General features: G+C 45.9%; 1 protein-coding gene, 1 long non-coding RNA gene and 1 pseudogene across 4 annotated transcripts; 1 reads left to right on the top strand and 2 right to left on the bottom strand.

The window, feature by feature from the left end:
- Positions 1–19988: 19988 nt before the first annotated feature.
- LOC139362262 (uncharacterized) lies at positions 19989–41092 on the bottom strand. Its single transcript, XR_011620726.1, has 3 exons — positions 40955–41092; positions 24360–24497; positions 19989–20105 (listed from the first exon to the last, which is right to left on the bottom strand). It is a non-coding gene; the product is annotated as an uncharacterized lncRNA (long non-coding RNA).
- Positions 38749–40778, bottom strand: LOC105495242 (solute carrier family 25 member 3 pseudogene; annotated as a pseudogene).
- Positions 41093–41140: 48 nt separating the features above from the next.
- On the top strand, positions 41141–69494 carry LOC105495085 (DMRT like family B with proline rich C-terminal 1). Of its 3 annotated transcripts, none has more exons than XM_011764267.3 (5): positions 41141–41277; positions 60695–61918; positions 63663–63835; positions 66804–67017; positions 68738–69494. In XM_011764267.3, exons 2-5 carry the CDS (start codon positions 61105–61107, stop codon positions 68803–68805), a joined length of 1269 nt encoding a protein of 422 aa, XP_011762569.2. In that variant the 5' UTR covers positions 41141–41277; positions 60695–61104; the 3' UTR covers positions 68806–69494. The 3 variants fall into 3 exon arrangements, with proteins under 3 accessions (XP_011762569.2, XP_070948846.1, XP_011762568.2); XM_011764266.3 differs by having other exon boundaries at positions 41154–41273; XM_071092745.1 differs by lacking the exon at positions 66804–67017.
- The last annotated feature ends 2065 nt before the right edge of the window (positions 69495–71559 follow it).

Below are 71559 nucleotides of genomic sequence, written 5' to 3'. Positions count from 1 at the left end.
GGACCTGGTCCCTCTGCTTTGCCATTTTCTGGATCAACATAATTCCCTGGCACACTCTGTCCATGGGCTGGTCTCATTTTTCCCACATCAAGGCCAGCAGAAAGAGAGTTTTTTTGTTTTTTTTTTAAACAGATCTAACCAGAATGCAGTTGCATTTCATTGACTGTGACTGGGTTGCATGGTCATCTCTACACTAGTCACTGGGCACAGTGCATGCAGCACTCTACTGGGGCATGTCTTCACCATGTGCTTACCCCCGAGGTTGGGCGTGGGGTCAGCACCACATAAACCATATGGGCTACAAGTAGGGAAAGGAAGGTGCCTCCAGGAAAATCCATGTCTCTGGGTACCTAGGATGGCTATGAAATTGGTGTCAGGAGAAGTGACCAACCCTGCCTTACACAGGAAAGCACCTGCAGAGAACGGGAAGCTGTGAAAGGTTTGCTGAGGAAAAGCAGCATTAATTGTCGCCATTTACCCACACATTTTCTTTTCTGCCCAGTTATACCACACAATCGCCATCACGTCTTTCTTGGGCGTGGGATTAACTCTGTCGTTCGTGATGTTGAATCACATCGCTAAACTCTGCTCTGAGACACTCATCTGCACCGCGTGCCCTCCTGAGTACGCCTGCCCTCTCTCACCCTAACACAGCCAGTGCAGAGCTTGCTCCGGGCCCACACTACACTCTGCACAGCCAGGGAAGTTCTGAGTTGACCCTGGAGCTGACTTCAGAATGAACCTACACACAGCCTCGGCCTCGGGTCACAGCCAAACCTGCCCGGGCTCTAGGAGGCTAAAGCCTTGTTGTGAGTGTTATGGGAGGGGGTCCCAAGGTCTCCTCCTGCCACGCAGATCCCCTGAGAGTGAGGGGCCTAATGGGGGAATAGGTTGGGTGTGCCTCAAGAAATGGTCAGGAGATTGAGACCATCTTAGCTAACACGGTGAAACCCCGTCTCTACTAAAAATACAAAAAAAATTAGCCGGGCGTGGTGGCGGGTGCCTGTAGTCCCAGCTACTCGGGAGGCTGAGGCCGGAGAATGGCGTGAACCCGAGAGGCAGAGCTTGCGGTGAGCTGAGATCATACCACTGCACTCCAGCCTGGGCGACAGAGCAAGACTCCGTCTCAAAGAAAAGAAAAAGAAAAGAAATGGCGCTGGTGAATGCTTGTTGGGGTTCCCTGGGAGCCTCTTCCAATCAGCATCTTCCATCCCCTGACCCCAGGATTACCTGTGCCCCTTCCTTGATAAATAGGACCCACCATCTCGGAAAAAGCTCCTAGGGAATGAATCCCATTTATAAGGATTGTCAAGGCCTTCTCTTTAAAGTACTGCGCCTGATCAAGGGTGGCAAGTGCAGAAGGGCTTGTCCGAACACAATTTATTGAAGATGTGTGACCATCCAGGTTTTGGGAGAAAGAGGAAAAGCAGGACATGGGTTCTGAGTGTATAAAGGACACAATTCTTGAGTGATCCTTGTGGGCGAGTCCGGAAAAAGTCATCTGTCCTGGGGCGCCCCCTGCTGTCCATAGCCAAAAACGGCGTCCCCAGAGCTCAGGCCTCAGACAGAGGCTCAGAGAGCCTGCGCAGACCTGCTCTGCTCTTTAGGCCTGGGGACGTCCATGCTGGCCAGCATTCCTCGGGGGCATGGTCAGATGGCAACCCAGAGGAGAGGGCAAGTCCTGCAACTTCTGACGGCACCCAGCTGCTGTACACAGAAATGTGTCCAAGACATTTTCTCTTCTCCCTCTTGGCATCAGGCTCCAAGGGTTGAAACCTTGGCCTACCGCAAAATGACTGGTACTGTCTGGGCAAATCCCTTCACTTCCTCAAGGTGCTGCTTGCCCCTGTGAGATACGGTTGAAGTGCTTGCTGACTTCGCAGGTAGCCTGCGGCAGATCGTAATAGATGAACACAATTTGCAAGGTGCTTCTGTGTGTCACTCTAGATGGTGCTCACACAGGTGCCCTGTAAAAGCCATGCACGTCTTAAACGTGTTGGCTGTGGCTCAGGTAAACAAATGTGGGAACAAATCATCCCGTGACTCAGAGAGAAGGTGCACTGTGGTACCAGCCTGGAAGGGGCAGAAGTTCTTGCAAGCTCTCCTGCCCATCTCAGCTCTGGCAGCTCTGGGATGGGTGTGTGTGTGTGTGTGTGTGTGTATTCACTAACAATAGGGAACTTTGCAGCCCCATGGCAGCAACTCCTCCAGGTGCCCTGAACTTTTTTCTGTGACATCTTCTGGGCTTCAGGATTGGACCCTGAGGGACTTGAGGTGGTAGAGGTCTATCCATCTGTCCGTCCCAAACCTGTGGGGCACTGTCACCCTTTTACAGCTTCTCACCATTTCTCTGCCCACCCCAATGTCATCCTTCCCATCTCACCCTGTCCAGACCCAGACCCTCATGGGCTGGAAGGAGGGCGGCAGCCACCAGCTCTGCCACTGTTGCATCCCGCTAGACCACGATTAGACCATGATTTCAGCCTCCTGGCCACCGCTCTGCCCAGGCTTGATCTCCTGCACGCTGCCGCAGAGAGATCCTGTTCCCAATCGCAGCTCGCTTCTCTGCTAAAGACCAACAATCCTTCCCCACAACCAATGGAGTCCAGTCTCTGGATGTGCCCTCCTCCACGACCTGCCCCCCATGCTGTGCCCCCTGGCTCCTGGCTGCTAGGTCAGCACCACTTCCTGCCCCTTGTTCTACCACTGCTTGGGCTCCAGCTCCTAGAGCAACAGAAATGTACCAAGAGACACAAATTCAAGGCACATGAGTAATTTTACATCTTGTAACAGCCATGTTTTTAAAAACGGAAAAGAAACAGGTGAAATTAATTCCATAATATTTTTAACCCAGTATTTCCAAAATATTACCATTTCAACATATAACCAACATCAAAATTGTTAAGATAACTCACATTTTTTATACCAAATATTGGAAATTCAGTGTACAAACAGCACATCGGAATTCAGACTAGCCATGTTTCAAGGAACCAAAACCACACATGATTAGTGGTGACTTTATCAGACAGTACAGTTCTAGAACCTTCTCTGGCTATTCCAGCCCCTGCCCACTTCTCCCTTCTCCCTGAAGATGGTTTAGGGTGCTTTCTGGTTGTTTCTTGTCCATGAAGGTGATTCAGCCAAGGCCTGGAATCCCAGCCTGTCTGAAGACTTCAGTGAGACCTGGGAAAGTCTTTTCAGGTCTGTGGGGGTTCCATGGTGAATATTTATTAAGCAGCATGTATTCGGTTTTAAAGATGGGTCCATATTCTGAGGTTAATTTCTTTCCAACATTGGGTATTAAAATCTGCCCCCTCACTTTTAAATTTTTTATTTTTGACATAGTGGGAGATAATTGCAGTTACTTTTAAGGGCAAAATTAAAAGGTGGCAAACTTATGAACCAGAGATATTAAAAAGAAAAACAAAACCCAAATGCTAGCATGTGAAACCCAGAAAGTGGCAACTCCTGGGCCCCACGGGCTGCCACAGGAATTTTCCTAAAATGAAGATTGGATGATGTTGCTCCTGGGGCTCCACCATTACCTCAGGAGGGTGCAGAGTCAAAGACTCATGAGCCTTCAAGACCAAGAGGGTGCTTACTAGCCACAACATACATAATTCTCCAGGAAGAACGCATTGCCGAGCCCCTCCCCCAGCCTCCCTCCCGAGGCCAAGCTGCTTCATAACTCCCCTGACTTGTGCCAGCCTCTGCCTCTCACTGGCCAGCTCCTCCTCATCCCTGTCCCAGCTGAGCTGGAATGCCACCTCCTCCAGGAAGCCTCTCTGACCTCCAATCAGGGTTGAGCTAGCCCCTTCTCAGGCTTCTGCAGTTGCACGGTTCCCTCTGTCTCACTTGTCATAACTGTCTGCAGCCAGCTCTGCTACCCCAGCAGAGCGTGCTCTGCCCCTGTCCCCAGTGCCTGCGCAGGGATTGCACCCAGGGAGAGCTCAGTCTTGGTGAGGGTTGTGACAAAGGAAGTGGCAGTCCTCCAGAACCCAGCTAGGAGGGTGCCTGCTGTGCAGAGTCTGGGACCCGGCTGTCCACGTGATCTGCGGTGGCTGTGGCTGGAGGCGCCTCTCCTGGTGGAGCTGTCTCCGGGCCATTCCCTCACACCGAGGTGGGAGTGCCAGGTGGCACTGGGCCTCCCCTGAAGACACTGAAGGGGCCCTTCCCACATGACCATTAAGGCAGGGACTGGGATGCAGCAGTGGCAGAGCTGGTGGCTGCCACCTTCCTTTCTCTTTCCCCAGTGATTTTCAATCAGCTGTATTGAGGCATCATTTGCATACAGTAAAATTCACCTAACAGAGTTTGAGAAGTTTTGACAAAATGTTTCCATCACCCCGCAAAATTCAGAGCATCTCCATCACCCCCAGATCCCCTCAGGACACTTTGCAGTTGATTCCTTCCCCTGCTCCCCGCCCTGGCCACATTGGTCTCTCCATCTCTATCCCTGTGGTTTGTCTCTTTCAGGATGTCATAGATACGGAACCATTACACATGCAGCTTCCAAGCCCGCTTCTTTCACTTGGCACAGTGCTTTTTAGCCTCACTGCTGTTGCACTTGCGGGGAGCTTCCTCCTTTCCATTGCCAAGCTCTATACCGTTGTAAGGATACACTCAGCTTATCCGCTCCCAGTGGAGGCACCACCCCTTTCATTTTAGGGGAGGACAATCAGAGGTCCTAAAGAACTGTGGATAATGTAGTCCTAGGAGAGAAAGAGGTGGCAGGAGCCCCTTGCAGATGGGACCGTCAGGACAGTCTCTAACCAAAGGCTTCTCTAACCAGGTCACTGTCCCTGCCTCCCAGCGGGGCAGTGGAAGTGATTTTCTCCTGGCTGCCTTCCCAGATCTGTCTGATCAGGAGCCTTCTCCACTCAAAGTCTTTGGAGCAGCGCATTCCTTTAATTTTCCCGGTGTGGATGTTCTTTTTCTCGATGGGCAGGTATCAAGGGTTATTCAAAAGCCATATTTACACTCCTGAATTATGCCTACCCTTCCTGAGCCAGGCAGAAGAGGCAGCTACAGGGGTCTCGCCTTTGCCTTGGGGGTGTAGGAACGATGTGGATGAGACAAAGGAGCCGGGTGGGAGGAGAGAGCGAGCTCTGGCTGTGGCTCTGGCCAGCTGTGCCTGCAACACAAAAGCCTTTGCCTCTCAGAGTCCCAGTTCCTGGGGTCTGAGTGAGAGGGATTCTGACAGTTCTTAAAGAGCTATGGGCAAAGCCAGCTCCCTGACTAACCACGGGGCCCTGGCCAAGTTGTTTAGCTCCTTTGGACTCAGTTTCCTCATCTGTAAACTGCGGGGCCACGCAGATGTTCGTTAGGCGGGAACACCGAGGAGCCCCCATACCTTCTGCTTGGTCAAGAGGTTATGGGCCTTGCCCCTTTCTCCTGTTTCTGAACATTATTTAAATGGTCCTGATATGCATCCACCTCCCCCGCTCCCAGTCATTGGATGAGCGTCCCCAGGCCTGTGCCCTTCTAGGGATTAGGGAGCCAATACCCTTCAAGTCCGATGTTTAGATTAGTGCTCTGTGAACAAGAATGCCCCCTCTATTGATTTACCCTGCCTACATCTCAACTCCCTTCCTCCTCTCCAGTCCTGCACATGTGACCCTGAGCAAACTACTTCCCCTCTCTATGCTTCAGTTTTCCCGTCGGTAAAAAAGAGTCAATAAGACCAGGCGCGGTGGCTCACGCCTGTAATCCCAGCACTGTGGGAGGCCAAGGTGGGCGGATCACCTGAGGTCAGGAGTTTGAGACCAGCCTGGCTAACACAGTGAAACCCCGTCTCTACTAAAAATACATAAAATTAGCTGGGCATGGTGGCACAGGCCTGTAATCCTGCTACTCAGGAGGCTGAGGCAGGAGAATCGCTTGAACCTGGGAGCGGAGGTTGCAGTGAGCCGAGATTGTACCACTGCACTCCAGCCTGGGCGACACAATGAGACTCCATCTCAAATTAAAAAAAAAAAAAAGGCGGGGGCAATAATGGCACCGACACACATAGTGCTGTTGTCAGGATGGAATGAGATGTATATGAAAGATAGAAAGTGTTTCGAACAGTGCCTCTCACAAGGTCAGCACTCACCATGAGCTTGCCGCGATGATGATGATGAAGGTAGGTTTGTCCTGCAGCCCCACAGGATCCAAGGTCAGGCCTGCACCAGCATGCAAATACTTATACTGGTGCTCCTGGGCCGTGCTGAAGGACTTCCCCATCCACTGTCTAACTATGCCTCCAGCCCTCACAGTCTGGAGCGGAAGCCGCTGAGAGGCCTCCTCACATGTATTGCTAGTCCCAGCCTCCACTGGGAATGGTGGGTCTTGGTGATAACATCAGCCCCTTTGAAATCCTAAGAGCTTTGTCATGTATTCTAAAAGTTACAAACTCCACCGACAAAACATGTACTGAACGTTTTGCTCCTTCAGTGCTGTCTCTCCTTTGTTCTGGGCCAGCACTGGGGCTTCCTTTCTTTTCAAATGCATATCTGAATTTCCTTTCAAATGTATTTTTTATAACGTATTTATTGTTACTCCCTGCTTTCAGAATATGTATTCAATACACTTTTCAAATGGGCAAAAGCTGTCTGCTTTTGATTGAAGGCCTCCTTCCCCTGGGCATGGCAAAACAATTTCTGGAAAGCTGGTGAGGAGGGATCTTGAGCTGGACTCGGGAATAAGAGACCTTGTTAAAGCAGTGTGTTGAGACAAGAGTTTCATAAGTACTCTTGTCCCTGCACCCAGGGGACATCTCATTTTTTCCTGCAACACGCTTGCAGGAGCCATGCCTTTGCAGGCAGGATCCCCAGCTGCTAGGTCACGCCCATAGCAGAAGGTCCCAGGGACTGGGAGTAATCAGCTTCCCATCGTTGCCATCGATGGAGGCTCTGCTTTGTCGTGAGCACCTCGCAGTTATGACCTCTTACCCTGCAACAGCCCTGAGTCGTGGAGGTTTCCATCCTAATTTCACAGCAAACAGGCCCAAAGGTAGGACATAAGTGGCCCTGTTACACCACTGGGAAGTGCGGACAGAGACACGGGGAGACCCTGGAGAACGCTGGACTCCAGATCCTCTGTCATTGAATACATCTGTGTAGGAGATAATGGAGGTAACGTTGCTGCATCTTCCCATCTGCCGCATGACTTTCCGTTTTAGGTCTTGACCCCTTGTATTTTGGTACACACTCGACGACATTAGTCAACACCTTCATGTGTGTGGGCGAAGCATTACCCAGGTGCCGGGGCAAGAGGCTGAAGGCACAAACTATTGCAGTATAATAAAGAAAATAGTTAGAATAAAGAAAAGTTATAATACAAATTAGACATAGAGATGATCACGGACAATTATCAATCATTAGTATAAACATTATTAATCATTAGCTTTTAATATTACTCTTTGTTGTATTACTAATATAACCAAGAAATAACTGGCGGGTATAGGGTCAGGTGCTGAAGGGACATTGTGAGAAGTGACCTAGAAGGCAAGAGGTGAGCCCTCTGTCATGCCTGCCTAAGGGCCACTTGAGGGCTCCTTGGTCAAGTGGTATTGCCAGTGGCTGGGAAGGCAACCGTTACTTAGTAGACCATGAAAGGGAGTCTCCTTTCCTTGGAGGAGTCAGGGAACCCTCTGCTCCACCAGCTTCTTGTGGGAGACTGGATATTATCCAGGCCTGCCCGCAGTCATCTGGAGGCCTAAACCCCTCCTCGTGGTACTGTGCTTCAATGATCATGCTCCTTGTCCACCTTCATGTTCCTCCCATACTCCTGGTTCCTCTTTGAAGTTCTTAGTAGATAGCAGTAGAAGAAATAATGAAAGTCTTGAAGACTTTGATCTTTTCTTATAAGTGCATAGAAGAAAATGCTGACGTATGCTGCCTTCCCTCTCTGCTTCGGCTACCTAAAAGGGAAGGGCCCCCTGTCCTATGATCATATGACTTGCTTGAGTTTATCAATTACTTGGACAACTTACTCTCCTTACCCTTACCCCTTGTCTGGTATGCAATAAATATCAGATTGCCCAGCCATTCGGGGCCACTACTGGTCTCCGCATCTTGGTGGTAGTCGTCCCCCGGGCCCAGCTGTTTTCTATTTATCTCTTTGTCTTGTGTCATTATTTCTTACAATCTCTCGTCTCGGCACACTGGGAGAATACCCGCTAAGCCCCGTAGGGCTGGACCCTACACATGTGTAACCCTTGTTGATCTTTTCAGCGTGTGATTGGGTGTTTGGTTATGTGCATACCCTCCCTGAATCCATCACCACCATCAAGAGCGTGGGTGTATCTATCATCCCCCAAAGCTTGCTCTTGGCCCCACCGTGGCACCTCACCCCCTCCTCCAGGCTACCATTGATCTGCTTCCTGTCACTACAGATTAGTTTGCACTTTCTAGAGTTTCATAGGTACTCTTGTTTGGTATGGCTTCTGTCATGCAGAATAATTATTTTGAGATTCAGCCGTGGTATTGTATCAATGGTTCATTTCTTGGAATCTTCCTTGAATTCTTATAATAAGCCCTACTTGGTTATGGCCTAGTATTCTTTTAATACACTGATAGATTTGGTTTGCTAATAGTTTATTTAGGACTTATGCATCTATATTCCATAAAGAGGGTGATAAGCCAAAAATTGGGCCCAGAATAGACCAACCAGATAGCAAACAGCAGCCTAGCAAAAACATGGCAGAGGCTCCTGTTACCGGGAGGACCAGTGGACACAGAGCAGGCAGACTCAGACTGAATTAACTGACCCCTCTCAGCCGGGCCTTCCTTAGAGGAAGAAAATAATCGCGGTGGTTTTTTTTTTTTTTTAAACTTTATTAATTCCAGAGCATTAGAATTCAAAAGAATGAAAAGTCAAATACTATTGTAAAATGCTTGGAAAAACACAGACCCACTCTACTGTGGGAAAGAAAGCCGTAGTGTGGTCACAAGAGCAAAGCCAAGACTCAGGAGTTTTTTAAGAGCCGAGAAACACTCTTCCTGGTCATCACCTCTGAGAAACCATGGGGTCCTCTGGGTGGGCACCTCAGAGAGGAGGGGCAGACAGGAGAGGGGCTTGGGTGAGGGGAAGGGGGGAAGCGAGGAAGAAAGAAGAGGAGAGAGGCAGAGCTGAGAGACAAAAACTGGGGAGGACAAGAGAGGGGAAGGAGGAGAAGAAGAAAAGAGACACAAAGAGGGAGAGAAGAGGGAGCGGGGAGAGAGAAGGATGTTAGTCATTCAAAACAGCCACAAACCCAGGGAAGATGGTTATCTCACTTCCTGAAACCATGAGCGAAATAATGATATCCAAGGAGCTGTGAGGGTATGGGGCAGCGGCATGAAGAGAAGGGGTTCACTGTGGGCTGAATTGGGTCCCCCCAAAGGATATGCTGAGGTCCCAACCCCCAGTGCCCGTGAATATGACTTTATTTGGGAGTAGGGTCTTTGCAGAGGTAATCGAGTTAAATGAGGTCACACTGGAATAGGGTAGACCTTGTAATAAGAGAGAAGTTTAGACATGACACAGAGGAAGACATTGTGTGAAGGTGTAGGGTACACAGACAGGGGAGAACACCATCTTGAAGACAGAGGCAGGGACTAGAACCATGCGGCTATAGCCCAGGAACGCCGAGGACTGCCAGCAACTGACAAAAGCTGGAAGAGGCAGGGAAGGAACCTCTTCTAGAGTCTTCTGAGAGTGTGGCCCTGACAGCACCTTGATTTCAGGCTTCTGGCCTCCAGAACTGTGAGAACATCCATTTCTGTTGTTGAAAGCCTCCCAGTCTGTGCTGATTTCTTATGGCACCCCTAGAAAACGAATTCTAGAAAACGAATTCAACGTCCCCTCAATGCATCCACAGCCCCCTGTGAGGGGCTTACTTGGACCACCCAAAACTCACATGTTGAAATCCTAATACCCAGTAGCTCAGAATGTGACTGTATTTAGAGACGAGGTCTTTAAAGAGGTAATTAAATTAAAATGAGGTTGTTAGGGTGGGCCCTAATCCAATATGACTGGTGTCTTTATAAAAAGAGGAAATGTGGACACAGGCACACCCAGGGGGAAGCCCATGTGTAGTCACGGGGCGAAGACAGTCATCTATGAACCCAGGAGAGGGGCCGCAGAAGAAACCAACCCTGCCAACACCTTGCTCTCCGACTTCCAGCCTTCAGAATTGTGAGAAAATAATGTCTGTTATTTAAGCCACGGTCTTAATTGTGGGACTTCGTTATGACAGCCCAGCAAACTAATCTACCCCAAGCCCTGATAGGTGGGAGGGCAGCTGGAGACTCCCCTGCCTGCACCTTTGGACTGACAGCATTGGCTGGCTTGAGGATGGGGTGGACGGGAGTCAGCACACTAAGCCATGAGCCCCCACCTGGCACCTGCCCAACCCTTTCAGGAGAGCACAGTTCTTATCCAGTCCCCCATTGCAGAGGCACCTCTGAATGTCCTGCTTCCCCAGACTCCTCCTGTGTGAGGCTCCCTTGTGGGTGCCTTGGCCTGGGGCCTTCTGCCTGTGCCTGGACTTTCCCATGTACAGCCTTGGACATGCATGACCTCCAGCACCACATGAGGGCTGGAGGGGGGCCTCTACGAAGGGTAATCGTGTTGACAGTAGCCAGAAAGAGATGGGTTCCTAAGCAGACAGGATGGGTTCCCGGTGAAACCTGACCTTCAAGCCAAAGACAACTTAAAGCCTGAAAACTGGGCTGTCAGTTCCAGACAGAGTCCACGACCCACAGTGAGAACTTCCTTGATGCCTTTTAGTCAGTCCAATGGTGCTTCTTCCAGACCCACCCATGGACCAGTCAGGAGGCACTCCCCCTATTCTGAGTCCATAAAAACTCCCGACTCAGCCACACCTTGGGACTACCTGCCTTCAGGTAGGGGCTACCCACTTCAGGTCCCCTCCAGTGTTGAGAGCTCTTCTGTCACTCAATAAAACTCTTCTCCACCTTGTTCACTCTCTAGTTGTCTTCGTAACCCTCACTCTTCTTGGACACGGGACAGAAACCCAGGATCTGCTGAACACGGGTGGGAAATGAGCTGTAGAACACTCAGCTGGCTCGGGGTGGCTTCCCCACATGATGGAAGCAGCAGCTGGGCCAGGCCAGCCCAGAAGCCCCGTGCCAGAGTGGGGCAGAGGGACTGAATAAGCTGTGACATGCCATTGTTTGCCAAAGCATGCGGATGGTGGGAACAAGCAAGCTGTAACACAAATGAGCCATAACATACCCCCTACAACATGCCCCTTATAACAATGCCCCCGACACCGTTCACTGCACTGCAGGGGTGGGAAGGAGAGAGAGCTGTAACAGTCCTTGGAGGTTCAGGTCTACGGACTCTCCAGGTAAAAGCTATATCCCTTGGGACTCCGTGTTGCTGATGTCTGTGAGTTTTTGGGCACTACTGCGTCCCCCTTGTCTAGACACTGGCCCCAAGGCAGAAGCCGTTCAAGGTGGCATGCTGGGACCAGTTGTGGGCTGAGCACAGAGCCGGGGGTGTGGAGTCTGGGCCAGAAGCTGGAACTGAGCGGGGTCCACTGGACCGAGTGGGCAGAGGGAGTCCAGCAGCCAGCCCAGAGCCCAGTGAAGCCCAAGCAGAGGCGCCACTGACCACAGAGGTTTCCGGCTGGAAGAATCCTGTCAGTGTGACACACTGGGCCTTCCACACCTGGGCAAGGGGTTTTCATGCTTCACTTCTGTCCCTAACCCTTCATTTTCTGCTCAGTCTAGGAGTCCATCTTTCAGAGCTGCCTTCTCTTGAGTGGAGTCATATTCCTGAGAAGCATGTTGGAGCAGAAAGATTCAGCCTTCTTGTCTTTTTTGTTTTCGCTTTAACACATGAGGAAACTAAAGCTCAGAGAGGGAAAGGGACCTGTCCCAGGCCACACAGCTATTTGGGGATCAAATTAAATCCAGAACACTAGGCCAGTGAGGCCAGATGAGCCCTCAGCATGCTCAGCACAAGTACCTGGAGAGTTCTTGCATAATCCTGTTAGGTCACTGTTATTTCTGCCTAACATTTACATTAACATTTGGGGTGAGCCGCAGAGCTTTTTCAACTTTTAAAAGCACTTCACTATCTTATTTATTACGGCAAAATCTGGTTTAAGTCACTGTTCATAAAACTGTGATTTAACATACAGCTTTTATTACAAAAATAAATTGCAGTAATAACTGCTCAACCAGACACTTTGCAATTAAAAATAAAACTGCACAGTAAAGAGAAATGCAATTCACAATAAACTAAGTTGTTCTTTCTGTCCCCACTCCACCTGCCTGGGCTCCACATATTGCTACTGGATTTCAAACCATTTGCTGGCATTAATCTGTTTAGTACTGCTCAGTTCTCCAAATAATTGGACAATTTCATATTTTTAGCTCAGGATTAATGGCCTAAGAGATAGTCACATGTCCTTTCAGTCCTCAGCTACAAACTCTACCAAGAATCTAGTGTGTCTCTTTGCTTAATGTGATCTTGAATTTTGATCTCGTCACTATCTACAATGAAAGCTCAGAGGGAAAGAACCCCATTGTATTAGATATGGCTGTCATGACAAAATAGCATAGACTGGGTGGCTTAAACAATAGACATTTATTTTCTTGCGTTTCAGGAGGCTGAGATTTGAGATCAGGGTGCTAGCACGGTTGGGTTCTGCTGAGGGCTCTCTTATGGGTTGCAGACAGCCACCTTCTTGCTGTGTCCTCACTGGCAGAGCGAGAGAGCGAGAGAGAGAGAGTGAAAGAGACAGCTCTGGTGTCGCTTCTCATAAGGGCGCCAATCTCACTATCAGGGCCCTATGCTCATGACCTCATCTAATTCTAAGAACTTCCCAAAGGCCCCCGTCTCCAAATACCATCACGTTGCAGGTGAAGGCTTCAACATGTGAGTGGGGAGGATGTAATTCCCTTCATAACACCCAAACAACTGGCTGGTTATTTGCACAGTGCTCATGAACAATTTTGCACTTAGGATCATCCTAGTGGAAATAATTTTTCCTCTTACATGTCTCCAAAAAACATTTTTTCTCCAAGCAACGTCCCCTTTGGTGTGGTGGTGAGGACCATTGAAAAGGAGTAAAGTGTGTTTAAATAGCATTCGTTCAAAGTAAATGGAAGGGTTAATTGCTGTTCACAGTTCTGGAACTGCTTTTTTCAGCTGCACAGCCTCTGAGCTATTAGGAGATTGCAGGGATCTCTGATGATTTCCACCTGGTTATTACTCTATTCATTCCTGCTCCTCTAACCTTTCTGTAGTTTATGGGTGAAATAGCTCTTGTAGTGAAGAAAGTCGGCAAATGCTTTTGATCGTAAGTACAGATAATACACATCCCACGGACTCTGTTTTGTGGGATTTTTCTATATATGTTGACATAGCTAATCTTTGCTTTCTGCAGCATGTACATAAATACTATACAAGATGACTGGCATATGGTACTGTTATGTGTCTTTTAAGAAAATCTCCAACTGAATCCAATATTTCCCATGTGGCACCTGATACACTGTGGGCGTGGGATATTTATAGAGCAGTAATAATGATATTTGAAAACACCGTGATGTCTAAAGCCTCCATTTCCCTGAAAATTTCATCTAGAAGGCTGCATTTCTCAGGCATAAGCTCTTGCCAGCCATTCACGGTGATTACCAGAAGGTTAAGCATTGCTGGGACTCACAAAACAGCTGTGTTAAGCATTACTACCTCTGAACACTTCAGGAGGAAAGCCATCTTCTCCTGGGGAAGGAAATAGTTGTAGGTAAGGACTTGTCACCTAACCTGGCCTTCTAATGCTAGTCTTTTGCCCTTCAATAGAATTAGGTTTTCTGAGCATTTCTGCTTGATGACTTTGGTTGCACCTCAGGCTACATATGGCAGTTCATGAAATTGTAGAGTCAAAGAATCTTAGAATCAGAGGACGTGTGAGCTGGGAGTTAACCTGGTTACCATTTTAACCAAGCTGTCCCCCTTTTTAAAATTTGAGACAGGGTCTCTCTCTCTCTCACCCAGGCTGGAGTTCAGTGGCACGATCATGGCTCACTGCAGCCTAGACCTCCCAGCCTCAAGCGATCCTCCTGCTTCAGCTTCCTGAGTAGCTGGGACTATAGGTGCATGTCATCCTGCCCGGCTATCTTTTTTTTTTTTTAGAAACAGGGTCTTGCTACATTGCCCAGGTTGGTCTTGAACTCTTGGGCTCACGCAATCTTCCTGCCTTGGCCTCCCAAAGTGCTGGGATTACAGGTGTAAGCCACCATGCCTGGCCCATCCCTTTTTTAAAAAGTGAGGACCCCAGGGAGGACATTAGTTTGGTGACAGAGGTGGGACTGAGGTCTTTTTGTTTTTATCCTGGGGCTCACTTCATTGCACCTGGCTTGTTTCTGTAGCTAATGTAATCCAGCCCTATTCTATTTAATTTACTGTATGTTACTAAAAAGCCCACCTGAGTGATAGCTCCCACTTTTATGTGTCTACTACGTGCAGATCCTCTACCAGCTCCAGTTGCATCACGTTATTTAATTTCTACCAGAACCTTATGAGGTAGGCATTACCAGCTCCATTTTATACATGGGGAAACTAAGGCTCAGAGAGGTTAAGTGGCTTGCCCAAAACCCATCATTAATAATTGGCCAAGTCAGGGCCTGAACCTGGGATATCTGAATCTGCAGACCATGCTCCTGCCATCAGAGTTGGAGACAAGGTGAAGCCAGAGACAGTGCTTCTGCATGAGCAGGAAACGTTATTTTACTGGCGAGGCCAGAGGTATGGACATTGGATATACACCTTACAGCCTGAGTTCCATCACAAGTTAGCCACTGGCCACCCACCATGTGCCAGACTTGGGGGACCCAGAGGTGAATGGGGCACGGCCCCTGACTTGGAGGAACACTCTGGCTATGTGGGAGACAGATGTGTAAACAGATGACAATAGCACCTTGGGATCCAGGCTAGAAAGAAGAATTGTCAGGGGCTATAACCTTAACCCTAGAGGCTGGAGATAGCCCCAGGAGGTGGTGATGCAGGAGCTGGGTCTGGAAGGATGGAGAGGACTGGGTCAGCTGAAGAGGGGGCTGGGAGGGGAGGAAGGAAGGTCTTCCAGGCAGAGGAACCTGCATGTTTCATGTCAAAGAAGTAGGAGAGGGCCCAGGGAAGCTGGAGGGGCAAGAGTGGGGAGGACATAAGTCACAGTGGTCATGGAGACCAGATGACAGAGGGCCATGGGTGTGTACCGCTGAAGTCAGGGGCAGACCCCACCCAGGAGGCTAGGGGAGTTGTGAGGGTCTTGGGTAAGGATGATTGTCTGACCTTGGACAGATATGCAATCCAGCATAGAGGGAGGACTGGGGAAGGAGGCCAGGCTGGAGGCAGGGTGCCTGAACCTAGGTGAGGATGGCCATGGGAAGAGAGAAGGAATCCTGTGCAGAAGAGGGAATAGATGGCCTGTGGGGAGGGAGGGGGAACCAAGGATGACTCCCAGGTTTCAAACCAGCACAGGAGGGTGGTTGGTGGTCCCAGCAGCTTAGCCTGGGAACACAGAAGAGAAACAGCTGAGCAGTGGTAGAGATGCCTCAGGGAAGGCTAGAGAGACTGAGGATGGGGAGACTGAGGCTGGACCCCTGCCAGTGTTTTCAGCATGCCTGACAGGAAAGGTGATATAGTTTGGAAATCCGTCCTCTCCAAATCTCCTGTGGAAATTGATGCCCAGTGTTGGAGGTGGGGCCTGACGGCAGGAGTCTGGGTTATCAGAGTGGGTCCCTCTTGAATGGCTTTGCGGCATCCTCGCTGTAATGAATGAGTGCTCGCTGTATGAGTTCACCTGGAGGTCTGGTTGTTTAAAAGATCCCCTTTCTGTTTCCTTCTCTCTCACCAGGTGATACCTTCTCCCTTCACTTTCTGCCATGAGTGGAAGCTCCCTGAAGCTCTCACCAGAAGCAGACGGTGGTGCCATGCTTCTTGTACAGCCTGAGGAACCATGAGTTAAATAAACCTCTCTTCTCTATAAATCACCCAGCCTTTGCTATTCCTTCGTAGCAATAGAAGCAGACTAAGACAGAGGGAGATAGAGATGGTGTAGGAGCAGAAGAGAAGCTGGGAGAGCAAGGTGGGGAGGAGGAACGCATCTGCATAGTCCCCATGGAGTGGGGGCCAGAGTCACTTGCTGAGAGGAGTGGACAGGGGTTTGAGAGGGGAGTGAGGGTGGAATGGAGGTTGGGTGGAACAGGGAGATGACAGTTCTGAACAGCCTGGCAGTGCTGAACACCCAGTGGCACTGAGTAGCCCAGGTAGGCACGGAGAAGGCGAGGCCATCAGACTGTCCTTGGGTTGGGTTTGCCAGGCGGGTGAGAGGCAGAACTGGGACAGTGTCGGAGTGGAGTCTGGGCCCATGAGGAAAGGAGGGCGGGAAGCAGGATGGACTCACAGGCTATGAATTTTGCAGAATCTGAAGAAAGTCACAAATGAGACTCATCCCTTAAGTCTCCAGACAGTAACTATGGTGCCAGGATGACTCAGGCCCAATCTTTTGGGGGTTTCCCGGTCTACAGGAGCCTGACACCTAGAGCGTGCTGGCTGTCATGTCAGGTGCTCCCATGTGCTGCTTCTGTGCTGCACAGTCACCTCTAAAGGTGAGCGCTGCCCTTCCCACCAGGCTGGGGAGACACTAGGGAGCACGCCTGAGTGGCCGTGCTGGAATCCAAACCACAACTGTCTGACCCTAGATCTGTGTTTGCCGACCAGGGAGAGGCAGGGACCCAGGAGACTCTCATAAGTCCTGTCTGGACAGAAAAATACTGCCGCAGCTGGGCCACAGAGGTTTCAATGGATGCACCAGATACTTAACTCACCCCAGGTGCTAGGCTGGTTGGGCTTGGGGCCAGCACAGGTAGCTGCCCTCAAGGAACTTCCAGCATGAGAGGCAACCTTAGAGAAGTTTTCAGGAAACTGCTTTTATGGGGTTTAGACCCTTGGGAGAGGTGGCCCCCTAAACAACCTTCCAGTCGCTGGTAGAATGCTGCCTTTGTGCAGAAACGTGCCCCAGGCAGATGCTCCGCTCTGCCACAGCATCTCTGCCGTCTGGCCATGCACACAGCTGCCCACCCGCTCTGCTGCTGACAATAGGATGTGGCAGATCTATGCTGGAGGGAATGTGAGACTGACACATCCCAGAGGAGACAGGGCACTCGTGGTGGGGGCTGCTCCGCTCCTCCCACTGGCCCCCTAGTGCTGCAGCATGGGGACTTCCATCTGCAGTCGTGTTGCTCCTTTCTAACCCAGCCTGGCAGGTGCTTTTGCTGAGGGGGTGTAGGATGAGGGTCTGTGTGCAACGTTGATTCCATTTTGTGGCAGGAAATTGATGAGATGTTTGAGGGTGACTGGACGCACTCCCTGGCTGCCTTCAGGAAAGGATCAAGCTGGTGGAAATGAATTCAATCACTCCAACTTAGCAAAAGGTGTCTCGAGGCCTTTCTCTTCCTTTTTGCATCACTCCTGGAGTCTTAAATCCTAAATTACTTTCCACTGGAAACAGATTTATTTTTGAAGTATTGGCCCATTGTCATTTCAAAAACTTTATTCACCGTTGCTTTTAAGGAGTTTGCCAGCTTCCTTCCAGCTGCAACTTTGGACTGCAGAGGATCTAGTGTGTTTCAAACCACCAGTTTTTGTTTTTAGAAGGACGGGTTTAATGTTCAGACTTTATCTAATTATGGATAGTTATGATGCCTTGCTGAGAAATCACAGTGGGATACGGGCTCTGCAGAATAAGACAAACTGACAAACACGGTTCCCGCCTGGTCGATGTAGAGTCTAAATAGTCACATTTAGATTTCAGTAATGGCGTGGAACATGAAGAATTCTCTCACGCTGCGTGAGTGTGTCTGTGACTGGTGGGGGAGAGCAGGGAGGGGTGTCCCTGAAATGAATGCTAAGCAAAAAAGTCCTTTCCTAGGCTGGTTGGTGGGCTTGGGGCCAGCACATGGAGCTGCCCTCAAGGAACTTCCAGCATGAGAGGCAACCTTAGAGAAGTTTTCAGGAAACTGCTTTTATGGGGTTTAGACCCTTGGGAGAGGTGGCCCCCTAAACAACCTTCCAGTCGCTGGTAGAATACTGCCTTTGTGCAGAAACGTGCCCCAGGCAGATGCTCCGCTCTGCCACAGCATCTCTGCCGTCTGGCCATGCACACAAAAAAGTGGAGGTAATCAATAATCTAAAAGGAGGTAAGAAAAGGAGAAATAAATTAATGAAAGGACTTAAAAAAACCTGAAAATGAGGCTTTGTTCGTAACATGAGCAAAAAAGAACGTAAATCCTTCAATAAATGCTGCGACCACCAGTGTCGCAGGCCCCTGGCTCTCATTCCTTAATGCAGCAAATATCGATCAGGTGCCCACCATGTGCCAGATTCCATGCATGCCAATCTTTTTAAATCAGTAAACACCCCACATGTCAAATTCTGTTGTTGTACATGTTACAATCACTGATTGATGACACTTAAAAAAAAAAAAACTACAAGCCTTAGGTCTGTAAAGATTAGTATGCTTTTTCACTCAGTGACTCACATCCTGAAGCACACCCTGATATGGCAGTTGTAAACTACGGTGGAAGAATGTATCATGTAGAATGAACCATGGCATTTGGCATTCTGTGTGTTTCTGATGTGGGCCACACACTCTTGAGAACCAGGGTGAAATCCAAGAGGGACCCTGCCCAGACATAGCGGGTGAGAGGGCCAGGGATGTGACTGGGAGCAAGCAAGATCCTGGATGGTGGAGGTGGGTCAGGGAGTCAGTGGGCCTAGACTCAAACCAAAACAGGGCACGAAGGCAGGGCAAGAGGTTAGCGGCAGAGACACAGATGATCTGGAGATAAGGGCAGCCCCATTTAGGTCAGGTTTACAAGCAGCTTCCAGAGCCTCTGTAGGCAACAGACGGACCTCTGTTCAAACCCCGAGGTGAAGCTTGGCTCTCAGCTCTGCCACTTCCCAGCCGTGTGACCTTGGGTTTGTTACTCAGTTTCTCTGTGCCTCAGTTTCTCATCTCTAAAAAGAGCCATTTCTTCTCGGCCTGTTGTGAGGACTCAATGAGTTATACCATTTAAAGTGCATGGCAAAACACTCAGTAAATGTTAGGCATGGCGATTCAGAGGAGTGAAGTGGCTCTTTTTCATCTCTTAACCTACCCAGCATCCAAATGTCTTTCCTTCTGTGAGGGTCCCTGCATGAAGGAGGCAGAAGGTGGGCCTCGGGGAGGCTTAGGACTTTGATCCTGAGGGACCGAGACAAAGGTGCCGGGACCCCTCTTGGAGATGCTTTGCAGGGCTGGTGGCCGCGTGGGGAAGAGTGGCTGTGGCCAGTGTGGCAGGACAGCAGACTGTCCCTGTGCTAACTTGGCATAACCGCCCCAGCTCCTGCCCGCTGCTCTTCCAATAAATTCCATTTCTGCTGCATCACCAGAGGCTGCCCTGTGGAACGCAACCAAGAGCTCCAAGTAAAGCCATGCTTAACACTGCTGTCCAACACCACTGCCCTCTGGAATGCCCTCAGACCAGCCAGAAGGGTCAGCTCAGAAGACAGGCCTAAATTCCACTACAAAATGGAGAATGGCCCCAGACCCCACAGAAAGACCCCAAGGCAGAAATCCCACACAGGGAGCTCCTTGTCCACGGACAGCCCGGCCATTGGAAAGGGCCAGAGCATCTGACAGATCCTAGGAGAGAGAGACCAGGAGAAGCCACACACGACACCTCTGAACTTGGAGATGGCAGGGGGCTGGCAGGCCAGGGGGCAGGGGAGGTGGCCCGGAACCTAAGGCGTGGTCTTTTTGGTTTCTAATCCTCGGTTACTGTTTTTCTGCCGACTGCTTTCCCCGCAGGGAGCATGAGGTTTTTCTTCACGTGGGGCCAGGGTGTGTTTATCAGCTTGTTGCAAATTACATGGTAAACACTGATCCCCCTGGTTGAGGCAGCCACCGAGTCTCTTTGTTAGATTAATAAGATTACAACAATCTGGGCAGACTTTCAAGTGTTTATTTTCCAAACCTCACTTAGAGGGTGGTAGTCACATAGTCCCAGGCCCGCCTGCATTCCGGGTAGTTGGGTAGAGCTCCTTTCTGTTCCAAGCGCTTATTTCTCCACATGCAATAAAAGAAAAGGTCATTAACCCTCAGCCTCTGACAGTTTATCCTCATATACCTTATTGCCCATTTTCTAGTCAATAACTTAGTGTTTCTTATAACACCTGCACGCTTGTCGGCCTTGTCCCACAGACGTGTTTTCAAAGCCTAATCTTTACAGTGAATCATTTCCTGACTACTTCAAAAGCGTTTTGGCAGATGGACTGCCCTTCTTTATAACTAAGTGCATTTCAGCAAAATTTACTGAAAGTTAAATTCTGTAGCATCCTGTTGACTAATATTATTGTCATATGGATGGTGCAGCTCCCTGGTAAAAACAGTCCACTGCACCCCTTGGTGGCGTGAGGGGTGGGTGATGGGGTGCAGTGAGGCACAGCCTGGGGTGGCAGCTGGGGATGGCTCTGCTTACTCATCTTCAGAACTGCCTATCACATGTCTCCCCTCTGGATTCTCCAGACTGCACGGTGGTGAGAGTGCTATGAGCATTGTGGGAACAGAGAGATGACTCAGAACCTCTCTGCCTTCAAAGGAGTTGCAGCCTGACTGGGGCCACAGGGTCCTCCCACCTCCTGAGCACACAGGCACCTGGAACCTTCACCCTCGGGCCCAGTCTACCTTTCTGTCCTCTGGTCCTGCCACCGCCTCTCAGGTGCGTCCCGCCTCACGTCCACTCTCCCTCCCCCTAACTCAGCCCCAGAAGCTTTGATCCTCAGTCTGATGTTGCAGTTTCCTGACTCCCAAAAGCTGTCTCACACCTCTGGCCCATATTGAATGACCAACACAGTTCCCTCCAGCTGTCATGCCCTTCCCCGCCCCATCCTTCCAGATCCAAGAACAGGGCTGTTCTTCTGGAACTCATCCATAAGCCCTAAGCCCCCACTTCCCACAGCTCCCAACTTGCCGCAGGGTTCCCCTCCTGGGTTGAGACTTGACTGCCTCCCTGTCTGATTCGCCCATGAGGCTATGAGCTCTTTTGAGGTATTTCAAACTCATCTTTCTAACCTCCCCGCTGGGCTTTACATGTAGCAGCTATTGGGAATTTAGCAAATGTTAAATGAGTGAATGGATGGATGAACAAAAATATGAATGAATGAATATGCCGATAGAGATACAAATAATAATAAACTTTATCCAAGGGCTTTCCGTTTACAAATGTTTCATGCCCATCAGTTTATATGATCCTCATACCTTAGAAAGGTAGTTACCATGACCTGAATTTCACACAGAGGCTAAATTATAATAACCGTAACAACTGCAACGTCTGAAGACTGATGCGAATATGCTCTGCTTATCCTAGGACAACTGTGCAAGGGAGGCAGTCATCTTCCGCTGTTGGGAACGAAGTTTCAAAAACTTGTCTAAAGCCTGAGCCAGGATTGGAACCCACATCTTGAGACTCTAAAGCCGTTATTTATTCCCTGATATATGTTGGCAGACAGGGGGATGGAACTCATCCCAGCCGGACAAAGGGGGCCTGAGTGGAATCCTGAAGGGTTGAAGTGAAGATCAAGGGAGGGGCAGATGGGCTGGCCAGTGGGACGGACATGGGCAGAGGAGGGGAGGGGGCGGGGACCTGAGAGGCCGTGTGAGGTTTAGGCAGTGTGTGGAAAACGTCCCATGCCAGTGGCCAGGAGGAGCCACACATTGACAGGCCTCATAGCCTCTGGGGTGAGGCACTTAATTTTGCCCACAGTGGCTCCCCTGTGGGAGTGCAATGCAGCACAGGGGCCTTGGGAGTGTTCTTCTGTGTCATGGAGGAAGAAGTTGGAGGCAAGAAGACCAGTTATTGGATGTGGCAATAATTTGGACCAGCCATAAGGTGACCTACCATGGATAGTGCGTGGAAATATAAAAGGGGAACATTTCCCACACTTGGGAATATTTCCCACACTTTCCCCCATCTCTGTTCTTAGCCCAAAGAAATTTCTCCACTGAGAAAGCTCCCCATGGTGTGCGGGTTCAGGCTGCTGTGCCCGTGTGCTCACTGCTCCGCGGCCTCCAGTGCTCCTTTCCCACCTACAACTGCCCATCTGGAGAACACCTGCTCACGTGAAACTCCTCCACAGAGCGTTTCCTGACTACAAGTGTGATGGAGTTAACCACCCCACCTTTGCACCCCTTCACACCTGGTACGTACTTCTGTTGGGGCATCAATGCCAGTGTGCCTTGTCTACACATCTGCCCTCCGGGAGACAGTGAACTCCTCTATGGTTGGGTCTACTTTCCTCCTTGTGTTCCTGGCCTAGGGCAGTGCCTGACACCTAGGAAGCGGGGTGTGGAGTGAGTGAATGAATGCAGGTCAGCATGAGTGAGTCAACGGAGACACTCTCCTCCATCCTCTCTCCAGCAATCGATGATGTCCAATGAGAGCAAGCCACGCTTGGCACTCTCTCTCAGGCCGCGTACTTTGTTTTGAAAAATGCCTTCAAATTAAACATTGATTTTGTAAAATTAACGAGTGGCTCATTTGGCAAGTTCGAAACATCCAAAACAAGCAAAAAATGCTTGGGTGGAAAGAGAAAAAGAAGAGGAGAGAGAGAAAGTGTGGTTTCCAGCCACTGGTTTACAGGTGCTATGTTTCTTGCGTATGATTGAGGAAAACAAAAACCCAGGCCTGGGAATTGACAATTGACAGGACTTCTATGACAAGTGACCTTAGACAAAGTTTGTTTCTCACTTCCTTCCATTAGCTCACAGAAGAACCAATGGGAAAAGGCATTGGAAATGGCAAGGAACACCCTAAAAGAGATGTATTCTTATTCTGCCTGGCTGGTAAAATATTGCCTTGTGAATTATGTGCCAGCTTTCAATGTGCACCAAAAGAAAAGGAGGATTTTAATATTAAATGTATTATTTTCACTTACTAAGCCATACATTAATTAGGGAGAAAACATGTTCCAAAATATGACATTAAATCCCTTAATAAGCTCTAGTCTTTACAGAAAAGTAGGAAGTACACAGACACTAGCAGCCTAACCTTACATGCAAAGCCATCTGTGATTTTAGAACTAACCTGAGGTGGCACGCTGTTGTGAAATTCTAAATTAAATACCACTAAACATGATTACGGCTTCAAAAATTAGTTACATGCTTCAATAACCACACTTTTATCACAAGAACACACAATCTAAAGCCAAAATAGTTGAGTATAACGTGCCAAAAATATGCTCGCCCCATACATTGTTAGAAAGAGCAGTAGGAAAAGAAATCTAAAATTTACTGCTATTTCATTTGACGGCAGCCAACATCTCCTGTCTTCCTTGGCAAGAAGGCCATTTTTCTATGCTGTATTTTGCACACACAGAAATCTGCATAGAGTGATTTGCATACCAAAAACACATTTGTAAAAGAAACTGTTTGCATAGAAGCTGGGGGGAGATAGGGTTGCCACTGTTGACTTCTATACACACAACTCTCCCAGGCTACTTACTTTTCACTTTCCTATGTGCTGAATTTCCAAAAAAGGGTTATGGATTTTATGATGCATTAAAACTTAAAGCAACTATATCCTGTAGATATCCAAGAACAACCACAACAACAACAACACGCGCTAAATGTTCCGTGCTAACAGCCTGTCAACTTTTTACTGAGAGGCTGGTAATAATAAGTGCTATAATATATTGAGCATTTATGGTATCCCATGTGTTTTACATAGATGATTGCTTATTCTCACAATTAGTCTTCAAGGTTGGTGTTGTGGTTCCCCATTTACATAGGAGGAAACTGAGGCATGTCAAGGTAATGTACCTTGCCAAAGCCTTGCAAGCCAGGGCGGTGAAACCAGGTTTGGAAGCCTGACTGACTGCTCAGCCCTTTCCTGCCACCCCCGCCCCGAGCTGCCTCTCTCTTTTCCCAGTTTTGCTGCACACCACTGGGTTTTTCTTCCACCAGCCTGTTGGGAGGTGGGAGGAAGTCATGCTGAGAGAGGAAGTCATGTTGTACTTTGCTTTCCTGGCATTTTCTCTGACCAGAGCCTAGAAGCAGGACGGCCACAGTCTCAAGGCTCATTGAAGGTGCCCCATAAACGAGCTCCATGACAGACATGGGGTGAATGGGCAATGGCCTGTGATTCAGAGGGTGTCAAGGAGAGAGACGGATTGGTCTCAGAACAAAGACGGTACATGGCTGTTGAGATGCAATGGGCCCCTCCCACTCGGTGCCTACACGCTATCACCAATTCAGTGCCAGCCCAGCTGTATTCTCAGAAACACAGAATGGTTTGTGTGTGCTTAATTATAATGCTACTTACAGAGAATTTATCAGCGGCAAATCAGAGGCTTGATGCTTTGCTTAAGAAAAAAAAAATTGGTAGTGGCTCTTTGAAATGTGTTCATCTGATGAGTCCTTTGGATTCCAGTATACAGCATTTGAAAGAAATTGGCCATTTCTGGAAAGTCAAGTGGGCGGGGGGCAGAAGATGCAGAATTAAAAGACTGCAGATGCCTGCCAAAAAAGATTATAAACATTTACTTTCTTTTAAGATACTTCTTTGTCTTGGTGTTTTTTCTCACCTAGTTTCCTGTTATTCATGAATCCATCATTGTCCAAAGAGTCCCAGCTTTGAGACCTAATTATGTATTAGTCACTGTTAAAAAGCAGTTTTTCTGACACTTTCAGTAATAAATTTCTTTTGATGTGATTTATAGTAACTCTGCCTTATAGCAAGTTCCAGGCTAAAGCAAGTAATGTGACAGCAACCTGTTTTGGAGGCAGATGGATCTGTAGTAAATCTTGGTTTTGTCCTTCCAGTTTGACCTTACTAATCTCTCTGAACCTTAGTTTCCTCACCTGTGAAATTGGGAAAATAATGCAGGGCGGACCCTGGTTGCCTACCTAATAGCCATTTCCATCTCCTTCAATGAATGACAACAGATCTTAGTTTTGTTCAGGTCACAGTGTTCCTGATCCCAGCAGAGGAGCTGAATTGATCTAAGTACTCCATTTCTATATGCCAGTGATTGGCTTACAGCCCCTATGGAAGGCTTGTCATCAAATTCCGCCCAATGAGGCTGAAGGGGTAATATGCTAGAAGCTTCTGAGAAAGATTTTCCTCTCTGATAAGAGAGATACATGAAGAGAAAGCCCATTTGGGAGGGGTGCAGTGGTTCACACCTGAAATCCCAGCACTTTGGGAGACCTAGGCAGATGGACCACCTGAGATCAGGAGTTTGAGACCACCCTGGCCAACATGGTGAAACCCCGTCTCTACCAAAAATACAAAAATTAGCCGGGCATGGTGGTGTGCACTTGCAATCCCAGCTACTTGGGAGGCTGAGGCAGGAGAATGGCTTGGACCTCAGAGGAAGAGGTTGCAGTGAGCCGAGATCACACCACTGCATTCCAGCCTGGGCAAGAGAAAGAGACTCCACCTAAAAAAAAAAAGGAAAGAAAGAAAAAAGAAAGCCCATTTGCCTTTGCCCTCTTGCTTCCCATTCTGCATGCTGCCGTCGGGACATGATGTCTGGTGCTGTGGCAGCCGTCTTATGAACACGAGAAGAAACATCATGGACACACTAAAGACAGCAGAGCGAAAGGCCTGAAAGAGCCAGAGTCCCTGGGGACAATGCTGATCTATTGAACCAAATGTCCATCCATCTCCAGGTTTCTTGTTAAGAGTGAACGTTTTTATGGTTTAACCTGTTGTGTATTGGGTTTTCTGTTGCTTACAGCCACACACACGCGTGCACACACACACACACACTAACTTATACAAATACCAACTTCATAAGATGGTTGTAATAAACCGTACATTGTATATAAAGTACTTAGGACAATATCTGACACAGTAAATGGTTGCTATAAATAGTAACAAAACTGATCAAACATAGGTAATGATTTAAAAGAGCAAAAGTTCCAAAGCACAACACAGATAAGACGAATGGTACTGATTTAGCATGACAAAAACCACCTTTATATTCCTGGTGAAGGGGTGCTAGGGAGACCTTGAGGTCTAAGACATTGATTACAGTGACAAATCCTCATCTCAGGGAGTGAGCTGCAACCGCTGCCAGAGCACACAAGCTATTGGCCAGGAAAGGACTGGGGTTCTTTGCCAGGTTTCCATCTCCCCTCTCACAAACCGACAATCACCCTGTCAGCAGCTCCGATTCATGTCTGGAGCCTAACAATTATGTGTATGTGAATTCCCAGCCTTGTGAAGGGGCAGGGTTCTTTCAACCCACAAAATATCTTTCTAGAATACTAAATTTTACTAGAATTTTCTAAAAACATGTTTTATTTCTTTATGGCAGAATAATAGATACACTGACATATATGAATATAATTTAGGATTATAATTTCCGCAGATATAGTCTACTATTTCGAATCACCATGGTATCACAGGACCACATATAGTTTACATGAAAGTGTTGATTTTTTAAATACAACCTACTGGAACACAAAAAAAGAAAACAATAAGATAACATGTGAAAATATCTAGTATAACAGAAGTAAGAAGTAATACCTCTACTGCTATAGAGGTAATATAGTAGATACTCAATAAATAATCTCAAAGTAACCAGATTTTTTTTTTCATCACTCTATGTTTTACCAAAGAGGCAAATGACAAGATTAAAAATTAACACTGGGGAATAAACATATGCACATACTCACATCCTTATCCACTTATGTCTAAGGTTAGTGTACATCCATTCAAAAGTCCTACACTTTCTGTGCCTATGGTGCTATATAACAAGCATTGATTTTTATAACTTATGGCCATAAGGCTTTGCAGATGTCTGAATTAGTAATCATATCCAGCATATTTGTTATTAAAAAAGAAATAATCAAACATACAGACAAAAATTCACGAATAATTGGAACCCAGAGGGTTTTTCTAGTTAGATTGCAGTTAATTGAATAAAACCACCAACTACTGAACATTTTGATTAATTGAGATTTTCTTATGTGCTATACACGTATTTCCTCTTTCCTCCTTTACAATAAAAAGCAAAATTAGTGGTAGCTCAACTTTTCACATTGTGATTTCCCAAACTCAGTGATCCCTGCTTCACTAGAGACTAAGATAGCATTGATTCCTTAGAGGCAATTTCTACTCTTTACAACATGATAGATTGTTTTCAACTTGTTTTTAAGAAATTTAATGTTTACTTTAGCAGCTATGGTCTTAACTTGATATTTGAAGCTCGAGGTAAGGGCTGTACTTTTAGAAAGAAATATTTCAGGTGCTTAGTCCCATAATGTTTTATAATAGATTTGTTGAATAGAATTCATATACCATGAAATTCATTCTTTTAAAGTGTTCAATTCAGTGGTTTTTAGTATATTGACAAAATTGTGCACCATCACCACTAATTCCAGAATACTTTTATCACCCCTAAAAGAAACCCTTTATCCATTAACAGTCACTCCCCATTCCTCCCTCCCACCCTCACCCACCACTCCAGCCCCTGGCACCAATGTACTTTCAGTTTGTATGGGTTGCCTAATCTGGACATTTCATATAAATGAAATCATACAATATATGGCTTTTTGTGTCTAACTTCTTTCACTTAGAGTAATGATTTCAAGATTCATCCATGTTGTAGCATGTACTTTATTTCTATTTACGGCAAATAGTAATTTATTCTTTTTTGTGGCAAAAATATTCCATTGCATAGATAAGCAACATTTTTATCCATTCATTAGTTGATAGACATTTGAGTTGTTTCTATTTTAGGGCTACTATGAAAAAGTGTTTCATGATTATTTTTATGGAGGTGAAATTCATATGACATACAAGTAACTGTTTTAAAGTGTACAATTAAGCAGCATTTAGTGGATTTAGAATGCTGTTCCACCACCACCTCTCTCTACTTTCAAAACTATTTTTATCACCCTGGAAAAATCCTTCATGTCCATTAAATAATCACTTCTTGCTATGGTTTGAAAGTGTCACCCAAAGCTCTGGCATTGGAAACTTAATCCTCAATGCAACACTGTTGAGAGGTGGGATCTTTAAGAGGTGATTAGGTCATGAGGGCAGAGCCCTCATAAATTAATGTCATTATTGTTATAGTGGGTTTGTTATTCCAAGAGTGGATTTGTTATAAAAGCAAATTTGGCCCTCTCTTGCCACTGTCTCCCTCTCTTGCTCTTCCACCTTCCTCAGTGGAGTGACACAGTATGAAGGCCTCTGTCAGATAGCAGCACCATGCTCTTGGACTTCCCAGCCTGCAGAACTGTGAGCCAAATAAACCTCTACTGTTTATAAATCATCCAGTCTGTTGTATTTGTGTTAAACTAGCACAAAACAGACTAAAACAGGAAATTAGTACCAGAGACAGGCTGTCACTATAACAAATACATGAAGATGTGAAAGTGGCTTTGGAAGTAAATAATGTGTAAAGGCTGGAAGAATTTAGAGGTGTAGGATAGAAATGCATGGGTTACTGTGAATGAGACATTAAGGGCAATTCTAGTGAAGACACAGAAGAAAAGAGCTGTGTTTTTGTTTTTAAAAGGTTATAAAAAGCCATGAGAATGTAGTTTTTGTTAAAGGAAAAGTAATTTTGTCTAGCTTTGAGGTTTTAAAAAGTTGTTTTAAATTGAAGGAACAAAAAGAACAGATATAGAAAGTTGGGGAAAGAGAGAGAATGGGAAAATTGTAAGAGGTTGTGAAAGGTTTATGGAAACCTTATCTTGTGGTCAAAACTGATTGAGATTGGATAGACTTGTTTACAAGGTTTATTAAGATTGGCTTTAGTTTTAATAACACACTGATACAAAGGTAGAATTTGGTCTTCTCTTTTGAACAAGATTTTTGTGTAGTATTAATAAGAGAGAGGAAAATATTTTTGTTTACCTTTGAGTAAACTGCAAAAAAAGACATAAAGGGGAAACAGAAAAGACAGATTCAGTTTGCCTCATGGTGTCTTTATTAGGTCTTATGATTACTTGGGAAACTGAGTCTCCTCTCTATTAAAGAGTGAAAGGTTTTGCTTTTTGAAATCTCTGAATTATCACTTTGGCTAAATGAATAACTATCATTTTCCAGTGACCCATGATCCTATTTTGAACAAGAGTTTTAAATCTTTGGTATTTGACAAACTTTCCAAAATCAAAATTCCATATTCTAAATTCAATCTTCTTGACCTCAAACTAACTTTTTGGATATTAGGGACCCTGAAACTCTAAGAGAGACATATTAGACTTGCTTGGTATGTTAAAATCATATGTGAAGCATTGTCAAATAAGAGATAGTGTTTAACTTTATTTGGGTTATATTTATATAAATGTGTTTTAATATATGTTCCAAAATTGTATGAGACTACTAAAATTCTCATATGTCTTAGTATATGTTATCAGTAATAATTATGATTACTATGTTAAATGCCACAAAAATAACCAAATTTCCTTGTCAATTATATCTTCGACCATGGCTATTCTAGACTTTTGTCATCCAGACAATTATTGGTTTACTTTGACTCTTCTCAAAAACTGGTTTATAGTCAGCTATGGTCCAAAATTTGCTCTTTTTCAATGAATTAATGGAAAGGACTCTCACAAATACTCTTGAATACAGGTTTCTGACAACTTTAGAGATTATACTATTGAACTGGCTAAAAACTTCCAACCCTATAATTAAAAGGTTGATATGCTCATGACAATTGCTAGCTCAGGCTGGGTGTGGTGGATCACACCTGTAATCCCAGTGCTTTGGGAGGTTAAGGAGGGTGGATCACCTGAGGTCAAGAGTTCAAGAGCAACCTGGCCAACATGTTGAAACCCCATCTCTACTAAAAATACAAAAATTAACCAGGCGTGGTGGTGGATGCCTGTAATCCCAGCTACTACGGAGGCTGAGACAAGAGAATCACTTGAACCCAGGGGGCAGAAGTTGCAGTGAGCTGTGATCGTGCCACTGCACTCTACCCTGGGTGACAGAGCAAGACTCCATCTCAAAAAAAAAAAAACCAAAAAACAGAAAAAAGACAAAAGATTGCTAGCTCAACATCAAGTGGAATAAGAATTCATTAAATAGAACTAAACTAATAAAGAACTGAAATAGTTTTTATGACTTCTTTAAAACAAAAAAGATTTTGGGTTGTTGTTGTTTTTTGTTTGTTTGTGTGTTTGGTTATTGATTCTTTTTATGTTTTGTTTTCCAGAATCAAGAAAATGTTTTTTTCTTTTGAGCTATTTATAGCTTACAATTATTAGGTAAAGTATACCTTTGTGAGCAAATTTGAAGCATTTATCTTTCTGATTTCTCCAGAATTTGGAAATTATATGTGAGTATTCTTATTTTATGGCAATATAGTTATTTGTGTAAGTTCAATATGAATCTGTTTTCTTTTGTAACAGGGCACATCAGAGGTTGGTTATTTTACTAAGGCTTTGACTGGAGTGTCATATTTTCCAGTAAGATCAGATTGCTTTGAGAAACAGAGGTTTGACTTTATAGAGCTAATAATAGGCTCTTTGGAAAGACTGGCCTGGTACCTTATCTATGAGATTTCATAAGGTTTCTAACTTGTGTTAAGTAAAAAATGTAACTTTCTGACAGGCCTATGAAACTCAAGTTATTTTGGAACCTCAAAGAAAGAGGAATGCACCCAATTCATACAGGTACCATAAGCACAGTCTAATGGCAAATCCCTGGCTTGGCTTCCTAGCCTTGAGGATTTTAAAAGTCTAATCTGAAATTCTGATTTTAAAACAGCCGCTATGGCCAATCACTATTATTGCTACATTTTATGCAAATAATCAGTCCGAGAATAATAAGACTAAATTTTTTGGGGGGCAGGGGACAGAGTCTCGCTCTGTTGCCAGGCTGGAATGCAGTGGCGTGATCTCAGCTCACTGCAATCTCTGCTTCTCGGGTTCATGAGATTCCCCTGCCTCAGTCTCCCAAGTAGCTGGGACTACAGGCACGTGCCACCACTCCCAGCTAATTTTTTGTATTTTAGTAGAGATGGGGCTTCACCATGTTGGCGAAGATGGCGAAGATGGCGAAGATGGTCTCGATCTCCTGACCTTGTGATCCACCTGCCTTGGCCTCCCAAAATGCTGGGATTACAGGCATGAGCACCCAGCCAAGACTAAAACTTATTTTGCAAATAAATTTATCTTACTATGATTTGTCTTTGGTAAAAATAGGGGACTGAAGAGAGAAAAATTATGTTTCAAAAGAAAACCATAGGACACGTATTATTAGATTCTAGCTTTGTCCATTGTTTTTGAGTTTTTATTATTTTCCTAAAATTTGGACTGAATTCTGAATTCCTTCCTGGCTATATGTCTCCAAACTAACATTTTCAATTTTTTTTTCCATTTTTCTGACTTGAAATCATTAGAAATCATTAAAATTGTGCTTTTCTTAAGGCCCTGCAAACTGAAGCTAGACAACTTAAACTTCAGAGAAATCAAAGCAAATTACATATAAGCAGATTTCATGCTTGCTGAAGTATGGACGACTGAAAAAGTTCACCTAAACAGCTGATTTGAACTGCAATCCGAAGTCGCCACTGCAATCTGAAGATGCTTCAGAGACTCTTGAAAAGCTTGTCTATAGACTACTCCAGTCATTAACCTTTGCTTTTCTTCTGTTTCTATAGAAATGCTTCGCATTACAGATCTGTTTGCCTGCATCATATAGAGAGAGCCAATCTGTAATCCCACCTCCTGGAATAGGTCACAACTGTTTAACCAAACTGATATATTCTCAGGGGTGAGACTGATTCAAGAAGATATAGAACGATACACTGAAATTTACTTTTTTCTGTTTATCCCAATTTGTTTTTCCACTCCTTTGTCCATCAGTACCTAATAACTTCTAAGCCAAATCTCTCCTAAGCTATTGGCTTGGCTTTTAATATGTGAAATTTTTTAAGGTTTCAATGTGGGGACTGAAGGAAATAAAAATATTTTACCCCAAAATATATTTCTTTGACATATTTTGAGATGGTTGTCAGAGAGCCAGCAAACAGAAGTAGGCATGTAAAGTTGTCTTTTGTGGGGGAGATTTACATCTGTAGAGAATTTACATTGATGCAGCCAGGCTTTCCTTTGTCTGGATCTAGGAAAAAGAGTCTGACACCTCTAAAGGTCTGAAAGAAACACCATCTATTCTCTCTGAGGGCTACTACCTGTGGAATTTCATCTACATAACAAGACCATCTCTGCTAGTCAGGCCTTCTCTTCTTTTCCTCCCATAGCCTTTTAGTGTGTATGTGTGTATGCTGCCATAACCTGATTTGCCGCAATCCAGGCCCCCGTTCTTTCTGTAACCTCAAGATGGCATAAAAGTTTCTGCACCCCACTGGGGTACTGGGTAATCATTCTGATGTACTCTGTGCACATGTTAATAAATTGGATGCCTTTTCACTTATTAATCTGCCTTTTATGAGTTGATTTTTCAGTGAAACTCAAGAAAGTGAAGAGGTTTTCCCCTTTGCCCCTACATAATTTATTTTTCCCACTAAACTGTAAGATCCCCAAGGGAACAGTCTGTGTATTATGCTAATCACAAAACCTTTTTGCCTAGCACATGGTGGATATTGACTGGTAGTGTTTTAGACTGGGGCATGAGCATATTTACCACAATGCTGCTGAAATTTTGGATACCCTATCACTGAGGCTCTCAAAATATACTAACTGAAACACACACACACACACACACACATAAACACAAATGTGGTCATAATCACATCGTTAATACCTACCCTATTCACGCCATCCACCCAAATAGTAGAATTCAGGAAACCAAGACAAAGTCTCCTAAGTGATATTAAAATTTACATTTCCTTTCAAATGGTTCTTTGCTCATGATTTAAAAAATAATTGATCTTCAAGACCACAAAAAACAAGCATACCATAATTGAATGACTGCCTATCAAAATGTGATCTGACTTCAGTGATTATTTTGCCTTCCAAAGGCTCAAAAGAAAGACTTTCTAAAGACATACTTGTACAGCAAGGAAATGTACTCATAACATTAACACTTTGATTTCTTCTCATCTTTATCATGTGGTATTAACATGTAAATATGACCTTTGTTTTTCAAGATTTTACCTACTTCCTTTATTCACTTCTCAAAGGACAGATCAATGGATGAGATTACAGCTATCATAAAATTAATTTCATATACTTGAGAAAGCTACTTTAATCACCACCTGGGGGAAAAGATAAATAGCCTGATATAGCTTCCTTAGCTGTAAGAACTAAGATTAGAGGAAAAAATTGTGATGAAGCCTTTCATTGAAACTGCAATACCACACACACACATACATACACACACACACACACACACAAAAGTGCTGCATTTATGATCAGTCCCTTCAAGTTAGAACTGAGGCACTGACCTGGTGAGCAAATGACTTAAATATTAAATTAAATATTGACTATTTTGCAGTTTATTTCTAGATAATTTTGCCATAGGTTTTCCACAATTGAGACACACTGCAAACTCCTCATTGGTGCGAAATGAGGAAAGCTTTATAGTATATACAAATATATATATTTTTGAGATGGGGGATCCTCCCACCTCAGCCACCTGAGCCTTCTGAGTAACTGGGACTACAACCATGCATCACCATACCTGGCTAATTTTTTTTTTTTTTGGTAGAGATGGGGTATTGCCATGTTGCCCAGGATGGTCTCGAACTCCTGGGCTCAACTGGTCTACCTGCCTCAGATTCGCAAAGTGCAGGGATTACAAGCCTGCACCATGGCACCAGCCTTAATTTTTTTTTAAGAAATAAGTTCAGGGTACTATGAAAAACAATTTAAGAAAATGATAGTCATTAGTTCTAATAAGGTGCTGAGCTGGAGTAATGAAGAACATGTGGACTTTGATTCAGACTATATCACTCATTAGCTACATGACTTTGAGCAACTTATCTAGCATCTGAGTCTTAGTTTTATATAGAAACAAGAATTGTGATTGTCAAGCGCGTCCATGTGAAGAGAGTCCACCAACAGACTTTTATGTGAACAATAAAGCTTTTTAATCACCTGGGTACAGGCAGGCTGACTCCTTTTTCAGACTCAGCCCGCCTGCACCCAGGTGATTAAAAAGTTTTATTGCTCACACAAATCCTGTTGGTGGACTGTCTTCACATGGACACGCTTGACATTTTGTACTGAAGACCAGGAACAGGAGGACTCCTTTGGGAGACCAGTCCCCTGTCCTTGCCCTCACTCGGTGAGGAGATCCACCTGCGACCTCGGGTCCTCAGACCAACCAGTCCAAGGAACATCTCACCAATTTCAAATCGGGTAAGTGGTCGTTTCACTCTCTTCTCCAACCTCTCTCGCTATCCCTCCACACTTCAATCTCTCCCTTCCTTAATTTTGGTTCCTTTCCCTTTCTGGTAGAGACAGAGGAGACGCGTTTTATCTGTGAACTCAAAATTTCAGCGCTGGTCACCGACTTGGGAAGACAGTCTTCCCTTGGTGTTTAATAACTGCGGGGACGCCTGTCTGATTATTCACCCACATTTCAGAGGTGTCTGATCACTGCAGGGATGCCTGCCTTGATCCTTCACCTTGGTGGCAAGTACCACCCCCTCTCTCTCCATGTCTCTACCCTCTCTTTTCTCTAAACTTACCATTTTACTATGGGCAATCTTCTTCCCTCCATTCCTCCTTCTTCTCCCTTGGACTTAGTTCTAAAAAAGTTAAAACCTCTTCAACTTCCACCTGATCTGAAACCTAAGCGTCTTATTTTCTTCTGCAACACCGCTTGGCCCCAGTACAAACTGGAGTAATGACTCCAAATAGCCAGAAAACGGCACTTTTGCATTTCTCCATCCTACAAGATCTAGATAATTTTTTTCAAAAAATGGGCAAATGGTCTGAGGTGCCTGATGTCCAGGCATTCTTTTACACATCAGTCCCTCCCTAGTCTCTGCTCCCAATGCGACTTGTCCCAAATCTTTCTTCTTTCTCTCCTGTCTGTTCCTTCAGTCTCCACCCCAAGCTCTGAGTCCTTTGAATCTTCCTTTTCTACAGACCCATCTAGCCTCTCCCCTCTTCCCCAGGCTGCTCCTTGCCAGGCCGAGCCAGGTCTCAATTCTTCCTCAGCCTCCATTCCCCCACCCTGTAATCCTTCTATCACCTCCCCTCCTCACACCCAGTCCGGCTTACAGTTTTGTTCCATCACTAGCCCTACCCAACCTGCCCAACAATTTCCTCTTAGAGAGGTGGTTGGAGCTGAAGGCATAGTCAAGGTTAATACTCCTTCTTCTTTAGTCAAACTAAATCAGTTAGCGTTTAGGCTCTTTTTCATCAAATATAAAAACCCAGCCCAGTTCATGGCTTGTTTGGCAACAACCCTTTGACACTTTACTGCCCTAGACACAGAGGGGCCAGAGGGCTGTCTTATTCTCAATGTGCATTTTATTATCCAATCCGCTCCTGACATTAGAAAAAGCTCCAAAAATTAGATTCTAGCCCTCAAACCCCACAACAGGACTTAATTAACCTTGCCTTCAAGGTGTAGAATAATAGAGGCAGCCAAGTGGCAACGTATTTCTGAGTTGAATTACTTGCCTCCACTGCAAGAGAAACTCCAGCCACATCTCCAGTACACAAGAACTTCAAAATACCTAAACCACAGCAGCCAGGCATTCCTCCAAGACCTCCTCCCTCAGGATCTTGCTTCAAGTGCCAGAAATCTGGCCACTGGTCCAAGGAATGCCCGCAGTCCGGGATTCCTCCTAAGACGTGTCCCATCTGTGTGGGACCCCACTGGAAATCGGACTGTCCAACTCTCCCGGCAGCCACTCCCAGAGCCCTGGAACTCTGGCCCAAGGCTCTCTGACTGACTCCTTCCCAGATCTTCTCAGCTTAGCAACTGAAGACTCACACTACCCGATCGCCTCGGAAGCCGCCTGGACCATCACAGATGCTTTGGGTAACTCTTACAGTGGAAGACAGGAATGTCAGGCCTCTGAGCCCAAGCATGCATGCATACATCCAGGTGGCCTGAGGCAACCGAAGAACCACAAAAGAAGTGAAAATGGCTGGTTCCTGCCTTAACTAATGACATTACCTTGTGATATTCCTTCTTCTGGACTATAAGTCTCCGGAGCTCCCCACTGAGCACCTTGCGACCCACCCGGCCCCTGCCCGCAAGAGAACAACCCCTTTTAACTGTAATATTCCACTACCTACCCAAATCCTATAAAACTGCCCCACCCCTATCTCCTTTTGCTGACTCCTTTTTTGGACTCAGCCAACCTGCACCTAGGTGATTAAAAAGCTTTATTTCTCACACAAGGCCTGTTGGTGGTCTCTTACATGGACATGCGTGACAGTGATTATATGAGAAAATGAGTATGAAATGCCTAACAATACCAGATGTATACTATGGCTTTTATTACTCTAATAAGATATGGATGATTTCACAGAGAATGCTAACTATAGGTGTGAGGGAAGAATAACCCCCATAGGTTCTTAGTTGGAGTTAACCTGTTACAAAAGACAAATTAACAAGAGAAAAAGAGAAGCTTATTAACATGTATATTTCACATATACATGAGATATAGAGAATGAGTAGTTCTCAAAGAGGTGGCTTTGAATTTCAGTTTATATAGCATCTTCAACAAAGAACAGCAGGATGGGCATGGTGGCTCACATCTGTAATCCCAGCACTTTGGGAGGTCAAGGTGAGCAGATCACTTGAGCCCAGGAGTTTAAGACCAGCCTGGGGAACATGGGAACATGCAAAAACCCCATCTCCACCAACACACACACACACACACACACACACGTGGAAAAACCCCGTCTCAACCCCTCTCCGCCCCCACACACACACTAGCTGGGCATGGTGGTGTGTGCCTGTAGTCCCAGTTACTCAGGAGGCTGAGGCGGGCTCAGGCTCAATCACCTGAGACCAAGGAGGTCAAGGCTGCAGTGAGCTGTGATTGCACCACTGCATTCCCACCTGGGTGACAGAGACCCTGTCTCAAAAAAAAAAAAAAAAAAAAAAAAAAAAGAACAGCAAATATTTAGAGAAATTTTAGGAAAAGGACTTTTGAGCCTTTAGGGACAGCACCTTGGGGGAAGGCAATAAATGGCACATAAAGGCTAGTTAGTAAAGCTCATTAATACAGATTGCTCTAGTAACATCTCCACACCTATAAGGGTCTAAAGTTGTTTTCAGTGGTTAATGTTTGTTCTCTCTGGCAGGAAGGTGGGCAAGGTACTTTTTGTCTTTGTAAATCTATGCCCTGCTCTTTGGAAAATAAGGAGAGGGCAGAGAGCTTTCCTGCATTTGCTTCTTCTGTTCTGTTCAACAATCCTTCATATTTTGGGGCAGCATATTCTGGTCTCCTACACAGGCAAGGTAAAACATTGAATAAAAATTTAAATTGTTCCAAAGAAATAATAACTAGGAAAAACCTTAATGATTCTGAATTCTTGTTATCTTACTTAAATTGTCTTTATTCTCTATTATCAGCTATCCCTCCCCTATTTATTCAAACAGACATTTGTAAGCCACCAAAAAAAACCCAATAAAGCGGGGGGGAGGGGGAGTGGGGAATAGAATGTACAGGAACTGAATATGAAAACTGCTGACCCGAACTAAGTAAATTATTTTGCTCTTCACTCATGCTGGAGTGCAGTGGCATGATCCTAGCCTCAAAATCCTGTAATCTCAAACTCCTGGTCTCAAGTGATCTTTCTACCTCAGTCTCCCAAGTAGCTAGGGATTCTCACAATGTTGGCCAGGCTGGTCTTGAACTCCTGGTCTCAAGCGATTCTCCCTCCATGGCCTCCTAAGCTGTTGGGATTACAGGTGTGAGCCACCTCCCTGGCCAATAAACCCATCTTCTTGACCATGTTCATAACTACCAGAATCATGCCATCTGGTTCTCCTTAGATTATACTTCTCTAAACATATACCATATATATTACAAAAATTATCTGGTGTTATCAATGGAACAATCATGAAATACCACAAACCAGAACAAGTGGTCTCTTACTATCTTGAAATCCATAGATTTTGCAGCAATTTCCAAAATTATATTACTAAAAGTACTTTACTTAAAAATTGTTTACCAAAGAAACTTCCTACATTTTAGAAGACAATAGACAGAAATGTATTTAACTGAAGTGTCTTAACAATAGCTAATGTTCCTTCCCAATCATATGCTAAATAGAAGCATTAAATATTAATAAATTTCATTCCATCTCATTCAAAAGTCGACTTTTTTCTTCATCTCTTTATTATTCAAGACAGTTCAGACATACTTAAATTTAGACACTTTTAAACTTCTGTTAACCGCTGAACAGTTTACTATTACAAAGTTTAAACATTAACATATTCTAAGTTTGTAGTCTAATTTAATACAAGTTTTTAAGGCAATCATGTTACACTTTGGTAAGTTATATCAAATGCCTTATTGAAGTTTGTTTCTTATTCACATTTTACAAACATCTCTAATTCACGGAATTTCACTGATTGTAAAATTTCCCCAATCAGAGATGTGAAGGCTACAGAGAATCAAAAACATGCTTTATAATTTCATTAAAGTTTATGAATCTCAACCATTGTAAAGATCACTGAAACATCTACCAAATTAAGTGAAGAGTATTTATTACACTTAAAGTGAGATTTTCCCTCCAAAGTCACCAAAACCATTCTTTAATATTCAACAGACAGTAGTTGGAATTTGCAGGATTTGGGGTTTTTTCTTCCTTTTTTTTTTTTTTTTTTTTAATGTCAGGGTGGTATGGTCTTCTTTGGATGTATGGCTGTTGAAAGCTGAATTATACAAAAGAAATCTTTGGAGAACAGAGGCTTTTCTTTACATATTTATTCCCAGAGCCTGCCCTTCATCTCTTTCTGGCTTTCCACATTGATCCAATTGTAGCACTTCCTGGAGAGAGCTATGTTCTAATCAGCAACATCAGGAAGAGAAGGGACAAAGAAAAAGGAGAAAATGCAGATCTTCTCATGTCTCTTTGAAAACAGTGAATACATTCTAAGTTACAAGGCAGTATAAGTCACAATTTAACTTTTAATAATTTTTACCTGTAATGGATATGAACAGGAAATATGCGATGAGTCCTTCATCTATTCAATAGGTGCCCGATATCTATTGAGATGAACACCATGTACCAGAATCTCACTTTGTTCCCCATCCATATAGTTGTGCTGACCTTAAAACCTCATTTGCAGGCTATTCAGTAGTTATGCTTGGATAATCTCTACAGAAAGGGCGAATCAAAGGAGATAACACCTAGAGACCCAAAACTACCTAACATTACTTCCTGTTAAGAATTTTTCCTTTTAATTGCTGAAAAACTATTGAGTTAAAGCAACCATGCCAACTCCCCAAAGATAATGGTTCAAACCCCCAAACGAAAGGTTTGCAAATCCTCTTGAATTGCCAAAAAGAAGCAGTCATTTAAAGAGAACTCAGACTGCATATTAAGTAACCTCTACCCAAAATGTGAACATCTTACACACTAGTATTGTTTGCACGCGACTCCCCACTTGATGGAAATCTGGACCCACTGTGGCTAGAGCAGTTCAGAACTCCACGCCTACTTTTTCTTCTTCAGGGGTTCAGGCGCTTGCGCCACGGGAGGGCGAGGCAGCTTGGGATACACCTTGACCAGGTAGCAGATGAACCACTGCAGGGCCGCGAGGGTGCGAACCATGAGGATGTGCGCAAAGAGGCCGATGAGCGCAAAGAGGCCCTTCCACACGTCCGCGAACCCCAGTCTTCGCAGGACTCCCAGAGCCGTGCTGCCCTTCTCCTTGTTCAGCACAGACACCACAGAGTCGGCGGGATGGGACACGACGGCGCAGAAGACGCCGGCGATGTAGCTGGCCACGAAGGTGATGCCCAGCTGCTCAGCCTTGGTGCACTGGCTCTGGGGCTTGGGCACAGCGTACCTGTAGGGCACCTCCACCGTGCGCTCGAAGCAGGCGAACTTCCTCATGGTGTAGGGGATCTGCCGCAGCCACAGCGGTGCCACGCCCTTGCAGAAGGCCCACAGGCCCTCCTCGCCCTACATCCTGGGCGCCGTGGCTCGCAGGGGGCCGGCGTAGCCCAGTCGCGTCTGCACGCGGACCTTCACCGCCTCCACCGGCGCCAGCGAGAGGTCGGCGAAGAACTCGGCGCAGGCCCGGGCGACCAGGTACAGGCGGATTCTCCACGCGTAGGCCTTCTCTGGGCCCAGGGCCTCCGCGTGGCGGATCTTGAAGACCTCGTAAAGGCCGAACTTGAAGCCCTGCAAGGAGTAGCCGAAGAAGGTCAGGGCCCAGCCGCGAGCCAGGCCGCGCAGTCAGTCGCTGCGCATCGTCACACCGAAGCCGCTGAGGACGCCCTTTTACCAGCCGGGGTTCACCTGCAAGCGGCACTTGACTAGGTCCAGGGACACGATGGCCGTGTGTGTCAGCTGCAGCTCAGCATCCCGCCCAGGCCGCACAGCAGCAGGTACAGGGCCGAGCCGTACTCCACGCTGGCCTCCTCCGCAGACGCTGCCCAGGGCCTGCAGCCGCCTTGGCCCACGCTTCTCGCCTGCAGCACTTGGCGGTCGCCGGGGGGTCATCCATGGCTGCGCTGGGTGCAGGCCGACCCTGCCTTCCTCCCCTCCAGGCGCATTCCCTCAGGGGCAGCGGGGCGGGGCGGGGCATCGTGAACCTCCCTGGTGAGCCCCCCAACGGTGCAGGCGAGGGCATCCCGGCGGGACCACAACGCTTCATCCCGCGCCTGCGCAGTCCGCGGTGTGACCAGACAGTTTAAGTAGGCGGTGTTGCCCCGCCCCTTCCCCTCCAGCACGCCCCGCCCCTTTGCCCCTTCAGGTCAATGGGCTCCTGGTAGCTGCAGGAACCCCGGCCCCGCTGCGCCTGGGCCAGTGGTCAGTGGTCCCAGAGCTCACCTTGGACGGTGGACCGGGCCTTCACTACCCTCGTGACTTTGGTCCAGCTCGGCTGCCTAGTCCTCTACAAAAATGCGAAGAAAATAAACCAACAAGTACAAACACGAGTAAACACAGGAATAGGCGAGTACGTAGATGAGGAGGTGGACGAAGGGGTGAAGAGTCGCCATGCACTGTTGCCTTCCTGAGAGGCCTTTCTGGAGTCCTCACCCAACTACGCCGGTTTAGAGGAATGGTCATCTCCATGGCAGTGGCGTTCCATGGTGCGAATGGGCAGAGAGAGCCAGTGGCTTCCGGCCTTACATAACGATCTCACCTGGTAGGTAGGTGACAGTTTCCCCCAGCTCACACACTACTCCTGTCTCCCAACAACGGTTGTAGTGGGAGCCTAGGAAGCATGGGGACACTCACTGAATTTAGGAGGGGTGCTGATTATTTTCACTTATCAGGTATTTTCTTTTCATTGACTACTGATTTTGGAGAATACGAAAGTGAGTCAAAAACCCTCGTCTTTTGGGAAGCTTACAGTTTCACTGGCCCAAAAAATGAGAACTAAGTGACCCCAGGTATAAATCAGTAGCATACATCATCCATTCATTTACCCACTTTGTGCTGGGCCCTGTGCAGGGCTACGGGTTCAGCTAAGAACCAGACATACTCCTGCTTACTTCTAAATAAGATTTTGTTTTAAAAGAAAAAAAATCAGGATTTTGATAAGTATTATAACAGAATTTGTTTGGTTTTTGAGACAGAATCTCACTCTGTCACCCAGACTGGAGTGCAGTGGCACGATCTCGGCTCACTACAACCTCTGCCTCCTGTACTTTTAGTAGAGATGAGGTTTCACCATGTTGGTCAGGCTGGTCTTGAACTCCTGACCTCAAGCGATCTGCCTGCCTTGGCCTCCCAAAGTGTTGGGATTATAGGCATGAGCCACTGTGCCCAGCCTATAACAGAATTTGAATAAAGTTCTAGATGAACAAGGAAGGAGCAACTCATTTTGCCTGATGAGGTTCAGAAGATTTCCCTGAGGAAGTGACAGTGTAGCTGGGTCTTGAAGGATAAGTAGGAGTTTGCCACGTGAAAAAGACTAGAAGGGCAATTTCAGGTTAAAGGAAACAAACCTAAGTGCATTTCCTACTGAGCAGAGGGGATTAATTCAGTATGATGGAAATCAGGAAGGGCTGAGTCTGGAAAAATAAAATTGGGTCAAATTAAGGAAGGCCTTAATGTCTTGTTCAGGACTTTGACTTTTATCCTGTAGGACGGGCCTATCTTTCTCACAAGTGTGATCCACAGACCACCTGCATCAGAATCACCTGGAGTGCCTTATTAAACATCTCAGCTCACACTCTAGACCGTCTGAATGAGAATCTCTGTGAGTAGAAGTGATTTTAATACACTCCTAGGTGGATTCTTCACTAAAGTTTGAAAACTACACACCACAGTATGTGGATCATGGGAAGTCAAAAATTTTTGTTAAGGTTTTCTGATCCACCTGCATGTGGCACTTGACCAGGTCCAGGGCATGATGGATTTTCTGATCAATAATTTAGTACTTATATCCAGAACTGGGTGTATTAAAGAGAATAAAAAATAATATTCCCTCAACCCTCATAAGTTCATAGTTGGGACAGACTCCTGCAACAAAAGATTAACAAGAGAAAAACAAGCAAGTTTATTAACACATACAGTGCACATAATGTGGGAGAAAAGTAACTCTAAGCAGTAGCTTAAGAGTCTGGCTTATATAGCATGTCTAATATAGCATGATACATTTTAGAAACGTAATGACAAAAGCAGTCCCAGGCTCCTACAGGTGGGAAAATGTAGGAAGGTAAATTTATGGGGAAGCTAATGGAGTAAAGTCTGCTCAGATTCCTCTGGCACTGTCTCTAAGCTGATAAAGGTTGTAAAGAAGAATTTACATCCTGTCTTTAGGCGGGAAAGCAGGGTGGATAGAAAGACCTTTTGTCTTTATAATTCTCTGTCCTGCTTTTAGTCAGACAGAAAGAAGGCAGAGAACTCCCTACATCTGCTTCCTAGTTGCCTTTAGCTAAAAAAAAAAAAAAAAAAAAAAAAAAAAATTATGTCAAAGAGGCATGTTTTGATGTGACATGTGACAGATTCTGGTTTCCTTCAGTATTCACCTGTGAAAATTTATCAAGCTGTACACTTAAGATGAGTACATTATACACTTTATGTATATTATACCATAATTTTTTTAAAAAGTTGACTGGTATAAAATTCTCACCCCAAACTAGGGATGATGGCTAGAGGGGAGAACAGAGGCAGATACAGGTTTTCTCAATCAACAAACCTTTTTTAAAACTCCTCTCCTTGTAATCGTCTTCTACCAGGAATTTACGTATTAAAGAGAAGTCTGTCCTTGAGTCACAAGAGAACAATGAAGTGTTAAAATATCCCATACTAACTAAATTAGGGCTTCTCACAGTATGTTCCTGGGAACACTGGTCCACTTGAAAGGTCTGCGGTCAAATGAGTTTGAGAAGTGATGTGCTTTGGATCTGTGTCCCCACCAAATCTCATGTCGCATTGTAATCTCAGTATTGGAGGCCTGGTGGAAGGTGACTGAATCGGGGGGCAGAGTTCTCATGAATGAGTTAGCACCATCCCCTCGGTGCTGGTCTCGTGATAGTGAGTGAGTTATCATGAGATCTGATTGTTTAAGTGTGTAGCAGTTCCCCACTCTTCTTCCTCCTGCTCTGGCCCTGTAAAATATTCCTGCTTCCCCTTTGCCTGTCACCATAATTGTAAGTTTCCTGAGGCCTCTGAAGAAGCAGATGCTGCTATGCTTGCTGTACAGCCTGTGGAACTGTGAGCCAATTAAACTTCTTTTCTTTATAAATTACCCAGTCTCAGGTATTTCTTTTTCTTTTTTATTCTTTTTTTTGAGACAGAGTCTCACTCGTGTCACCCAGGCTGGAGTGCAATGGAGTGATCTTGGCTCACTGCAATCTCCGCCTTCCGGAGTTATTGTGAGTTATCGTGAGATCTGATTGTTTAAGTGTGTAGCACTTCCCCACTCTCTCTTCTTCCTCCTGCTCTGGCCATGTAAAATATTCCTTCTTCCCCCTTGCCTGTCACCATAATTGTAAGTTTCCTGAGGCCTCTGCAGAAGCAGATGCTGCTATGCTTCCTGTACAGCCTGTGGAACTGTGAGCCAATTAACCTTTTTTTCTTTATAAATTACCCAGTCTCAGGTTTTTTGTTTTTGTTTCTGTTTTTTGAGACAGAGTCTCACTCATGTTGCCCAGGCTGGAGTGCAATGGAATGATCTTGGCTCACTGCAATCTCCACCTCCCAGGTTCAAGCGATTCTCCTGCCTCAGTCTCCTGCATAGCTTGGATTACAGGTGCCTGCCACGACACCCAGCTAATTTTTGTATTTTTAGTAGGAACGGGTTTCACCATGTTGGCCAGGCTGGTCTCAAACTCCTGACCTCAAGTGATCCACCCACCTCGGCCTCCCAAAGCACTGGGATTACAGGTATGAACTACTGTGCCCAGCCTCAGGTATTTCTTTATAGCAATGTGAGAGCAGACTAATACAAGAAGCATTTCACACTAGGGCATGCTTCTCAACTGAGGTGGTATCATACCCAAGGGGGTGAAATGGTTCTTAGGGGGCAAAGAACCTTAGGACAATGGTTTGTGGTCCCCCCAGTAAAATTTTATTCCTTAGTATTTAATTTTGGGGGAGAGTGGGAAGGAGGGAAAGGATGATTAGTAAAAATGTCTAAATCTCTGGGGGAGGGATGGCCTATAATGAACAAAAGGTTGAGAAACGCTGTGTCAGAGCTTGCTGTTGGAGATTCACAGGACACATAAACACATTGAAGAGTGAGAAGTTGTTTAGCAAAAAAAACCTCTGGCTTTGTTAATTTAGGGTTTCCTGATTTTCCTGGATTTGAGAACCCCTTTTTTATTTTTATTTTATTTATTTTTTATTTTTTGAGATGGAGTCTCACTCTGTCGCCCAGGCTGGAGTGCAGTGGCTTGATCTCAGCTCACTGTGTCCTCTGCCTCCCAGGTTCAAGCAATTCTCCTGCCTCATCCTCCTGAGTAGCTGGGACTACAGGTGTGTGCCATGGCACCTGTCTGATTTTTGTATTTTTAGTAGAGATGGAGTTTCACCATGTTGGCCAGGCTGGTCTCGAACTCCTGACCTCAGGTGATCCATTGGCCTTGGCCTCCCAAAGTGCTGGAATTACAGGCATGAGCCACTGCGCCCGGCCAGAAGCACTCCCCAACCCCTTTTTTTTTTTTTTTTTTTTGAGATGGAGTCTCACTCTGTCACTCAGGCCAGAGTGCGGTGGTGCAATCTCGGCTTACTGCAACCTCTGCCTCCTGGGTTCAGGCAGTTCTCCTGCCTCAGCCTTCCGAGTAGCTAGGACTACAGGCACAGGCAACCATGCCTGGGTAATTTTTTGTATTTTAGTATAGATGGGGTTCACCATGTTGCCCAGGCTGGTTGGGAACTCCTAAGCTCAGGCAATCCTCATGCCTCGGCCTCCCAAAGTTCTGGGATTATAGTCATGAGCCACTGCACCCGGCCCAGAACCCCTTTTTTATATCACACCTATTCACATTTCTATTCATAGACATATCTATTCATAGGTGTAGTCTTTCATGGAGCATATTTTGGGAAATGCTGGACTCTTCAGAAATGGAGTTTAGAGAAAATAAGGAGTAAAGAGGGCTAGAGTAATAATAACAGCAGCTACATTTACTGAACCCTTAGGCCTCCATTTCCTAAAGGTACAACTTGGATGTTTTCCTAACATATATCAGAGGTCACTGTCCACTTTATGAAAGCAGAGGTTATATCAAATTGATCTCATTTCTATGGGATACTTGTTCTGTACTGTGGGCGGCAAGCCACCCAGGTGCCAAGGCAAGAGACCGAAGGCACAAGCTGTTCCAATATAATAAAGAAAATATATAGAATAAGAATAGTTATACTAGAAATAGATTATAGATATGATTATATATGAATATTATTAATCATTAGTTTGTAGCATTACTATTTATTCCAATATTACAATAATCTTTGTTCTACAATTATAACCTAGAAAGAACCAGGCCATACAGAGATAGGAGCTGAAGGGACACGGTGAGAAGTGACCAGAAGACAAGAGTGTGAGCCCTCTGTTACACCCGGACAGGGCCACTAGAGGGCTCCTTGGTCTAGTGGTAGTGCCAGTGCCTGGGAAGGCGCCCATTACTTAGCAGACCAGGAAAGGGAGTTTCCCTTTCCCCGAGGGAGTTAGAGAAGACTCTGCTCCACCACCTCTTGTGGAAGGCCTGACATCAGTCAGGCCCACCCACAGCCATCTGGAGGCCTAAGCATCTCCCTGTGATGCTGTGCTTCAGCGGTCATGCTCCTGGTCCACCTTCATGTTCCACCCTGAACACCTGGCTCCACCTTCTAGATAGCAGTAGCAGAAATAGTGAAAGTATTGGAGTCTTTGATCTCTCTGAGAAATACACAGAAGAAATAATGACATAAACTGTCCCCTCTCTCTCTGCCTCAGCTGCCAAATAGGGAAGGGCCCCTGTCTGGTGGACACATGACTCACACGACCTTACCCATCATTGGAGACGACTCACACTTCTTACCCTGCCCTCTTGCCTCGTATACAATAAATAACAGCATGGCCAGGCATTCGGGGCCACTACTGGTTCTGTGCCTTGGTGGTAGTGGTCCCCGGGCCCAGCTGTCTTTTCTTCTATCTCTTTGTCTTGTGTCTTTATTTCTACGATTTCTTGTCTCTGCACACGAAGAGAAAAACCCACAGGCCCTGTAGGGCTGGACCCTACACTGTACCACTAAAATACATATATATATATATATATATATATATATATATTTTTTTTTTTTTTTTTTTTTTTTTTTTTCTTTTTTGAGACAGGGTCTACTCTGTCACCCAGGCTGGAGTGCAGTGACATGATCATGGCTCAGTGCAGCCTCAACCTCCCAAGGCTTGAGTGATCCTCTCAACTCAGCCTCCCAAGTAGCTGGGACTACATGCACGTGCCACCATACCCAGCTAATTTTAAAAAATTGTTTATAGAGACAAGGGTCTCACTGTGTTGCCTAGGCTGGTCTCAAACTCCTGGACTCAAGTGATCTGCCCTCCTTGGCTTCCCAAAGTGCTGGGATTATAGGAATGAGCCACTACATTTGGTCTTAAAATATTGTTCCAAACAATGTATTTGTACAAGTTAAAGAAAACAATCGAAATCGTCAGGGTAAAACTTTTCTTAGACACTTCTTAGTTCAATAATGTTTTAGTTCATTAGTGTTGTTATAAAGGAATACCTAGGTAATTTATACAGAAAACAGGTTTATTTGGCTTATGGTCCTGCAGGCTGTACAGGAAGCATGGCACCAACATCTGCTTCTAGTGAGGGCCTCAAGCTGCTTCCATTCACGGTGGAAGGCAAGAGGAGATGGCCAGAAATCACAAGGCAAGATAGAGGGGAGGAAGATGCTGGGTTCTTTTAAACAACAGGCTTTTTCAGGAACTCATGGAACTCACTTGCTGTTGTGAGGACTGCACCCCCTCATTCAGGAGCCACCCACCCCCATAGTGCCTCCCATTAGGCCCCACCTCCAACATTTGGTATCAAATTTCAACATGAGGTTTGGAGAGGTCAAATATCCAAACCATAGCAAATAACTTTACTAAAACTCAGCCATAAAGTCAGTAATAACTGAAAGTAGCCTATAAGAATATTTCACCATTACAGAGCACACAACTACCATTATTATTTCCTTGGTGGTTACATGATGTTGGGCAATATTTCTCTCTTGAAATCGTCATCATACTTTTACTGTGTTCTTTCTGCAAACTTCGATTGATGAGTTAAGTAGACCTTTCCTTTCCAGAAGGCCAGAGACTTTTGTTTCTTTTGTTTGTTAAAGAGAAAAGAGTGAAAATGTATTCCTTTATTCATCCATTCAACAGATTTTTATTAAGTGCCTATTATGTGCCAGGCACATTTTAAATGTATTCCAAAGCAGAGCTAATATCCCACATTGTCCCCAAACATAATTTTCAAAAGCTCTAAAGCATAGAGTACTTAGATAAAACAATAACAAACACTTACTTGGTATCTACTCTTTGCCAGTTGCTATAAACATCTGTAATCCTACAATAAGCATACAAGATAGATGTTCTTTCAATTTCATGAATATAGAGTGGCAGACACTGTTGTCTATTCAAAAGCCAACTGCCCATTCCTTTTTAGCAACAGAACCCCTATTTGTTCAGGTATCTGGGAGATACTCTTTGATCTCTACATTATTTTGACTCACTTCCTTCTCACAAAATTTTAATTTGCATGTAGGGTATTTGATTTTCAGCCATAAATACTTAGGTCCATGGCCCATTGATACTTTCTTTACTACAGTTACACAAATATATAATATATTCATGCAAGATGTCCTTATTCCTGTTGTCCATGTTTTTGTGTGTGCCCCCCCACCCCCCCACCCCTGCTTTCCTGTACAAATCCATGTCATCTTACACAATCAATTACAAAGTATATCTGCCAGAAAACTTTCTTTGCTTAATTCACCTCCCTTGTGTTTGCCAGACATTCATTTGTATGTAATCTGGACTGGTAAATTGCCTTTTTTTTTTTTTTTTTGACTGTATAGGAAATACTTCTGACAGGATTGTAAGAACACTGCTTACTTTGTTTATGTATCATTTCATGGAACAGTGTTCTATCCAGTAATCAGGAGGTAGTGACCAACTCTCTTACCTATAAAAATGAACCGGAGTAGTTGCCTGAATTATTTTCTCAGAGTGAACTTAATCAGATGACTTCATTCTCCCATAATGAATCTCTATATTCACCATACAAGTTTGGAGAATAGTGTTTTTGGCATGTTATTTTATTTTGTTAGATTTAGCCTAAAGCTGCCTCCTTCCATATTTTAAGTTTGGCCTAAAGGTTTCTCCGTACATAGTGAACTGTAACCTAACTGGATGTGCAAACAGACTGCAACCTACCCTTGTGCCAATCACTGAGTTTCAGCCAATCAAAGTCAGCCAACTGTTCAAACTATGTTCAAATAACGCAACACTGAGCTGTAACCAATCTGGTTGTTTCTGTACCTCACTCTTTTCTGTACATCACTTTCCTTTTTCCATCCATAAATCTTCTTCGACCATGCACCAGTGATGGAGTCTCTGAACCTATTCTGGTTCTGGGGCTGCCCGATTTGCAAATTGTTCTTTACCCAATTCAACTCTGCTAAATTTAATTTGTCTAAGGTTTTTCTTTTTATATACATTTTTTCTTAACAGCAAGCTCATCCTTAATCTTTTTATAATTTTTAAAGCATATGGAGGACACTGAAATTAATAAATTCAAGTCCTTAGGAACTTCATGGGAAGGGGAATTGAATATTTATGAAACACTATGACTTGTCAGTACAGTGAATGCTTCTACTCACTTCTGACACCAAATGTGGATTTTTTCCACACCACCAGTCAGTTGTCCAACTCTCTGGACACCAGTTGGGTATCCAACAATTCAATCCAATTTGGACACTAACCACTTGGAATTCATGTCAAGCCCCACAAGTAAGGGCTTAGTCCCACAAGACTGTCCCCACTTCAGACACCAATTGCAAGTCCAGAGCCTCCCACATTTCTGACCTACTGGCAATATATTGTAGATTCCCACAATCTCCTCCTCGTGTTCAATAATTTGCTAGAATAGCTCACAGAACTCAGGAAAACACTTTACTTACATGTACTGGTTTATTATAAAAGATACAACTCAGGAACAGCCAAATGGAAGAGAGGCATAGGACAGACTACGGGGAAAAGGGACACAGAGCTTCCATATACCCTCTCAGAGCCTGCTAGCCTCCCAGCATGTCAGTGTGTTCACTAACCTGGAAGCTCGTAGAGCCCTGTACTTTGTTTTCATGGAGGTTTCATTACTTGTGCATGGTTAAATCATTGGCTATTGGTGATTAACTCAATCTCCAGTCCCTCTCCCCTCCCCAGAGGTGGGGGTGGGAGCTGAAAGTTCTAATTCTCTTATCATGCCTTGGTCTTCCTGGTGAGCAGCCCCCATCCTGAAGGTATCTAGGGGACCCCAGCCACCAATCACATCATTAGCATACAAAAAGACACTGTTGTCATTCCAGAGATTCCAAGGGTCTTAGAAGCTCCTGTCAGGAACTGGGGATAAAGGGCAAATATCATAACAAATGATGCTCCTATCACCCCTATCACTCAGGAAATTACAAGGGTTTTAGGGACTCTGAGCCAGGAACCAGGACAAAGACCAGATACATATTTCTTATTATATCACAATATCACAGTCAGACACTACGATATAGTAGAGAAAGTGTCACAACTTTGGGCTGAAACAAATTTTGAGTTCCATTTTTTTTCTAGCTGTGTGAATTTAGACAAGTTATTTAGCCTCTTTCTGAGCTTATTTTTCTTTTGTAAATCTGTAATTTGAGTTCATTATAACTACCTTTTATCATTTAGGGTTGCAATAGGAGAGACAATGTGCACGAATGTGTGAGAAGTTGTGCATAGGTATGTGGCTCAGTGCCCTGTACGTTAATAAGCATTCCACAAATGTCAGTTCTGTTACTCACTCCCATTTTCTGGCCTCATTCAATCCTCTCAAAACTCATGTTTCTGTGATGCCAGTTTCTGCTCTTTCTCCTCCACTCAAGTGGATGATTTGGTTAACTAAATTCCTGCTGACTTTGATGATTTGGGACAGGAATTGAAGAAATCATAAGTGGCAGAGATGTGAACTTCTTTGACAATGCCCCAGGATGTGTCACAGCATAAAATAAGCAGGACAGAGATTGTTCACCTGTGGCTGCCTCAGAGCAGGACAGGACAGAGAACGAGGCAGCCTGCCTCCTTTTCCAAATAAACCCTTCCAGCCTGCCTTATTCCGTTGAATTCCAGCTATATCGGTCAATTTGTCCCAGCTTGTCCTGGACAAAACAGGGAGGTTTTACCACTAAAAATCCTGTGTCCCTAAAACTCTTTCAGTCTCAGGCAAATCAGGATGGTCACCATACTTGAGGAGTCTGAGCTATGTCCTTGGCCTCCAGCTATGGGCAGTGTGCTGCAGTACAAGCAGCACAGGCTTTGGAGCCAGGCATACCTGATCCACAGTCTGGACTACTCCACTTCTAGCTATGAAATTTGTAAAGTTTATCCTATATTCTTGATCCTCAGTTTCTTCATCTATGAAATGCATCATATTCTTTCCTAAATTTGCAATGAGCTTCATATTATTAAATGATAGAACAATGCTTGCAATGCTGTAAAACCTTTGTATGTGTTAGTTCTTTCCTTCCTGACTCCCTTAGGAGGAGTTTCATTATTCCCTGGGGTGCCATGTCTCTAAAAATTCCTGAAACCTCAAGTTTCCATGAGGGGAAGTGGCCATTGGGCAGCAGGGGGCACTGTTGCTGCTATTCCATTCTTCCTACCCACTTCTCTGCACCCCCTAGCCTCACACCAAAGGAATAAAGCTTCAGTAAGCCACTGATGAAAGATGGCCAAACGCAAAATCCACACTTGGTTTTAACTTATCTAAATGTGTCCCACATGCTTGCAATAATGTTAAGTGTGTATCTGGACCCTTTTACATCTTGTACATTAATTTATAATCCTTCTCACTCCAGGGCGTTTATGAGGTGCCAGGGGGTCAAATGTTTATTCTTAGAATTATTCAACTCCAGTCAACTAATTATTCTGATGAATTGTATACTTTTTCTTCTTTTTCCTTGACCAGATTGGAAACAATGATAGACATTCAACTGAGATTTATTTGTAAAACTCTGACAGATTGGGAATGATGGAGCTCCTTAAACTGTCTCTTAAAATAAATATTGCTGATTTATCTGGCAAGTTAAAGAGGAAAAAGCAACAATCCCCAAACTGATTAGGCTAAATAAGTTTAACTATGTTTAAAGAAAATGTGTAGGAGGTAATAATCTCTATATGCTTACAAAAAAAACTGTTCATAACAAATCTTCATGCCTTTTCTTGTTTAAGTAATTATTTGTGCAAAGCAAAATTACTATTCCTAGTGGTAGTAATTGTTTACCTGGGGTAGGTTCTGGGGGAGAAGAAGGGCATTAATCAAATACTTTAAAAACTAATTTTCCAGAATTCTTACAATATAAAATGTCCACAGGACTACATTTATCAAGCGACACGTACATAATCGACCTATGCCCTCTGGTCGAGCTTTTAGGCAAAACTGATGGATTCTATATTGTAGGCATGCTGTAACCTTAGTAAATAATGACACCCTTCTTTCTTTTCTAGTTTACACAGTATTTTACTAGTAATTTATACCTAACGAGAAACAGGAAAATATTCCCATAAAAATAACATCATATGTTTGAAGATTCAAAATGCAAACTGGAGTTTTATTAGACTCTTCTAGCTGGCATTTTCTAATAGTAATATTTCCAGTTCTGAAGCACAAGACGGTGTTTTGATCCCATTTAAAAGGCCCTAAATGGTAAAGAGCAGAGATTCATGCTAGTGAAGGTTATCTAACCACCAAGATGGAGGGGGGTATGACGTGGTACACTCTAGCTGAAGATGATGTAACACCTTGAATATGAGCTAATGTGGAAAACTTGGTCTTCAGAAATAGAAGGACTGAGCACACAAATCTCTTGTGCGCTACTGCCCAATAGAAATATAATGAAAGATCATACATATAATTTAAAATTTTCTGGTAGCAACATTAAAAAAGTAAAAAGCCACATTAAAATGTTATTTAATTCAATATGTCCAGGCCGGGCGCGGTGGCTCAAGCCTGTAATCCCAGCACTTTGGGAGGCCGAGATGGGCGGATCACGAGGTCAGGAGATCGAGACAATCCTGGCTGACACGGTGAAACCCCGTCTCTACTAAAAAATACAAAAAAACTAGCCGGGCGAGGTGGCGGGCGCCTGTAGTCCCAGCTACTCGGGAGGCTGAGGCAGGAGAATGGCGTGAACCCGGGAGGCGGAGCTTGCAGTGAGCCTAGATCACGCCACTGCACTCCAGCCTGGGCGGCAGAGCGAGACTCCGTCTCAAAAAAAAAACAAAAAAAAAAACAAAAACAACAACAACAACAACAACAACAAAAATATGTCCAAAATATTATTTCAATATATAATCTATATAAAATTGTTGAGATATTTTGCATTCTTTTCTTCATACTATGTCATTAAAATCTGGTGTGTATTTTATACTTTCAGAGCATCTTAAATTTAACTGGGCACATTTTAAGTGCTCAATAGCCACAGTAAATAATAGGTATAGTATTGGACAGCTGGGGTTTAATCTATGCTTGGAAAGCCTGATGCCACTGTGTAGCTAAATCAAATCCTGTGATTGGAAGTGGCTTGGGATAAGTCAGAAATACTACTTATTCCTCACCCCCCTTCCCTTTGTCCCTTTTTCCTCCTTGATACTATGTAATGCATGCTAACCATGTGCCAGATACCAGACACTGTGCTGGGCTATTCAAATGTATTATCTCATTAATCCTACAAGAGTGAGCCATCTCACCTTATTTCCTTACAGTTAAAGGAAATAACTAAATAATGGCAATATGGCATAGTACTTAGGAGTTCAGACTTGGAGACTATTCACATGTGTTTCTGTCACTTCCTATGTACCTTGGGTAGATATTTCTGAACTTTAAACTTCAATGTTATTTGTCAAATGGACACAATAAAATTACCTACCTTATAGATGTTGTTCTGTGGCTTAGATGAGGCCATGTCTGCAAAGTTGTAAGCATTCATGAAATAATATCACTAAATGGGATAAATGTGCTATACTTTGGGATTTGCAACACGTTTTACAAATATTATTATTGCAACTGAGGCTCAAAGAAGTTAAATAATTTAGCTAAGGTTAACACAGCTAATAACTAATGATCATGTTCTCACCCAGCTGCCTGTCTTTAGAGTAGTATTACTTGCCATCTGTTTTCAGTTACAAAATGGACTGAACTTGTACTGACTCTCTGACATAAAATGTTTAGAAAGGTCTCTCGAAAGATAAATTATTGATATCTATTTGCCTTTCTCATAGAAGCATAACTCTGGAAAAAAATGCTAGATTTTTTGTTTTTTGATAAATAGAAAGTTACTGTTCTAAGAAACTAGACAAGGAACATACACAGAAAAAGGAAGACTCAATTTAATTTTCTTTTTCCTTTGCTCTTTTTGATTCTGCTTTTACCAGAGAACAGTACCTTGAATATAGTAGGCATTCAATGCATGCCTCTTGTGTTAAATTGAGTTTGCATTTTACCACAGGACAGAGATATTAAAGGCTGTATTATTCCCTATTAGCAATGTAGTTTATAGGGACATGTGCCTCTCATATTTTCAGGAAAAAAAATTTGACATTTATAGAAATTTGATAGTACTGTCAAAAATACATGTAATCAGCTACATATACTATTATGGAAGTTTCTGTGGGCTGAGCATGGTGGCTCCTGCCTATAATCCCAGCACTTTGGGAGGCCAAGGCGGGAGGATTGCTTGAGCCAGGAGTTTAAGGGTGAGCTATGCTCGTGCCACTGCACTCCAGCCTAGGTAATAGAGTGAAACCCTGTTGCGAAAAAAAAAAAAAAAAAAAAAGGAAGGAAGGAAGGGAAGAAAGTTCCTGTGGGTGTCAAAAAATGTTTGTTCATCCAATTAGCAAGTAAAAACAAAACAGAACAAAGGTCAGTACAGTAGCACTTGGAGCATGTAGCACCTGGAGCATGCCCTCGCCACCAGGATGATGTACTTTTCCTTTGCTCCCCAGAATTGCTTGTTCCAGTCTTTACCTTCACAGCCTCTCCAACAGCTTTGGTCTGTTTGACTACCTGATGCTCTTCTTTTCTCTCCCTCCTTTGCCTTCCATCCATTACTATTTTGTGCCTCATTTCTCTAAGATTCCTAGGAGAGGTCAGATGAATCTGTTAATGGTATCCCAGGGTTAGAAGGAGCAACCCTGTCTGGCCCAGTGCCAGTTTGGACCATGGCTAGCCTCAAATGTGTGCCCCACCTGGAACAACCACCTCAAAGAAAACCCCACTCAACTCTATTTGAATCTTGCAATACCTGCACGAGTCTTCATTACTTATTGTTTTGCTTTCTGAAAGAATAACCAAAGTTATAGTATGGCCTGGCTCTGCCATGTCATTTCCTCTTCTCCTTGGTCAATTTCCCTCAAGGACTCCTTCCAGGTTACTCTTCCACCTCACTTCTCGCCAGTGTCTCAACCTTGCTGCGCGATAGCCACACTGCAGGCCAGTAAGCCCGTGGGACACACTTCTGCTTTTGTGGCTGGCTACTAACCCTTTAGGCATCAGCTTAGAAATCGGCCCCTCAGGGAAGTCTTCCTTGATTTCTCAAGCCAGTTGAGGATTCCATATGGGCTCTGAAAGCCTGACTTTTATTACTCTGGAATTACTTGTTTACTGTCTGGATTGCCAGCTAGAATGCAGGCCTAAAGGCAAGGATCCTGTCTTTTTACTTACTTCTGCATGCCTTATGCTTAGCACATGGTTGGCACTCAATAAATATTGACCATGGATACAGAAAAGCAGCTAAGCAGGGCATCCTAGGAAGTTTCCCCAGGTTGCTACCCGCTTCACCCCCCTTTGCCCCAACTGTAATAGAGTATATAATGATACGAACATTTCTATTCATCACCAAAGCTTTCTTGGGGAGATCACTGTTTGGTTTAGAAGAAATATTTGGTTAGCAAATATATGGTTAATAACAGAGACTTTGATGTTAGATTTCCTGGTTTTGAATCATGGTTCTGCCACTTAATGGCTGTGAAATCTTGGGAAGTTCTAAACTTCTTTGGTCTCAGTTTTTCATGTATAAAATGGGGGTGATAACAGTAACCTACCTTGGAGGCTTGTTAGTAGGATTATATGACTTAATACATGTAAAGGACTTGAGAGTTCCTGGCACATATAAACAGTTAGAAAGTGCTAAATATTATTATTACTATTATTAAGCCATTAGGGGAGGGGGTAAGCTCAAGACCAAAGTCAGTCCCCCAGTTCTGCTGGTCAGAAGAGTGGCCTTGATCACTGCAGGCTTTCTGTTTTGCTGAGCATTTGTGTAATGTTTGAGGAAAGTTGCTGAAGCCAGTTGCGGAGCAGATAACTTTGACACTGGCAGGAGAGGGAGAACTCATTCACACATGCAACAAGTATTTACTGAATATCAATTTTGTGCTAGACATAAAGGGAAATAAGATAGTCACAGCCCTTACAGAGGCTAACAGAAATAGAGAAAGGAGAGAGGAACTAGAGAGGCTGGGTACTGGCCGGTGGGAGGACAGAGCACTGGTCTGTGGGAAGACAAACCAATGGGTTTGGCACAGCAGAGGAGGATCCTGAGAGAACAGAAATGCTAAGGCAGGATTTTAAAGCATCTGCCATAGGATGTATCATGTAAATCCTCCCCTCCACCTCTTCTATGAAATCTTCAATAAAGTTCTCATTGCTCACTGGAGAGAGCTCGAAGAAGGGAAGATAGCAGATATCTGGGTTATAGCTGCTGGGGGAAAAAGATGCTATAGGCAAAAAAAAAAAAAGCCCTTCCTTACTCTTGAGTGCTGCCAGTAAGGAAACATTCTAGTGCATGCAATATTTAATGATTATAAATGATACCCCCGTGCACTGCATAATGCAAGGCTCTTTAAAATGAATATGAATTAAACAGTACCAGCAGCAATCATATTAACCAAATAGAAGAGGTATTAGGAAACTAGGGACTCTGGGAAAAAAAGCTGGGAGTCATATATGACCACCAAGCATCCTCACCGCAGTTAATTAGTCAAACTGCAATTCTTCAGCAATTGTAAGTTGGCAGACTTTCTTAAATGTAAATATCCCAAGGTTTAGGTGTGGGGAAAGAAGTCATTCACTGTTTATTTACTGCTCCCATCCTTTTTTGACTTCCTGTTTTCTGCTTTTATATCATGTCACTATCTTTTAAAATACTGCCAGGTGCAGTAGTTCATGCCTATAATCTCAGCTCTTAGGGAGGCCAAGGCTAGTGGATCACTTGAGCTTCTGGGCAACATGGTGACACCCCGCCTCTACAAAAAAATACAAGAGTTAGCCAGGTGTGGTGGTGTGTGCCTGTTGTCCCAGCTACTTGGGAGGCTTAAGTGGGCAGATAACCTGAGCCTGGAAGGCGGCGGTAGCAATGAGCAGAGACCACGTCACCGCACGTCAGCCTGGGTTATGAAGCCAGACCCCGTCTCAAAACCAAAAACAAAACAAAAAAACCCAGTTTAAAGAAATGTCTTTGTGGCTGGGCGTGGTGGCTCACGCCTGTATTCCCAGCACTTTGGGAGGCTGAGGGGGGCGGATCACAAGGTCAGGAGATGGCGATCATCCTGGCTAACACGGTGAAACCCCGTCTTTACTAAAAATAGAAAAATTAGCCGGGCGTGGTGGCGGGCGCCTGTAGTCCCAGCTACTCGGGAGGCTGAGTCAGGAGAATGGCGTGAACCCGGGAGGCGGAGCTTGCAGTGAGGTGAGATTGCGCCACTGCACTCCAGCCTGGGCCACAGAGGCAGACTCCGTCTCAAAAAAAAAAAAAAAAAGAAAGAAAGAAATGTCTTTGTATATATACATATGTATATCTTTTTTTTTTTTAAAGCAGCAGTCTAAGAAGTAATCAACCATCAACCCAAACAGAACAAAACTATCAATTTGCCTGAATTTCCAAGAATGAGATAAATAAAACTCTGTTGAATTTTACCTACACAAATTGAGACTTTTGGGGGAAAGAGAGAAATAAACTAGTGTTTTTCTTTGTAGATTTGTTTACTGTGTAAACCCTGCATCTTATAACATGACTACTGATTAAAAAGATATATGGTTATTAACGTTCTCAAAGCACTATGCAAATTCACATCACCTTGGGTATATTTTGCTCCTAAAGCTATCAACTGAATATGGAAGCATTTTGTAGTTAACAAGGCTAAAGTACGTTAACTCAAATAGCTTGCTTTGAAGAAAATTTTTCTTTAAATTATTAATATTAATGAGAAAATGCAAACAGCTTGGGTGGTCAAGCATGAAATAAAATGAGTAGTTTTCATTTTTAGGCCTTATTATCCGATGTCACCTGATGTTCAAATTTAAATTTGATAATGCAGAAAATGACATTACAATTTGCAGTATCATGAAACAATGCAGTTTGTGCCCCAGATTTTTCGACAGCAGTACTGAAACTATGATTTTTAAGTGTCATTTTTGAAAGACAAGGTCAGTGAAAAACACTACACATTTTTTATTGGGTAGTCAGAAAAACAACTTACCTGTCCTTTAACCAATTTTTTTTTTTTTTTTCGACAGGGGCAATGGCACAAATATGGCTCACTGCAGCCTCGATGTTCTGGGCTCAAGCGATCCTCTTGACTTCAGGCGTGCAAGTCACCATGCCTGGCTAATTTTTGTAGAGACATGTTTCGCCATGCTTCCCAGGCTAGTCTGGAACTCCTAGGCTCAAGTTATCCTCCTGCCACGGCCTCCTCAAGTGTTGGGATTACAGGCGTGAGCCACTGCGACCGGCCACTAATCATATATATATATATATAGTTTTATTTATCTCATTCTTGGAAATTCAGGCAAATTGATAGTTTTGTTCTGTTTGGGTTGATGGTTGATTACTTCTTAGACTGCTGCTTTAAAAAAAAAAAGATATACATATGTATATATACAAAGACATTTCTTTCTTTTTTTATATATATATTATATATATTTTATATATATATATATATATATGTATTTCTTTTTGAGACAGAGTCTCCCTCTGTCATCCAGGCTGGAGTGCAAAGGTGCGATCTCAGCTCATTGCAACCTCTGCCTTCTGGGTTCAAGTGATTCTCCTGCCTCAGCCTCCCGAGTAGCTGGGACTACAGGTGCCCGCCACCACACCCAGCTAATTTTTGTGTTTTTTTAAAGTAGAGATGTTGACCAGGCTGGTCTTGAACTTTTGACTTCAAGTGATCCACCTCCCTCGGCCTCCTAAAGTACTGGTATTACAGGCGTGAGCCACTGCACCCGGCCCACTAATCATAGTGTTAAAATAAAAACTTAACTGAGAGGTTGTTACAGCAAAGCAGAAACAAACCTAGACCTCCTTAAATGGATGCAGAGCTACCAGTGAAGTTCCTAACAAGCCAAGTAATACAGGAAACACATACTTACTTTTACTTTCTTATTAAGATTTTTTTTTAAAGCAGAAAAAGACTTTACAAACCCTTTTTCGCTTTCCAGTGTCTAACAAGCCCCCAAATGGTAACTATTTCCTATTCGCAGGCAGCTAGTAAGAAACGCAAGGTACAACTACGATCAGAGACTCAAAAAAATCAAGGTGGACACCAGGCGTGGGCTTCTCCCATTCTACCACCAGAAAGAGAGGAATTCAAAGAAAGGGCAATGAAAAATGCACAAATTTTAGCCACTTTTTTTTTTTTCTTTTCTTTTTTGAGACAGAGTCTCGCTCTGTCGCCCAGGCTGGAGCGCAGTGGCCGGATCTCAGCTCACTGCAAGTTCCGCTTCCCGGGTTCACGCCATTCTCCTGCTTCAGCCTCCCGAGTAGCTGGGACTACAGGCGCCTGCCACCTCGCCCGGCTAGTTTTTCTGTATTTTTTTAGTAGAGACGGGGTTTCACCGTGTTAGCCAGGATGGTCCCAATCTCCTGACCTCGTGATCAGCCCGTCTCGGCCTCCCAAAGTGCTGGGATTACAGGCTTGAGCCACCGTGCCCGGCCTTAGCCACTTGTTAACTGTAACTCCTCCTTAAATGTGACTGATCTACTTAGAAGCTTTTCGGCTTGTTAGTGACCCATTTTTTCCTTTTTTAGGACAAAGAAGGGAGGAGAGGGGAGGGGAGGAAAATGGAGGCAGTGGGGAGGTAGGGGGAAAAGAGAGAGAGAGAGGCCTCAGGGTGTCACAAATTTGTTTTTAAAAGATGAATTAATGGCTGGGCACGGTGGCTCACACCTGTAATCCCAGCACTTTGGGAGGCCCAGGCAGGTGGATCACCTGAGGTTAGGAGTTCAAGACCAGCCTGGCCAACATGGCGAAAACCCCGTCTCTACTAAAAATACAAAAATTAGCTGGGCATGGTGGCGGGTGACTGTAATCCAAGCTACTCAGGAGGCTGAGGCAGGAGAATCGCTTGAACCTGGGAGGCAGAGGTTGCAGTGGGCCGAGATGACGCCACTGCCCTACAGCCTGGGTGACAGAGTGAGACTCTGTCTCAAAAAAAAAAAAAAAAGAAAAAACAAAACAAAACAAAAAAACCTTAATGTCCTTGGGTAAACTATGACGTTTGTGTTAGCTTTTCAGATGTCCCAATATTTGCGTTGTTTTATAAGGATAACAAAATTCATGATGAGGTTAAGCAATTACTGAAGCTAGTGCTAGACAGTTTTTTAATTTAATTTTTTAGAAACAGGGGTCTTGCAGAATTTGTTTTATTTAATTTTTTAGAAACAGGAGTCTCGCTATGTTGCTCATGTTGGTCTCCAACTTCTGGGCTCAAGTGATCCTCACAAGCAGCTAGGGCTACAGGCACAGGACACTATGCCAGGCTTAGTGCCAGAATATTCTGCCTATTTTACTTTAAAATATTCTAAGTATGCTTACTTTGGAAGGCATGAACATCAGCAATGTGCCATCCTCCAGAAGAGGATTTCTACACAAAGACTCTCAAGAAACGGGAATTACTGCAAGGGCATACCCTTGAGCAACCATCACACTGCACTGAGCTCTTGAAAATATTCTGGAATATCCTGGAAGCATCTCTGCACGGCAGAGAAGTGAAATGCCACAGAAGCAGCAGCTTTAGGGAGGAGAAATACGGTTTGCCTCTTACAGTGCTTTTCTACACTGAAAGCTACATTCCTCCCGAGCTTTAAATCTGTGGACCGTTGAATATCACTCCGCCTTTCCTGAAGTTACAAATACCTTCCGTCGGTGGCGGGAATAGAGTTTGGAAAATTACATGCCTAAGACTTCAGATAAGCTAAATGACATACATGCAATAGAATCCCATTAAGAATTTATGCAACCCAGTCCATTGCATCTAATTACCCAAAGCACAGAAACTCTCCAAACTGTGCACCCCCCAAAAGGAGGGAAAATGCAAGGTTCTTGCTGCAGTTCCCGGGACACACTGCGAGGTGCTTTGTTACAAGTGTATCCAATGTCCCCAGAACCAGGGACTTGTGGGGCGCGGCTCATCCCAGCGCCACTTGCTCTGCAGCTCCCAGAGGTGGTGGTTGTGCTACGAAGGCTGACCCTGCCAATGGCCGACAAGATGGTGCGCACCCCTAAGTGCTCGAGATGCAGGAACCATGGCTTCCTGGTGCCCGTCAAGGGCCACGCAGGCAAATGCCGCTGGAAGCAGTGCCTCTGCGAGAAGTGCTACCTGATCTCCGAGCGCCAGAAGATCATGGCCGCGCAGAAGGTGCTCAAGACGCAGGCCGCCGAGGAGGAGCAGGAGGCGGCCCTGTGTGCGCAGGGTCCAGAGCAGGCCTCCGGGGCCGCGGCCGCCGCGCCCGTTCCCCTCCCGAGCGGGAGCCTGCGCCCTCTGCCTCCGGGGACTCCCTCCGGAGACGCCGAGCCGGGACCCGAGGGCCGCGCGGCCGCCTGCTTCTTCGAGCGGCCCCCGCGGGGCCGGAGTCCCGGCCCGAGCGCCTTCCAACCGGTTCTGGGCGGCCGCGGCCACGTGGAGCCGAGCGAGCGAGCCGCCGTGGCGATGCCCAGCCTTGCGGGACCCCCTTTTGGGGCGGAGGCCACAGGCAGTGGCTACCCCGGCCCCCTGGACCTGCGCAGGCCGCTGCGGCCCGTGCCTGGCCCGCCATTCACCGACTTTGGTAAGTCGTGGCCTCAGTCCCGCGGTGGACTCCCCGAGCTGGCAGTACAGGCCAGCCCGGATGGGCAGCTGGCATAGGGGTTTGGGGTGGGGAGAATGCTTTCCACGGGTAACGTACCTTCTGCTTTAAGAAACCCTTCTTGGAACGGGGATTTGGATTGGGTACCTTTTCGCAAAAAGGAAACATAAGGGAATGGGCGGTTCAGAGGGCTTTTTTTTTTTTTTTTTTTTGAGACGGAGTCTCGCTGTGTCACCCAGGCTGGAGTGCAGTGGCGCGATCTCGGCTCACTGCAAGCTCCGCCTCCCGGGTTCACGCCATTCTCCTGCCTCAGCCTCCTAATAGCTGGGACTACAGGCGCCCGCCACCACGCCTGGCTAGTTTTTTGTATTTTTAGTAGAGACGGGGTTTCACCATGTTAGCCAGGATGGTCTCGATCTCCTGACCTCGTGATCCACCCGCCTCGGCCTCCCAAAGTGCTGGGATTACAGGCTTGAGCCACCGCGCTTGGCTCAAAGGGCTTTTAACATTTAGCTGTAGTTTGTGCCATTCTGGCATGCAAGAACAAAATGGCGTCCAGTCGACTTAGCAGTGCTTCCTCCTCCGGGAAGAGGCCTCGAGGAGCCCAGTCCTACTGCGCTTGCGCACCTCTTCCCGCCATTTCCTTGGGCTGGAGGCTCCTCCTCCAGAATAAGAGAATTTTCCTGCCGGCAGGTTAGCGCAAGGACGACTGCGCCTGCGCACTCTTCCTTCCCTGTTCGCGGTCGGGAGGCTCCTCCCCTCAGCACGGCCCTGGACCAGTGCGCCTGTGCACCTCTTCCCTCCCTTTCCCCACGTGCGGGTGAGCCGAGCCTGCTGCTTTACTACACGTAAGAGAACAGTTGGTCTGTAAAGATGTTGCCTTTCTTTTTGCCCCTCACCTGGTACATAAATTACATTGTTCCCTGTGCCTTGGAGCTTTCGGTATTGAAGTACAGTTTCAAGTCACATGTACATTTGAAGCTTTAAAAGCCCCGGGGTTTGGTGTGTACGCGTTTTCCTGGTGTCTCCCCATGGTGGTGTCGTGGGACGGGCTGAGGCCGAGGCGGGAGCCTGGGTCACGCTGGACAAGCTCCTGCCCTCTGTGTGCCAGGGCATTGGTCCAGAGGCTTCCGCAGGCTCGTCCCGCCTTCCTGACTTTCCAGGAAAATCTAGGTCCCCAGGGAACGCCCCATCTGATGGGGTCACAGGTCTGAAACCGCAATTCTAAGAGAAGCCGCCTTTCTTTGTTCCATCTCAACAGACAAGCAGGGCTGGGCTGAACTATGAGCCAGGCATTCGTGATGAAGGACGCGGGTCACATTTCTTGCCCTCAGGGACCTTGTCCTTGTGGGAGGGACAGGGTTGATTGAAGAGTCACACAAATCGCTGTCCAGAGCTCGAGCCATGGCCGGGTTCACTGTTGACCCGGAGGAAGAGGAACTTGGCACGGAGGACTCGTAGAGGCAGAGTGTGGGCGGACGGCGTGTGGGCAGCGGGGAGCCGCAGGCCGGGGGCCCACAGCGGGCTTGATGGCCGTGCCGAGGACTCTCCAAGAGCAGCGGGGCTGGCTGAAGGATGGAGATGCAGTGAGGGCCCAGCGGAAGGAAGGGCGGGGTGGGCTTTCTGTGCTTGGACAGCAGCGCTTACGACTCCGCCGGCCTGTGCCACCCTGCGGATGCTTTTCCCAGCGGTGTCTAACACTTCCCTCCTTGCTTGCCTTCTTCAGGGCGCCCTGTGAGCATCAACCCGGACCGTGCACTGGGCCCTGAGTACCCTGGCGGCTCCAGCATGCACCCCTACTGCCCGTTCCCGCTGGGCTACCTGGACGCCCCTCCTGGCGTCCCCCTGCAGCAGGGCTTCCGGCATGTGTCCCGCAGCCAGTACCAAGGCGGAGGCTTGGTGAGTCCCACCCCTCATTTCTTGCCAGCTTCCTCCTCCTCCCAGCAGCCCCTGTTGCCTTGATGGATCCTCATTCCCAGGAAGCCAGCTGTCATAAACTGTGTGCCCACTCCATGCCAGCCCCCGAGTGCTGGTGGATGGCTTTAGGCACTGCCCAGACACAGTGTGTGTGTCTCTGGGAGCACACGTGTGGACCAGTCTGCACCACTCGGCCTGGGCTATGGCCTGTGCTTTTCAGGGCAGTGGGCTGAAAGACTCTGAGCATTCAGGGTGACCCCTTCCTTGACTGATGCTGATGCTGGAAGGGCCCTTCATTTTGCTGGACTCCAGAAAGGTAATATCACCTTACTGGGACCACAAAATTTAAGGCAGAGTCAGGACCAGAGGTAGACTCCCTGCCCACAGGTAGAGCACGCTTGAGACTGCAGAGGGCTTTCAGGAGGAGGTGGCATTTGAACTGAGTCATGAAAAATACGGAAACCTTCCCCCAAACACCTGACACTTTAGGAAATACCTGTTGAAAGAATGAAATTTAATCCTTTTATAAGATTAGTAAAGGTCAGTCGTTAGCTGGTATTCTGTCTAAGCTGGGAATTTTGAGAACCGAGTGTGTAAAGTCAGTTCACCCCTGTGGTGTGTACTACGAGGCAGGTGTGATTGAGTTTTATGGCCTTGGTTACCAGCTCCTTCCAGACTAGGATGACTGAAAGCCCTCTCTCTCCCTAATGAAAGTCATTAGCCGCACAGTGTGGAGCCAGTCCAATGGGGCTCGAGCTGCACCCGGGCATGTTGGGCACACAGGTCACTGGGTCCTTACTCCTGCTTCAGCCTGGCGGCAACAGCTTCTCTTCCACTTGTCTTAGATGTTGTAAAATTGTGCTTAAAAATCATTTTCCACTGATTCAAGGGAAAAAAGTTTGAAAGCCACTGGCCTTGATAATTCCAGGGTGCCTATTGAACCTTCAAGGTAGGTGTTGTACCCCATTGTAGCATTGAGAAAAAAAGGCTCAGAGAAGTTAAGCTTTTGGCCAGGGTCACAAAACTGGTGAGAGAGAGACTAGGATTCCAGTTACACAGCTGGTTGGTGACAGAGCCAGGTCAGGTCTGGGGTCTAGGTGCTTTCCATTGCCCCTCCCTCTCTCCCACAGAGGTAGAACACACATAGCCCTTTACTCACACCAGCACTGCTGCCTGCCTGACATCTGTGGGCACTGCCCAGGGAGAGCCAGGCATCTCCAGCCTCCACACAAAGAGAGGGGCTCTGGCCAAGTAGAGCACGCTCCGTCTGCTCACACAGAAGCCTGGAGCCTGGCGTCCAGGGCAGGGCTCTGATTGACAGGCCTGCCAGACGGCCTTTGTTAAGAGTGTGATCTCAGTCAGTTTATCTGGGCCCAAGCTGCCACCACAGGCCCCCAGCAGGAGCTGTGATCCAGGGAGATGCTTGGCTGAGCAGCTCAGAATTAAAGCACTAATAATCCCCCTTCTACCCTCTCATGTCTGGAGAGAGAATCAGGCATTGATTTGTGAGCTGTTTCAAACCCAAGAGCCCCTGAATCACTTTCATCCTTGTCCTGCTGCCCCCTGCCAAGGCTTGGAGGTGCTCTCCAGAACAGCTTCCTCCTTCCTGTTCCTGTCCCTGCCCATCTGCTGCTGCTTGGCTCCCTCTGCTCTCCTGTTCACAGGACAGCACCGGCCGTGGAGCTGGGCAGACCTAGGGTCCAATCCTGCCTTCTCCATCGTGTCCCAGCCATGTGACCCATGGCAGTTACCTGACCTCTGAGGACCTCACTCAGGTCTTGGTCTGTAAAGTGGGGGTGGGAGGACCTGTCTATTAGGGCTCCTGAGTAGAATACATAAGGTGATGCATGTAAAATACCTAGCACAGGGTCTGGCACATAGTAGGTACTTAAAAGTGGGCTTTCTTCCCTTCCTGGTGGTTGAATGAAGTTCAACCAGGTTAGCTGGGTTAATCTAAGGAGATTTTTGCAGACTCTTCCAAGCCTTTAATATGCTCATGTGTGACCCACTAATGTGGGGAACAGTATATGGGGTTTCTCAAAGTCACTTAACAAATAACACTTTTAGAGTACTAAAAAATACTTTGTAAGACACCAGGACTCCATGAAACTCAGCTCAGGAAGTGTTGCTCTGAAGCATCTAGATAGAGAAGTAAACAGCGGGAACTACATCCAAAACTCAGTATTATTTCTTACGACATTTGTGTGTTTCTCGGTTAAGCTCTGAGCTGTGTAGTCATCCCCCCTCCAGATCCTGTGATGGGTCCCTGTGCTGTGGTAAGGGATTGGATTCTATCCCTTGAAGAAGGAACAGAAGCAGCAAAATGTTGATCAGTGAGGCCACTTGTCTGAAGTCACCCAGCGTATCTTGCTTCAGAAACAGCTGCTCTACACCCACATTGCCAACCTCTTCTCCCAAAGGCCCCGCTGGCACTTGAGTTTAAGTGACCACATGTGCCAGACAGGGGGTCCTGTGGGCTTGGGATGCATTCAGACCCTTCCCCAGTGCAGAGCAGCGCTGGACAGCTGAGTGGGCTGTGGAGTCAGCCAACTTGAGATCCAGTTCTGCCCTTAACCACAAAGTAGCTCTGGGGCCCTGGGCCCGTAGTTTCATCTCACTGAACCTATTTTTTCATCTTTACAGCAGGAATAGTAATAGAACCCCCTCCTAGGATTGTGAGCACAGTCGCCCTGGCATATACAGAAGGGCTCTGTCACTGTGACCATTCAGCTGTTCCCATGCTTATCTTAGGTTGCCTGTATTCCTTCTTGCCTCCAATAATTTGGCAGGTGTTTGCTGAATGCCGCCTTCCGAGTGCCTGTGCCTGTGTGTTTGGGGCCATGAATCTCCCCATCAGGAGCCCCCCACTTCGGGGGTGAGAGCTATGTTTGGTCAGCCCATCTGGCTAACTCTCTCTCCACTCTGCTTCTCTGCTGTGCGTGCTGTGCAGGCATCAGAACCAGTGGGAGACTTCCAGCCAAGCTACTACCTGCCGCCGCCACCACTGCCGCCCCTTCCACCACTTCCACCACTTCCACCACAGCCCCAGTTCCTCCCGCCAGGCTACCTCTCTGCGCTCCACTTCCTCCCCCCGCCACCGCCACCACCGCCTCCATCATCTTTCTCACTGACCGTCCTGTTTGATACTGACAAGGAGAACACTGGTGAGTGAGCTCCAGTCTTCCAGCTTCTGCCAGAGCCAGGGAGACTTTCTGGAGGAAGAGGTACCTAATCTGAAGAAAGTTTAGGTGTGGAGAGAAGTGATGTGGAATTTAAGGGTGCTGAGCCCTAGGATGAGCTCCTTCTTATACTCCTCCTCCAGTCCCCATAAGCACACACCTACGGGAGGTGGGAATGGGATTCCAGATGAGGAAATCAGGGCCTCCAGCAGTTCTCGTGGGTGTAAATGGCAGAGCTGGGATTTGAACAGAGTTCTCAGCCTAGCTCCCAGTCCAGTGCCTGTTCACTGACCTTATTGGCTCCATGGGCAGAGCTGTGGAGGACAGCAGGCATGTGGTGCGTTTGGAAGACTGGAGGTGCCAGGCCTCTCTGGCTGGGGTAGGAGAGCAGATGCAGAGCCTGGAGCTGCAGCAGGAGCCCGTGTGGTGGGGCTATGCCTCTGCCCCAGGCTGCTCTGAGGGAACCAGACCAGAAGCTAGAGAATCTGTCCTTCACAAGCTCTGCCACTGGGGCACTGGATGGTCCTGGGCACTGAGGCTTTTCAGCTATAAAAGGGGCCCCCTTACTAGGTTACTGTGAGGGTCGAGGAAACTTTTGGATGTGAAAATGTTTTGGGTTTTCTTTTGAGGGCCCTTGCAGCTTTAAAGCTTCTAGGACTTTTTTCCTTTCAGTCTTCCCCTTGGGCTCCTATGATTTGGAAAGAACTGACAAACTCAACTAGGCCTTTAAAATGACTGTCAGACCATCTTATGAGCTAGGGGAGTCTGGTGGTATCACCATTTTACTGAAGAGGAAACTGAGGCCTGTTGGACACTTCCTGTGTGTGCAGTGCCTAGATCCAGTAGCTGGAGAGGTGGTGTCATGTGGCTGAAAGCCACTGGCCCCAGTGCTGGGTAGCCTGGCTGCAGCACTTGCCCAACTGTGTAACTTGGGCAAGCTCATTCACTCTTTGGTGCTCCAGTTTCATCATGTGTAAAAGCAGAGAAATAGTGGTCCCTACCTCATGAGGATTCTGAGGATTAAATAGAACCTGAAGTGATGAAGGCATTGGTGAAGGTGGCCTATCACTGTGTTTCACTTAGTACCCTTGCTGCCATTGCAAGGTGGATACGTCTCGTTTTTCAGAAGGGGAAGCTGAGGTTCAGAGCTGTGGAGTATCTTGCTCATTCCTCCCAGCTTGGGAGGAGCAGAGCAAGAGCTGGAACTTGAATCTGAATCACATGGCCAAGGCTAGGATTCCAGGCTCCTGACACCTAACGAATTAAAGAAAATTCATTCTCTCCTAGGGCTGGGTATGATGAGAAAGGCTTATGGAAAATCTATATCTGGGCTAGGCACCGTGACTCACACCTGTAATCCCAGCACTGTGGGGAGGGCAAGGTGGGTGGATCACCTGAAGTCAGGAGTTCAAGACCAGCCTGGCCAACATGGGGCAACCCCATCTCTGCTAAAAATACAAAAATTAACTGGGTGTGTTGGTGGGTACCTGTAATCCCAGCTACTCAGGAGGCTGAGGCAGGAGAATCGCTTGAACCTGGGAGGTAGAGGTTGCAGTGAGCCGAGCCTGGGCGACGGAGAGAGACTCCGTCTCAAAAAAATAAAATAAATTAAAATAAAATAAGAAAAAAAAAGAAAATCTTCATCTGCAAATAGGTAGTCATTTTCCCTCTTTCTGAATCCAGCTGCCTTCTTTGTCTTTCACAGATGATCAGGATGCAGAGGTGCCACCGGGTGAGCCCAGCCAGCCATCGTCTCAGGAGCAGTCCGACTAGGCCCCAGGCCTGCCCTCCAGGCCAGCAGAGTGGGGCACTGGGGGGCGACAGCAACAGTTTTCTTGTCTTCATTCAGTGATGTGTGGGAGGAAGGAGGTTGATAGCATAGATGGCAACTGATTCCCAGTTCAATATAGGAGGAAGGAGGGCGATTTCTAAGTTTCAGTTCTGCGCTGTACAGTTGAAGAGGAGTATGGAGGAAGTTATTACTGGGGAAGGACCAGGGCTCTGAGGAGTGGGCGCTGGGAGAAGCTCCCATTTAGGAATGAATTTAACTGTCCTTGGGTTGCACTGCCGTTTATTGGAACAAGCCCCAGAGGCAGTATTTGATTTCCTCAGGCCCCACTCCAGGACAGAAGGCATCATCTATTTCAGCCTTCTGCTGCCTTTGCCTGGTCCTCCAGGGCACTGGGGGCACCACAGACATCGAGATTCCAGTTCATCCAGGTGGCTGGAGCCAGCAGCCAGGACCAGGGTCGTTGACAGCAGGTTCTGCAGCGTCCTGCCTTGCTGCTCTGTCCCCTACATCTTCCTGACCACAGCCCCTTGCCCCTTCTCTAAGGGGTTTTACTAGCATGCATCCTGGCTGCTGGGGCTACTTCATTCCCCCTCCATAAAGTTTCAGCCATTATGGGCATTGGTTTTAAAAAATTTATTAGTTTGACTATTTGATGTTTTTATAGTGATTGCCAACTTTAAAAAGTAGGCTGTTCATAAGCACTGATGCAGTCCCTAGGGAATAGAATGGTGCCTCTGATCGCCTGTGACATGAATAGTTTCTTATCTGAGGACAGTTGGCTATTGAAATAAAATGAGCAATGGAAATCCTGGTGGAAGGCTTATTCTCCCTTTGGTCCTGGTGGAAGGCAGGGTTGGCAGGAGCCTGGGTTGGGGAGATTGGGGGCCTGGGTTTGTGGCCTGTGGCTGGCCTTGACTGCACTTGCTTAGGCATGCCCTCCCCGTTCTACCTCCCCCTTCTTTATCAAGTGAGGGGATTGGGCCAGGCTAGTAGACTTCTTTATTATTACTGCTGTTATTTTAAGCAGTAGAGACCTTTTAAAGAAATCTGATGCAGACACACAAAATGTAAAGATGTCTTAGTTTCCTTCCTCCAGCTCCTTCCATAGTCCCTGCATAGGAACATGCATTTAAAAAAAACCAGAACTTGAACCAATTCTGTTTTAGGGTCCTGAGCTTCTTTCCTTGGTTGCATTTATACCTTCATTTAGAAGACATCCTGTGTCTCTACTAGATTAAGAACCTGACAGTCCCTAGCTCTGCCCATGAGATACATGACATCTAGTTGGAGAGACAGAGAGTCTTAGGGGATTCATACTAGAACACAGAGGTAGAGAGGCTATGGGAGTGGTCAGAGAAAGCCTGCAGGAGTCAGGGCCTCAACCACATTGTAAGGGGCAATAATGAGTTAAGCAGAGAAGAGAGATGAGTACTCCCAGTAAGGGTGCAGAGGAGGATGGGGACCTGGTGTAAAGGATTCCAGGGTCACGGCAGTGTCCTGTTCTCTGTCCAGGGAATGGCTGGCACCCAAGAGAACAGGTCAACTTTACTTCCTCTTTTGCCTGTGGGCAGAGGTGTCCAGGCATCCTCCTAAGTCCTCTAATAGGTGGCGGGGGGATCATTGAGAAGCGATACCCTAACTGTTCTCTTGCGTCAGTGTGGTGGCTGGGGCCCAGGGCCTGGGCTTTGTTGGAAGGCTCTGGAGACAGGTACTGTCACGAGAACTTTTCAGTTACTGCTATACAGACACAAGAGTGCTTTCAGCAGGGCAGACCAGGCATGCTGAGGCCTGAGGCCTGCAGGTCAGCACTGGTGTCAGCCTGGACACGATGATGCAGTGATTTGGGACTAGCCTGGCTTGGGGGCTGAAGCTATCACTTACCCCAGTGCTGGTCTTCCCCCTGGGGACCACAGTGCTGTAGGTCCCTGAGAGGGTGGGAGAAGACATGCCTTTTGGTTGCACTTGACGTCGATCACCATGCCCTAACTGAACCCCTGACCTGCCAGGGCTGGATTGGTAACCTTACTTTTTCTTTTTCTTTTCTTTTCTTTCTTTCTTTCTTTCTTTCTTTCTTTTTTTTTTTTTTGAGATGGAGTCTCGCCCTGTCGCCCAGGCTGGAGTGCAGTGGTGTGATCTCTGCTCACTGCAAGCTCCGCCTCCTGGATTCACGCCATTCCCCTGCCTCAGCCTCCTGAGTAGCTGGGTCTACAGGCGCCCACCATCACGCCTAGCTAATTTTTTTTAATTTTAATTTTTAGTAGAGACAGGGTTTCACCGTGTTAGCCAGGATGGTCTCGATCTGCTGACCTTGTGACCTGCCCGCCTCAGCCTCCCAAACTGCTGGGATTACAGGCATGAGCCACCACGCCCGGCCGGTAACCTTACTTTTTCATAACACTTGAAGTTTTATCTTAGACTCCACATTTTGAAAGACTTTCCAACCAAGTTGCATTACTCAAAGCTGTTTTCCTGTTTCTGGTCAGCACACACACGGAAGTATGAAACAGTCTCTGTGGCCACATAGACACCACAACTATTCCAGACCAATGCAAGGAAATGGGATGTTTAGTTAGCCTGTGGGGAGATGGGAGGCTTTGGCCTTTGGAGAAGAGTAATGTCCTGTTGGAGGGGTTCATGCCCACGGGTCTCCAGGATGGGAGGATTTCTCATTTCTCCTGTAGGCCTGTGAGCTGATGAATCTCCAGAAATTGGTCAGCATCTTTCCTGGAGCCTTG

The sequence above is a fragment of the Macaca nemestrina genome, chromosome 1 (genome assembly GCF_043159975.1).
Source record: "Macaca nemestrina isolate mMacNem1 chromosome 1, mMacNem.hap1, whole genome shotgun sequence".
NCBI lineage: Eukaryota > Metazoa > Chordata > Mammalia > Primates > Cercopithecidae > Macaca > Macaca nemestrina.
Note: the sequence above shows the minus strand (reverse complement) of the source record. Positions and strands in the feature narration are given on the sequence as shown.

Excerpts from the sequence above, each read along its gene's own strand:
- LOC105495085 (XM_011764267.3), top strand. The coding sequence starts at position 61,105 with ATGCAACCCAGTCCATTGCATCTAATTACCCAAAGCACAGAAACTCTC. Across the intron at positions 61,919-63,662 it reads CCCGCCATTCACCGACTTTG|GGCGCCCTGTGAGCATCAAC; the intron begins GTAAGTCGTGGC and ends TGCCTTCTTCAG. Across the intron at positions 63,836-66,803 it reads AGTACCAAGGCGGAGGCTTG|GCATCAGAACCAGTGGGAGA; the intron begins GTGAGTCCCACC and ends CGTGCTGTGCAG.